This window comes from Heloderma suspectum, chromosome 3 (assembly GCF_057233095.1).
Source record: "Heloderma suspectum isolate Gila_16-S chromosome 3, 16-S_ref, whole genome shotgun sequence".
Classification (NCBI taxonomy): Eukaryota; Metazoa; Chordata; class Lepidosauria; order Squamata; family Helodermatidae; genus Heloderma; species Heloderma suspectum.
This window is the reverse complement of record NC_139460.1, coordinates 49,622,652-49,683,599: the sequence shown is the minus strand read 5'-3', so window position 1 is coordinate 49,683,599 and position 60,948 is coordinate 49,622,652. Positions and strand designations below refer to the sequence as shown.

At 44.8% G+C, this 60,948-nt stretch overlaps 1 protein-coding gene across 1 annotated transcript; it reads left to right on the top strand.

Moving 5' to 3' along the window:
* The first annotated feature begins 2,465 nt into the window (after positions 1-2,465).
* On the top strand, positions 2,466-45,813 carry TBX19 (T-box transcription factor 19). Its single transcript, XM_084843171.1, has 8 exons — positions 2,466-2,759; positions 25,591-25,855; positions 28,773-28,907; positions 38,641-38,702; positions 39,449-39,510; positions 40,901-41,002; positions 42,403-42,538; positions 45,570-45,813. Exons 1-8 carry the CDS (start codon positions 2,563-2,565, stop codon positions 45,811-45,813), a joined length of 1,203 nt encoding a protein of 400 aa, XP_084699297.1. The 5' UTR covers positions 2,466-2,562.
* The last annotated feature ends 15,135 nt before the right edge of the window (positions 45,814-60,948 follow it).

Here is a 60,948-nt window from a genome sequence, read left to right as displayed (position 1 = left end):
AGTGAGGGTTAAACAACCCTCGGATAAACCATAGTCTGTTTTAGGGTTATGTGTGGGTTGTTTAACCGTTGCATAATCCAAGCTCACTGGGTTCACATGAAACAACAACCCCCTAGCAGGGGTTGGATATGCAACATGGCACCCACAATGAGCTGTGGCATGTCATCTGAAATCAGTCATTGTCTTCTTGGACCTTCAGCTTCTACAAGTTATGGTACACAAGAAAGTGATAGTATACCTGGGGACCTTTGACTTCTATAGGCCACCATGCCTGATAAACTTTGACTTCTATAGCCCACTCCTAGCCCACCCATCCAAGTGAATTAATAAGAAGCAGACATTCAGCCCAAGCAAGACTCAAATGCAAATACGCAATGTAACCACTGACCCATCTCTAAATGTCTTTTAAATTCTCAGCCTTTCTTTAAAAGCCTTCTAGGTCTTTATCAATCCATTGGATAAAAGCACTCCTAATACTAAGATGACCAATGATTGAAATAGATATCCATAACAATCTCCTTTTATTTATTTTTTAAAGGCTCCGGATCATCTCTGAATACCTGATCTATTTGCATAATCACTCTGATGATGGATAACTGCTACTTTCTCCCCTGCTTTAGATTGTATCATTTTCATGGCAAAAGGGTTGTCTGAAACAGTGATTACATATATTTTTATGACGTTCCCATGTTTCCACTCCCCACCCCCACCCCCCAGGTACTCTGATCTTAGTGGTGAATGTGGAGGAAATGTTGTGCCAGAACTGTAGAATGCTTTGCTGATAGTCCATACTTGTCCATTCCTTCTCCCTGTCACCACTGGTCTGAAGTAGTTTGTTGCTTTCACCATTGTAGAGTTCACATTGGAAAGTTTGCAGTAGGCTGCCAAGGACAATTGGAGCTTGTGCTTGCAACAAACATAAGGCCACAAGAAGACCCCTGCTGGATCAGACCAAAGGCCCATCTGGTTCAGCTTCTTGCTTGCCACAGTGACCAACCAGATGCAGGGCACAAAGGCAATACCCACCTCTGCACCTGGTGTTTAGTGGTACATTGCCTCTAGAACATGGAGGTTCCCAATAGCCATCACATGCAAGAGCCATTGATAGACCTATTCTCCATCAGCCAGTTTTATAGGAGAAGGAGACAAACTTTTGTATCAACTTTCTTTGCACCACTGGCCACATAATTTTATAAATCGTTATCCTGTCCCCTCTTCCTAGTCTTTCCCCCCCCGAATCTAAAAAGACCCCCCCCACACACACACATTTATGTTTTACATCAAGAGGCTTATCTCAGAAGATGCAGATGATCTGTTGCCAAATTAAGCTCTGTAGTCATGATGAATTATTCCAACAATCCCTTCTCAAAGTGTAGTGGGGGCAGGAAATTGAAGCACCCTGCATTGGACAGGACAGTTGCACAAACTGGTCCTCAGTTTTGAGCATTGGATGAACACATAATGCAGTTTGCACATAATGCAGCAGTTCCTGGGTTGTTTAAAGTGTAGTTGTTTAAAGTGTTTAACCCAGGAATTACCAGGGACAAGCGGAACGCATGAGCTGTTTCCCGTTCGTGGGTTGTTTTGTAACATGCAAACCTGAAAACTCTTGAGTTGCTTTTGGGTTAAACAACCCATAGTTAACCCAACAACAATCCATGGGCATTGTAGAGTTAACTCTGAACTGTTTAAACCATAAACAACCCAGAGTTTCTGGATTCGTACATCATGAAACAACTCAGGACTGTTGATTAAAAGTGGATATGGCTCCTGCGCTCCACTCATCCCCAGCAATTCCTGGGTTAAACAACCCAGGAACGGCTACGTTACATGTGAACCGGGTCCATTTGAGAAAACTAATTGCACCATCTCCTCCCCATCCCATCCCCCAGGACTAGCTACTTAGGCTCACATACTGGAAACTTACACAAAGTTGTTTTCCTGTTACAAGGCCACAGGAATATAGTCTGATGATGAGCATAACCTTTACTGTTGAGAATTATATTGCAAAATATGTCCTTGCCTCAAGAAAGACCAACGTATTTCCAGAGATTGCTTTTGAATGTGGTTATCACTCCCCACCCCCCTGCCGCCCCCTGCTCCTTTCAGCAGGAATTTGCATCTGCACAGATGGGCTTTCCATTCATTGTTTCAGTTGAGACATTAAACCATTTTCATTAATGGAAATATAGTTCTTGAGCAGAATAATTAGACCCTCCTCAAAAAGATAAAAGCTTAGTGATTTGAATGGAAGATTCTTCTTCAGAGCCAGCCAATTGCCTAATCAGCCTGGCTCCCACCTGACAGTCAGTAATTAGGAAATGGTTGTGTGTGCATGTTAAAACCTTAACACACAGGTGTCATCCTCCTGTTGGGACATAGCGGGGGGAAGAACGAGTCGGTGGCAAAAGGCTGAGGTGAGCACATTTGTTCCACTGTGGCTAGTTAATTGGTTTAGGTTTAGATCTGTTGTGTGTGTGTGTGTGGGGGGGAGTTGTTGCTTTTTCTTTTTCTTTCTTTTTTTAAAAAGTCATCTGAGAAGTTTCTGACATTAAAGTCACCATGACTGATTTGGGCTGCAAGAAACATAGCGACTGCACTGTCTCGAGGCTGCTCAATGTGGTGGAGAGTGAGCTCCAAGCCGGAAGAGACAAAGGGGACCCCACAGAAAAACAGCTCCAGGTCGTCTTGGAGGATGCAGCCCTGTGGCAGAGGTTCAGAGAAGTTACTAATGAGATGATCGTCACCAAGAATGGCAGGTGAGTATTCTCTTCTTCTTCTTGGAGGAAGTGAGGGATGGAGAGAATGGCATATGGAACAGCAGCTAACTGTGCACGGAGGTTGATCAACGATCCACTGGGGACATTCTCCTGCACAAGTCCCGTGACACGAATGGGAGCTGCATAAGAGTTCACTTTTGCACAGCCCCAGATGTTGCAGTGGGGCTTGTGCAGGTTATCTTCCCAGTGGATGGTGCCAAAATCCTTCTTTTTTAAAAAAGCTCTTCGATACAGAGAGGTATTTGGGAGTTGCTATTTCTGTAGGCTTAGGAGCAAATGAAATATCTGAGTGATGTGTATGCAGTTAACGAATGTCAACGCCTGTGTCCATTTTAGTATGTGTGTCCATGCAGGCTATTGAATAAAGCAAAGTAAATCTAAAGAAGCAAGACATTATCTTCTGGGACAATATCTGCTGGTAACAGTGTACAAGCTTACCAGATGCACAGAGCTTTTTTTCTGAAGGATAGTCTCTAATGAGGGCCTCATCAGATACAATGACTTCCCTGAGCATATGTCCACATACCCTACATGATTGATAGCATGTATGGAAAATGGACACAGGTTGCTTTATATATATATATTTACATTTTATTTATATCCTGCTTTTCAGTTCATAACAGGACCTAAAAGAGCCCTACAGCATAATTAACATCAGAAGATAAAAAAACCCAGCCTAAAACACTAATAAGGTAAAACAAAAAGAATTAAAATGACTGGTATGACCCTTATCAAAGGAAGCTCTGATTATGGATGGGTTTTCACGACATCCATTTGCAAATACTTGGTGAAATGGTTATGTGTGCTTTTGTCACATTTGACAGGGTACACGCAGGGCATATATCATATCCCACACGGACATTTATCCATTTGCAAGTACTTGGAGTGAAGACTGAGTCTCTTCCTCTTTGGATGGCACTGAGCCATTTCAGCTGGATTGCACTTTCATCCCAAACTGGATAGATTTGGAATTTTTCTGGATTCCTACATAATGGCAGGACTGGTCCTCTAGAGAAAGGATGCTTCCACCATATACAATGCAAGAGTGTATGGCTATTCTTTCCCAATTATTACAGTGAGATATACCATGTTATCCATATATCTCAATTCCAGCAGGTAATATCTTGTCTTGTAATATCCATCACAAGTGGGAAAACTGAGGGCGAAAAGTTGAGGGCCAATTGTTACTTGTATGAATGCATTTTATGGACATATATTTTATTATGTAAATAGTAGCTGTGGGGAATTGTGAGCAGCCTCAGGACTTTAGGGGGTGGCAAGGAGAAATTTCTCTCTCTCTCATTCACGGCCATTGTCCCAACAAAATTCCCCTCTCTGAAGCTGCTATTTGCATTTTAAGGGAAACCTCTGCTGTGCCAATGGGATCTTCCTTTCGAAGATAAACAGCTGCTTCAGAGAGATGACCATGTCAGGGAGAGGAAAAAACATCTGCTCCTCACGGTCCCACAATGCCAAGGCTGCTCAGGCTCCTCATGGCTGCTGCTATCTGCACAACATAACAACTCTTGTTTCAGTAAAAGTGAACATAAGAATTCCCTTGCTGATTAGAATGAAGGTTGGTCAAATCCTGCCTTTTGTTTCTAGTAGCAGCCAGGAAATGCCAGCCTCTGTAAGCTTTTATGCAGAGCATGAACATGATAGGTGTACCCCGTTACGTTGTACCCAGTAGTTCCTCAGGTATACCACGTCTCTGGATCAGGGTATGGAACATCCTTTTTTTCTGCTGATGGCCATGTTCCTTGGGGGTCATTTGTCAGGGGCTGCATGCAGATGGTAGGTGGAGTGAGAGCCAAAAATGGGCAGGACCAGGGCCAAAAGTGGATGGGTCACCCCCCCCTCTCTCTGTCTCTCTCTCTCCCTCCCCACCCAGCAAGCTGCTGGGAGAGAGACAGATCACTCTTGCCAGAGGTCTGAACTTATTTATTTATTTATTTATTTATTTATTTATTTATTTATTATTAAATTTATATCCCACCTTTTTTCTCTTGCAAGGAACCCAAGGTGGCTTACATGGTCCTCGTCGTCTACATTTTAACCTCACAACAGCCCTGTGAGGTAGATTAACCTGAGAGTCAGTGATTGGATCAAAGTCACCCAGTGACTTCATGGCCAAGTGGGGACTAGAACTTGGATCTCCTGAGTCCCATTCCAATACTCTAACCACTACTGGCTACCACCACTACACAGATCACTTGCAGAGGGCTTCCCTTCTTCTCTCCATCTGCATTAAACTAGGTTGAGGGCTGCACTTTGTCTTTGGGCTGCAGGTTGCCCACCTCTGTTCTGGACACAGAGTTTTCATTTAATGATCATCACTAATGTTTATGGAGAATAAGCTATGGAAAGTTTGTCTAATCCTTTGAAAAATCACTTAAGCTAGCAGCTGTCACCACATCTTAATGTTCTGTAAGTTATTTATACACTGTGTGAAGAAATCCTTCTGTTAGAGAGCTTACTGCCAATCAACTGCATCGGTCATCCACAATTTTATATTATGAGAAAGGAAGAAAGATCTATATGCTCTCTCCCACCATTCATAATTTTATAAACCTCTGACATGTTCCCCCTTAGTCACCTTTTCCCCTAAACTCAAAAGTTCCCAAATCTTTAGCATTTTCACAGATTTATATAATGACATTCTGTTCTTTGTTGCTGGGGTGGGGGGAGTAAAAAAATATTAAAAATTAAAATATCTGATGTGAACTAAAATTGTGCTTTCTGTTCCTGCTATGCAGACCAAGTTATACAGAATACTTGGGAACAGATATTGATTATGGGACCAGATGCACTGCCCACCAGGGGTGTTGCTAGGTTCTTAAAAGATCCGGGGCACAGGCCCATAGCACAAATTTGCATATATCTATATCTCCAAGTCTAAGTGCACCTCTAATATATATATGTGTGTGTGTGTGGTGTGTGCATGTGGTTTGCTTGCGTGTGTGTATAGATTACATACATACATAAGAAGTGTGCACTGACCCCCACCCCACTTCAACTCAGACCCCGATTCAGCATCTTGGAAAACATCCTGCTTCTGCTCGGGCCAATTTGTAGTCAGACCATTTCAGCTCATCACCAAACCTGAGTCAAGGTTTGGAAAAATTAGTCCTAGAATCATAGAATAGTAGGGCTGGAAGGGGCCTACAAGGCCATCGAGTCCAACCCCCTGCTCAATGCAGGAATCCAAGTCAGAGCATCCCTGACAGATGGCTGTCCAGCCTCGTCTTGAACGCCTCCAGTGTGGGAGAGCCCACCACCTCCCTAGGTCATTGGTTCCATTGTCGTATTGCTCTAACAGTCAGGAAGTTTTTCCTGCTGTTCGGCCGGAATCTGGCTTCCTGTAACTTGAGTCCATTATTCCGTGTCCTGCACTCTGGGATGATCGAGAAGAGATTCTGGCCTTCCTCTCTGTGACAACCTTTCAAGTACTTGAAGAGTGCTATCATATCTCCCCTCAGTCTTCTCTTGTCAAGGCTAAACATGCCCAGTTCTTTCAGTTCTTCATAGGGCTTTGTTTCCAGACCTCTGATAATCTTTGTTGCCCTCCTCTGAACCCTCTCCAGTTTGTCTGCATCCTTCTTCAAGTGTGGTGCCCAGAACTGGACACAGTACTCCAGGTGAGGCCTAACCAGTGCTGAGTAGAGGGGAAATAGTACTTCCCGGGATTTGGAAGCTATGCTTCTATTAATGCAGCCCAAAATAGCATTTGCCTTTTTTGCAGCCACATCACATTGTTGGCTCATATTCAGCTTGTGATCGACAACAATTCCAAGATCTTTCTCGCTCGTAGTGTTGTTGAGCCAAGTATCCCCCAAATGTATCCCCCATCTTGTAACTGTGCACTTGGTTTCTTTTTCCTAGGTGCAGAACTTGGCATTTATCCCTATTAAATGTCATTCTGTTGTTTTCTGCCCAGTGCTCCATGCTATCCAGATCACTTTGAATTTTGTTTCTGTCTTCCAAAGTATTAGCTATCCCGCCCAATTTGGTGTCATCTGCAGATTTGATCAGCATTCCCTGCACCTCCTCCTCCAAGTCATTCATACAAATCTTGAAGAGCACTGGGCCCAGGAGGACTGATCCCTGCGGTACCCCACTCGTTACCTCTCCCCAGTTAGAGAAGGTCCCATTTATGACTTTATGCTTCCTGTTGACTACCATTGGAAATTTAAAAAAAACTGTAACTTTTTCTCTTGGTCAGAACTGGATGATCATTTCAGGCATAGTAACCCCGTAGAAGGGGATTAAACCTGCCCAGTGTCAGAAAAGTAGATTCAGGGTTTATATTTTGCTTTCCTTTTAAAGGGAACTGCCAAGAATATTTTTATTACTTGGAAAATTTGGATAAACATTTCAGGATTCATTGCCCCATCAGAGGAGATCATGTCTCCAAATTTCAGAATGATAGCCATAAGGGTTTTTGTGCAAGGGTGGCCTTGACATTTTGAGGTCTCCAAAAGAGGACATACTTATCTCCCTATGTTCCTTGTGGACCATTGTTCTGAAAATTACAGGCAGCCTAGAGTTGTCCCTAAGTAAGTAACCAGCAAAGTTTCAGAAGGATAGGTGCAGCAGTTCATGTGGAAGGGGAGTCCTCAAATTTGGGGGAGGGAGTGATTTGCTTTCCCTTCACCCCTTCCCTAATAGTTTTTGGGGTAAATTTGTATGAAAATGCACAGGTCATTAGAGGTGTCTCCCGGGCAAGAAATCAGCAATGTTTCTGAAGGATATACATGCATGCAAATTTAGAATGACTAGAATTTATTTACATTTTACCAGTGTTAGCAGCAGGGGAACATGGGTGGGAAGGTGCTATTGCACTCATGTCCTACTTGTGGGTTTCCTGTGGGCATCTGGTTGGCCACTGTGTGAACAGAATGCTGGACTAGATTGACCTTGGTCTGATGCAGCATGGCTCTTCTTAAGTTCTTAAATATAGAGTGCCTCTGAGCATATGCAGAATGCTTTTCTTTCACCACTAGGCACTTACATTCTCCCCCTACCAATTCTATTCCCCTCTATGCAACCATCCCTCCTCATCCTACCATCCTCCAGCAACTCTACATAAAAACAGATGTCTTGTTTTGTGCAACTCTCCTCTATCTCCTCTTGTTATCCACAAGCTCTCTTTATATCTTTCTCCCCATAACTTCATTTGTGCCGAGACTTCACCAGGTTTCAGCCAATGAGTCTGTTTTCAAAACTAGGGTTCATTTATGGAGAAATTCTGAGCATGTACTAAATGCCTTTCCCTCACTAGAGTTCGTACAAAATGAAAAAAAACACAAATGACAAAACATGCATAGGACTGAGTTGAAAGGGTAGTCAATTCATTAGATGGAATTGGGTAGGCACTGTATTCAGGACAGGAAGGCCTGGCATGCTATGGTCCATGGGGTCACGAAGAGTCGGTCACGACTTAACAACTGAACAACAACAACAGGCACTGTATTAAGCCTGCAATACCATGCTCACAACTGACAACTCAGGACTTATTTCTGAGTAAACATGCAGAGCATCAAGGTGCAAACCTCCCCGCAAAAGTAAATTGTGCTGGAATCCTATGCACACTTTCCTGAGGGTAAGCCTCATTAAACATAATGTGGCTTCTGAGTAGGCATACACAGGATTCTATAAATGAGCAGTATTTATCTCCCCTCCACTTACAAAAACAAACCAAAAACTCCTATTTTTATTAAAGCTTTCTGTTCAGAGGAACATACAAAGCTGCCTTATACTGAGTCAGGCCCTGGGTCCATCTAGCACAGTATTGTTGACACTGACTGGCAGCAGCGGCTCTCCAGAGCTGCAGGCAGGATTCTTTCCTAGCCCTACCTGGAGATGCTGGGGATTGAACCCGGGACCTTCTGCATACCAAGCATGTGCTCTACCACTGAGCTACAGCCCTTCCTATTGCTGGGTAATGGCAACTGACAAACAAAACAGCCCCAGATTTGTTTCTCTGCAACCATGTGAACCCACTTTTCTCAAAGACTTTAGTGAGAAGGAGAAAAACCAGCCCTCCTGTCTGATTGTATAAAGTCAAATTCAGTTCAGAACTTCTCTTGCCCACTGAAGAGAATTCTCTTTAAGAATTCCCCAAGATATGCTCTGGATGGAATAAAGAAGAGAGAGAGAGAGAGAAAGAAAGAAAGAAAGAAAGAAAGAAAGAAAGAAAGAATAGGATAGGGGAGGGAAGAAGAAGAATGGTGATTGGAAATGCGGGGTGGGGGCGGGGGTAGAGGTAGAGAGAATTCCCAAGTGGCTCCTTTCAGAGAGGTAGTACTTCAGAGGAATTTAGGACGCTGTGGAGGGTTTGTAAGGATTGCACACACTTACATTAACTTTATGAGGTGAGGTGGCTGGGGGCTTTTTCTAGCTTTTTTAAAGAAAACTGTAGACCTGCTTCAGCAGGTCCTCGATCATAATGCCACATAGTTCTAACCCTGCTTTTGGAATAATTTGGGTCCTACAGCTATTTAGGATAAATTAAAGTGGAGGGGGAGAAAGAAGTTTATGGAGGCTGATTGGATCCTTTGCTGTAGTGAAGCTACTAAACTTCTGCAGAAGCCAAAGGTTCTAGTTTGGGGATGTAAAATCAGATGCTGTGTGAAATACCAGTATTCCACATGGAGATCTTTCTTCCCTTCCTTCTCCCTCTTCAAAATTTCATTGCAAGCAAGCTCCCAACAGTGGGCATGTAAGAGCAGAAAAGTAGGGGGAGAGAGGCTTTTGCACCTCAAAAACAACAACAATCCTATAGAGATAGTGACCTCCTAATGGTCATCTTAAAGACCTTCTGATTAGGATCTCTAATCTCCTGTGTGGCTTGGCAGTTTTTACTTTTTGTTTTAGTCTTTGAGAAAAGGAAAATGTATGCATGACTAGCACAAAAGCCACTAGATCTAACTGTTTGAAATTTGGCATGTTCAGTCAGCTCCATAGGGGCTGCCAGGTCCCTAAATTCTATGCACTTATGTGGAAGAACAAAAAAAAAATATAGCTCTTTGCTTTGACACATTTTCTTGAAAAAAAGCTAATTTTACCTGTGGCTAGCCCAAAAGCCACTAGGCCTGTCTGAAATTTGGCAGATTCAGTCATCTATATAGGTGCTGCCAGGTGCCCAAACTCTGTACACCTATGTGGAAGCACACAAAAAATATAGCTCTTTGCTTTGACAGATTTCCTTGAAAATAGCAAATTTTACCTGTGACCAGCACAAAAGCTACCTGATCTAACTGCCTGAAATTGGGCAGGTTCAATCAGCTCCATGGGGGCTACTAGGTCTCCACATTTCATTTATTTATCATACAAAATAAAAAAAAGTTATGGACATTTCTGTTTTCCAATGCAAGTCAATGGGAAAATGTAAAAAAAAATGGCAATTAGGACAACTCAAAAGATCCGGGACCCATGCCCAGGCGGCCTATAGATAATGATGCTCCTGGTGCCCACAGTAGAAATATTTTCCAAAAATGCATCCCTGTGGTATGTCCCCCCTCCCCAGTATGCTTAGGTATACTCACCATCAGTATGTTGTGTTCTGGTTCAGAAGTAATAGGAAATCATAGTTTCTTGCTACATGAACAAGAAATGGTGACCTTGAACTTGTAGATTCCCTACTCCCCTCTCCTCCTCTCATGCGCCAAAGGTGGGCAGAAGAATCTGTTTCTGGTTTTAAACTAATCACAGTTCCCCATGATGTCAGAACTCAAGGAACTGTGGTGTGTTTAAACTATGTTTTCAGAACAAGCTAGGATCTAAAACCATGGTTCGTGCCTAACTTGTTCTCACTAGCTATAGTTTAAGCAAATCATAGTTCTCTGAGTCCAGTTGTCACAGGGAACTATCGTTTGTTTAAAATTGAAGCTTCCCATCTCCTTGTTGCAGGTATGGAAGAAGAGGACAGGGGAGGGGGAGCACACTGCAGCTTGTTCACTAGTTACCTCTGAACCAGGTTACGTCTGAAATGGTTACATCTGAATCTGTTACATCTCTGAGTTTCCTGTTTCCCCAGTCCCAACAGCAGCTAATGCTATGAAGCAGGGATGGAGAAAAATATACAGTGATGATGTGTCATATGGTGAATGCACTAAAATCTTATGAGGAGGGTGCAGACCCATCATATGGATGCCACATTTGGCAGTATCCCCATGACAGACGTAGCATCTATTCCTGCTCTGATTCTTTTCTTTCAGTAGACAAAATTCGGGAGGATGGTGTGAGTACCTGCAGGTAGCGTGTTGAAAATCCCTCCCCCCGAGAAGTTAAATATTTACCATTGACTGTATTTATCATAGAACTTAGCAATATTTATCATATGACATAGCAATTATAACCCTCCCGTGCTATAAACTCTTACGAGGAGAAGATGGTTTTCTCTGGACCTCCTGTTAACCTCTGTGAATGAGGCAAGGCGTTGGCACCAAAAAAGCCTTGTCTGGAAGCACCCCTGGTCAGTGCCTGGGAGGGAGATGGCTTGGGAACTTATGCACCCCACCTTGAGTTCCATAACAAAAGAAAGGTGGGCTATAAATATAATAAAAAATATTTAGGGTTTGTCCTAGAAAATTGAAGAAGATGCAGAGAAGAGCTAAGACAAGCTTATAAGGGGCACAAACCACTTATCATTTCATCATCATTTAATTTACATTCTGCTTTTCCACAAAAAGTGCCCAAAGCAGCTAACAAAACAACATCCATCAACAAAAAAGCATGACAATACGTCATTACAACAGTACATCATTACAATCATAAACTATTCATTTCACAAATACTAACATAACATTTCAAATTAATTACAAAATAGGCAACATCAAACATTACAAAATCAATTATTATTTTTCAGTAGTGTGTAAACCGGAGCCCAATAAACTAAATCTTTCCTATGCAACCACTGAGAAGTTCTCTTGCTCAAACCATATTGAAATGAATGGAAGTTCCACACAAGAGCATTACGATATTCTTGCACAACTACCAGTAACTTGAATGGGCAGGGTGGACCCTACCATACAATCAGGGATGGATGACTCTGTCCATTTCAGTTTTCTCAGCCTTAAGTTTGGTTTGCCCTGAGCTTTGAGATATATTTTTACAGTATGAAAATTAATAGCATTTTGTGCACATTTCTCCTAATATATGCATTTTTGTGTGCCTATTTGTCTAATGTACACATTTTCCCAAGCAATTTTCTTAATATAATGAATTCTAACATTATTTTATTTAATAAACACATCTTTGTGTCCACTTTCCACTAATATGTGCACTTCTGTATGCATTTTTAAAACGGGAGAACCCCAGTGCAAAATTCAGAGAAGTGTGAATTTTGAAGGATAACTGAGTTTCAGTTCACATAGTAGCTTGAAAGTGTGAAATTAGGTAAGCTTGCATTAAAATGTGTTTGTTTGTTTATTTGTGATATTTACATATCACTAAATGTAATAAAATCCCTGAGCGGTTTACATATGCATATTAAAATCACGTAGTGCTGTATCATGCACATTGCATTGCCTACATATCGGTTAAAATACAGTATTAAAAACAATTCCAATTACAATAAGAGCAATACAAGCAGCAGTAATTTGGAGCAGCGTGACTAATTTAATTACAAGCTGGGGAAAGCCTGGGTGAACAGGTGTCTTTTCAGGAGGCGTTTGAACGATATCACACTTTCTGCCTCCCGAACTGCACGGGGAGGGTTTTCCAGAGAGTGGGCACTGCTACGGAGGAGGCCTGCCAATGAGGTATTACATGGTGACACTCTGTTAATTTCAGAATGAGCAGCAAGACCTCCTCTGATGATCTTAAAAGTCAGCTGGATATATATATATAAGGGAAGAAGGTCCGCTAGATATCCTGGTCCCAAGTTGTTCAGGGCTTTGTATGACAATAACGTAACCTTGAACATGGCTTGGAAGCGAATAGGCAGGCAGTGTAGTTCTTTTAACACAGATGTAATGGGAGCATAGCTGGGTGTCCCAGTAAGCACCCTAGCAGCTGAATTCTGCACTAGCTGCAGCTTCTGAACCAGGCACAAGGGCAGCCCCACATAGAGTGCATGACAGTAGTCTAATCATGAGATTACCATCACTGTGGCTAGGATATCTCTATCCAGGAATGGGTGTAGTTGGTGTACCAACTGAAGCTGGTAATAGGCGCTCCAGGCCACCGAGGTCACCTGGGACTCCAATGACAAAGATGAATCCAGGAGCACGCCCAAACTACGTACCTGCTCCTTCATAAGGAATGCAACCCCATCCAGAACAGGCAAACAGCCCAAATCCTGGACCTGGGAACTGTCAACCCATAGGGTCTCTATCTGATCAAGATTTAGCTTCAGTCTATTAGCCCTCATGCAAGCCATAACTGCATCCAGGCACCAATTCAGGACATGCACAGCCTCTTCTGATTCAGATGTCAAAGAGAAATAGAGCTGGGTGACACAAGCATAGTGGTGACACCTTGCCCCAAATCTCCTGATGACCGTGCCCAACAGCTTCATATAGATAACATTGGGGACATGATGGTGCCCTGTGGCACCCCGCAGGTCAGCTGCCATGGGGCCAAGGCACAATCACCCAATGCTATTCTCTGGAACCAACCCCACAAGTACAAGTCGAACCACTGTAGAACAGTGCCTCCAGCTCCCAATTCTGGAGGTGGTCCAGGAGGATACCATGGTCAATGGTATCAAAAGCCACCGAGAGATCAAGAAGTAACAGGGTCACACTCCCTATGTCCCTATCTCAAAGAAGGTCATCCATCAGGGCAACCATGGCTGATTCTGTCCCGAAACCAGGCCTGAATCCAGACTGGAATGCATCTAGATAATGCTACATTCAAGAGCACCTGCAACTGAGACGCCACCACTCTCTCAAGCAACCGACTCAGGAGTGGGGTGTTTGTGACGGGACGATAGTGAGCATAGATCTCTGGATCCAGGGAGGGTTTTTTTCAGTAGTGGTTGCACCACTGCTTCCTTCAAGGCAGTAGGGACAGCATTCTGTTCACACAGTGGCCAACCAGCTGTTGACCAGGAACTCACAAGCAGGGCATGAGCACATCAGCACCCTCCCACCCATGTTCCCCAGCAACTGGTGTACATAGGCTCATTGCCTCTGGTACTGGAGGTAGCACGTAGCCATCAGGACTAGTAGCCATTGATAGCCTTTTCCTCCAGGAATTTGTCTAACCCCCTTTTAAAGCCATCCAAACTGGTGGCCATCACTACTTCTTGTGGTAGCAAATTCCATAGTTTAACTATGTGCTGTGTGAAGAAGTACTTCCTTTTATCTGTCTCCCACCAATCAGCTGCATAGAATGATGCTGGGTTCTAGTATTTTGAGAGAGGGAGAAAAATATCTCCCTATCCATCCACATTCTCCACACCATGCATAATTTTGTACCATCATCATGCAATGATGCGTTCACCACTGCCCTGATCTATCTGGAAAGACCCCTGTGGCTAGCTCGAATAAGCAATGAAGGGCAAGGGTCAAGAAAGCATGTGGTGGGTTGCACAGATGCAAGTGTCTTGTCCACATCTTCAGGCTCCAAAACCTGAACCTGATCCCAAAAAACAGGATAAGATAGAATCATAGAATCATAGAATCATAGAATAGTAGGGTTGGAAGGGGCCTACAAGGCCATCGAGTCCAACCCCCTGCTCAATGCAGGAATCCAAGTCAGAGCATCCCTGACAAATGGCTGTCCAGCCTCGTCTTAAAGGCCTCCAGTGTGGGAGAGCCCACCACCTCCCCAGGTAATTGGTTCCATTGCCGTATTGCTCTGACACTCAGGAAGTTTTTCCTGATGTTCAGTCGGAATCTGGCTTCCTGTAACTTGAGCCCATTATTCCGTGTCCTGCACTCTGGGATGATCGAGAAGAGATCCTGGCCTTCTTCTCTGTGACAACCTTTCAAGTACTTGAAGAGCGCTATCATATCTCCCCTCAGTCTTCTCTTCTCAAGGCTAAACATGCCCAGTTCTTTCAGTCTCTCTTCATAGGGCTTTGTTTAATGATGCACTGGACACCTCAACAGACATTGCATCAATAGCGGTGTTCAAGTCAGCATGACGGTGAGCGATTTTATCCTTGAAGTGTCTTGCAAACCCATCACAGTGGTCCTCCGAATGTTCCAGTATTAGAGTCATTGCATTTGATGAAGGTAACCCCCAAAGTTCTTGGAATAGCTCAGCTAGACGGCTATTTGAGGATGCGATGGACAAGTGCTCAATCACCTTCATGATGAGTCTTATGCCACTTACACTCCAGTCATCTTCTCACTTGTTCATTGTCTGGAGCTGCCCAGTAAACCAGGGAGCTTTCCGGGCAACAAATGCCAAACAGGGTGCTCAGAAGTGATCATGTCAATGGCCTGTTGCACCTTGCCATTCCATAGAGTGGCAAAGGATCGACAGAATTGGTGGCTCTGGCCACTGAAAAATCCCCCAGAGCATTCGGAAATCGCTCAGATTCCATAAGTCTCTGGGGACAGACCATCGTAATGGGTCCCCGACCCTTGCAGCAAGGGACTGATACTGTGATACCAAATTAATTTCACCAGAAAGTGGTCTGACCATGACAATGGGGTGATTTCCACCCCCCAATATCCAGACGACCTACTTCATGCCCAAAGGCAAAGGCCAGATCAGATGTATGCCCTGCCCTATGCGTTTGGCTGGTGACAAACTTAGATAGCCCCATGGTTGTCATGGAGGACATGAAGTCCCAAGGTGGTCCTGTTAAGGCAGCCTCAGCATGGATGTTGATGTCTCCCAAGACCAGAGTCCTAGGGTTCTCCAACAACACATTCGAGATCACTTCAGCCAGCTTGGTCAGGGAGTCCATTGGGTAGCTGGGTGGCGGGCGGTACACCAGTAGAAGTCCCAGTCTGTCTCTTTGGCCCAACACAAGACGCAGGCCCTCATAGACTGTCCCAGGGTGGTGGCGTTTCCTGGTGAGTGAGACTGAACTTTTATGGATCACGGCGACTCCCCACCCCCCACCCCCCAGCCACCTAGCCTGGACTGGTGCTGCACTGAGTAACCAGGTGGTTACACCACCTAGCTCACCCACCCAGGTCTCCATGATGCATGCAAGATCGGCTCCCTCATCCACAGTCATATCATGGATGAGTGAGGTCTTGTAATGGACTGACCTGGCATTCGTCAACACCATAACCAGACCAGAAGGTACAGTAGCCAGTCCACCAGGAAATTGCAAGATAGGGAGGGGATCAGAGAGGGAAATGGCTTCTAGCCATCTGGGTCCCTCACCACTCCGATGACATTTCCTCCCCATCATACCATATCGTCCCTTACCCATGACAACTGTTATGGGGCTACCCTCTACCTCCATATCCTCCTCCCTCCCACCCTGACACATCCTGGCTTGCAACCACTAATTTCCCCTGAAATTAGCATGAAAAGAAAAGAGACCAAAAAGAGAAGAAACAAAAGAAATGAAGGAAGGAAAAAGAAGGGGGAAAATGTTTAACTGCCACAGGGCAAGCAGTAATAATTCTGTCAGCTAATAGATGTAAACTGGCTGGCTAAAATACAATAATGAAGGCCAATGATGGCAAATTAGGGCAATTAAATAAGTGAGACCACATGAGGGATTACATCCCACTCCCAGTTGGATGGAAGATGTTAACTTAGACTATATTCCTGACTTTCTCCTCCCCTGCCTCCCTCTCAGGGGGGACCCCACATGCCACAACTTCCCCCACCCAGGTTCTCACCCTAGGTCAAGGTCACAGGCCTGTCTCTCACACAGGAACCTGATAACATTCCCATTTCCAGCCAATGGGGGGCTGGATGAACCCACTCATGTGCCTCCCCAAAATGGCAACCCAAAGTGGCAACCTCCTTTGGTGTCTCCCCTTTGGGGTTGACCCCACCACAGTCAGCCTTGCTACCCATGGCAGGGCTGGTTCTTTATACAAACTACAAAAAATGCAAACTGAACAAATGTCTCCCACATCCCTACATACAAGAGGTTGATGTGATCTGTTTCAGGTGGTACCATGATGGGGAGGGGATAGATGAAGAAGGAATACGTGTCTGAATGGTGCAGCAAGACATTTTAAAGTGTTGGACCTAGCTTGGTGGGCTTGGGAGCGCATAAGGGCTCCACCTCAGGCTGCACAGTGTCTTGGGCTGACAATGTGAATGGGCCTCATGCAGGAGAACGTCCCACTCAGTTGAGCCCAGGTTCTAGAAGGCAAGCCATACAGAAAAAAGGTTGCATTTTCATACTGTTATATTTAGCCAATAGAAAAGAATGTAGAAGAAGTCAACTGTTCAGACATGTAAAATGGTATTAGGAAAGAACAGTGAAAAATAGTTCAGCCTATCTGCTAAGACTAGATCAGCAAGCAAAGGATTGAAAACGATAATAGATTTTAAGACAACCCCCTGCCCCCATAACCCCTCTTCCTCCAAGGACAGTTCAACAGTATAATGTGCTGACTGGGGAGCTTATGAAATGTCATGCCGATTTTCAAGAATAATTCAGGCAGGAATCCAGGGCATAATTTGCAAAAAGATCAGTATCTGGGCTCATGCAGGCTAGAAGTCTTGGTCTGTGGCCTAGAAATTCCTGTTTCGAGATCCCACAAATTTATTTCTTTAACATTATTTTTAGGCTACCTTTAAGGATGAATCCCTCTCACTTCTTGGTTTTGGAGGCCGGTAGCCTTGACTTTGGCTTGGGCCTACCCTGGTGCTCTTTGTTCCCTTTTCTTTCAGTTTGCTTCCTTGCTCACTCTCTCGCTTTTGTGCTGCACTGGAATGTTTGCAGAACACACATGTAAAGACCAGCCTAGGAACACTGAGTTTACCCCTGTATAAAGGTGGTGCCTATTTGCAAATAGATGATGCAATGCTAAGTGCTCCTGATTGTCATTTCAAGCAGCAGGACGATAAGGTCATCACCATGTATTTTCAGATGTCGGGAAGAACGTTATGGGGAAAGCTTTAGCAAGCTAATGACTTTACCAGGACAAATGCTGGAAATGGAGCCATAATGAGGGGCAGTATGTGAAATATAGTGTAGACTGAACCAAACTGTTCTCAGAATGCTTTGTGTCATACTTGAAGGGAAAAAAAACTCCATGAACAACCTAACTAGTAATGATAGTGCCAAGCGAGACAGAGCCAGCCTGAGGCATTTTGCTGCCTGAGGCGGAACAGTAACAGTGTATTGCTACTTCCCCTTCCACAAGGCAAGGTGGAACTGGGGGTGGTATCAAGTTATTTGGCACCTGAGGCAGAAAATCCCACAAGCGCTTCTCCCTATCCCTGGAAGTAAAAATTCAACAATAATAAATTAAATAAATAGCCATTTGCTGCCTTTTCATAACATGCCAACTAGGGATGTCGGAGAAAACTGCAACAAAATCAGATGAGTTTGAATTTCTATGAGTCTGACCTGCAGTTTCCACAGCAGACCAGCTGTTCCAGGGTCTCACGGATTCCATGCACTTGCCGACTTTTTTTTTAAACTTTCCAGAATTTTATGCAAATTTAGTCATTAAAAATACGTAAAATAAAAAGACACCAGCTGAAAATGCACATTTCTCGTACAGACTAAGGCGCGAAAGTGCGCATATGGGGGGGGTGGGGTGTTGCACATTTTCTCAAGTGCAAATTTGCACAAATGTGAATTTGCACACATTTGGGAAATTGGAAAAAAATCTGATTCCGCCAATGAGTGGACAATGGAATGAAAAGCATCTGACAATCTGCTAAATGCAGACGGAATAGTTTTTACAAAATCCATACATCCCTAATGCCAAATCAGTTATCTAATGGTAGGCTGTCCCTGCCTGTGTATATATTGCTCAGAGGATCTCTCTTTATTACTTTGCATCCTCTAGGGCTGCATACTGAAACAGCTTCCAGTGTTATTACACAGTTCCCATTTATGGACCACCTTGACCATTCTGTTTGAGTGGAAAGGTGGGACAAAATCCTGTAAGTAAGTGGGTAAATTTTATTTCACTGGTGCTTGTGTAACACTTATTCTTCAGGGTCTATAAAGGGACTCACAGCAAAGACTTTGTACAGGGACAATTAACATATATTTTAATATCTTAATTAAAAACAATAATGCACATATAATAATTTTACATAACACACCAAAACAATAAAACAGAGCACAGCCCTCTCAAAGTTCTGTCTTTTAGCTTGAGTCCACAACAAAAATATAAATAAAACCTCTCTCTGAAGCTTGATTTTTTCTGCTGGCTAAAGAAGGAAAACAGTCTTTACTCAGTTCCCTCCAACTCCACAGCAATCTTCTCGAAAATGTAGGGGTGTGCAAAACACTTACCCCATTGTGGCCGGCAGTCCGTGGGGGGGGGAGGTGATCCCTCCCTCCCTCCCTCCCTCTCTCCCCCCGGAATCTTCCCTGGACTGCTCCGCTCCGCGGCAAGACCGCAGAGCCGCTGGCCAGGGCCGGCTGCAGCTGGACTTCTGGCCGCTGCCGGGCTGTGGCCGCAAATGGCAGCTGCTATGCTGGCTGCCGTTTGCATCCCTGCCAAGCCATGATAGGCTATGTAAGTATCTACATAGCCTATCACGGCAAAAGGCAGGGACGCAAATGGCGTAGCGGCCGCCATTTGCATCCCTGCCTTTTGCCGTGATAGGCTACGTAGATAGTTATGTAGCCTATCACGGCTTGGCAGGGACGCAAATGGCAGCCGGCGTAGATGACCCGGAGCCGCCGCCAGATAGGTCTGTTCCGGGGGGATTGTGGGGGGTGGCGGGGGGGTAGTTCATTCCGCCACGGACTCTGAGGGGCCGGATTCTAAAGAATCCGGCCTCACTGGAGTCCGTGGTGGAATTCTCCAACATCCTTACGAAAATGGATCAGGATCCAGCAACACGGTAGTTAAGTGTAGTTAAACAACCCTGTCTCAAAGGTTCAGGGTCTTACACAGAGGAGAAAACAAGCCTCTTCCACTCTGTAATCTGGTAACTACCTAAAATGGTGGCCACCGCCTAACTCACTCCTTTACTGAGCATGTGCAGAATATTCCTCAGAATTCTTAAATAAAAATATACTGTACCAGTAGGTTACAGTTGCAGAGAAACTCTTCTCAGCTTTTGCCCGAAGCTCAAAAGCACTGATTCCTGGAGCACTAAACAATATCATTTAAACCCTGTACAGATTACTAATCTAATAATCGCTCATTCAGCACACATTCTGAATGCCTGAATAGGGCTTTGGAGGAGAGAAAAGGAGGCAGAGACTGGGAAGAGATGTTCTGAGGAAACTGTGAAAAGAGAAAGACAGAGACAGAAAAGAGAGGATCCAAAGAGGCTAAGTAAAGGCCACGAAAAAGAGCAACAGCATTCTTCCCTTCCCTTAGTTAGGGGACAGCAGTGGCTCTGTAACCAACCTTCATAACTCAGTACTACAGTTACTTCTGAGTCCTGGACTTAAAAGCTGCAGACACGTTTTAAGAAACAACCTACTTTTATGGAACTCATCACTATTGGACTCCCTTCCCTCATTTTATTGTTTAGAGACTTACTTTAAATCATTTATTCTTTTAGATGTTTGTTTTGCTTCCTCCCCCTCTTCCCTTCCCTGTTTAAGAAATCCTACTTCTTGTATTATAAGTTCTTTTCCTTATACCTGCTTTCACAGAACAGAGGTCCTGGTGGGCTGGAGGCATCTCACACTAGTTTGGGGTCAGCATCTTTCTCCCTCATCTGGTTCAGTATGTATCAACCCAGGCCCCATGCTTTCCACCGCCCCACAGGGTTGCTGGTAGGGAAAGTGAGGTTACATTTGAAGGCTCCGCTGGGACCTGGGTTCATTCATACAGATTTGGAGCAGCATCGTGGCAATAATTTTCTGTGCCAAGGCCAAGCTCTGTAATATCAAACCATATTTTTGTTTTGTTTTGTTCTTGACTTTTGAACACGTGAAAAGTGGAATTTCCTCCCAAATGGGTCACCAGAACACTCTGTAGAGCAGGTTTTCAGATCAGAGAATGTACCTTCTTTTCAAGGTTCTGAGCCCCCAAACGTTTTTGGTTCATTTTTTTAAAGAGCAGAGACATATTTAAGAATAGAAAACCAGTTTTGATGCATGGCCAGTGGAGGCTGGTAGTTCTGATGTCACTGGGTCTGTGAGACTGTTCTGGGTTTCGGTCAGAACCAGTCAGAACTTGGAAGGAGCTATCCAAGGTGCTGAACCCAATCCCCCAAATAGGTTCAGCACCTTGGATAGCTCCTTCAGAGTTCTGACAGATCCTGACTGAAACCCAGACCAGATTCACAGCCCCGCTGCCATTGAAGATACCAGCCTCCGCTGTGTACAGCTGGTTTTTTTTCTAATAACCTGTCATTGAATTTGTTCTTCTCCAAGCTCTCAGCCCCTTCCTCAAGGCTCCCCACTCTCTGAGAGTGACACTATGGTAGTATCCAATGTTAGTTCTACTTAGAGTAAAGCCACTGAAATGAATGGGACTTACATTAGTCTCTATTTTATCTTCACAACAACCCTGTGAGGTAGGTTACACTGAGAGTCAGTAACTGACTTAATCCAGTGAATCTCGTGGATGAGTCAGCACTAGAACCTGGATATCCTGAGTCCCAGTCCAACTCTAACTGCTACACACAAATATATGGCTTACATTCAACTAAGTTTGCATATACAGTCAGGGCCAGAAATATTGGAACAAGGATAACTGTTTTGGCAGTTGCCCTTCGTACACCACCACATAGAAGTTGAATGTACACACCCAGATGGCAGCAAAGTCAGGACTTTCAGCTGTAATTCAAGGGGTATGACAAAAGTGGGGCACTAACCATTCAGGAAGTACAGCCAGCGGCATACACACACCCCCATCGTTGGTGGCTCATAAGTAATGGAACGAATGGCTGACAAGCAGCTGCATGGCCAGGTGTGGCCTGTTTCCTGGGTACCCCATGACCCATCAAGCAGATAAAAGGCCTGGAGGGAGCTCTGAGTGCCACATTTGCATTTGGTAGCTGTTCACTGGAACTCCCAACATGAGGTCCAAAGAGGTGTCCATGTGAGTGAAGGAGGCCATCATTAGGCTGAGGAAACAAAATAAACCTATCAGAGAGATAGCAAAAACAGTGGGAATGGCCAATACAACAGTATGGAACATCCTGAAAAAGAAGGAAATAACTGGCAAGCTCAGCAACAGCAAAAGGCCTGGAAGACCACGGAAGACAACTAAAGTGGATGACCGCAGAATTCTGCTCATGGTGAAGAGGAACCCTTTCACAACATCTTGCCAGGTCAAGAACACTCTTGCGAAGGTAGGCATGTCATTGTCATCATCTACAGTCAAAAGACAGCTTTATGAATGTAAATACAGAGGCTTCACAACAAGGTGCAAACCACTGGTAACGCTCGAGAACAGACAGGCCAGATTAGCCTTTGCCAGCAAACACCTAAAAAGGCCTGCCCAGTTCTGGAATAAGATTCTTTGGGCGGATGAAACCAAGATTAACTTGTACCAGAATGATGGGAAGAGAAAGGTATGGAGAAGGAAAGGAACAGCGCATGATCCAAAGCGTACCACATCATCTGTCAAACATGGTGGAGGCAGTGTTATGGCATGGGCAAGGATGGCTGCCAATGGAACTGGGTCACTGGTGTACATTGATGACCTGACTGCTGATAAAAGCAGCAGGATGAATTCTGAAGCGTACAGGGCTATACTTTCTGCTTAGATTCAGCCGACGCCGCTTCATATTGCAGATGGCAAATGACCCAAAACATACAGCAAAAGCTACCCAAGAGTTTCTGAAGGCCAAGAAGTGGGATGTTCTTCACTGGCCAAGTCAGTCACCTGATCTCAACCCAATAGAGCCTGCTTTTCACTTGCTGAAGACAAGATTGAAGGCTGAAAGACCCACAAACAAGCAGCAGCTGAAGGCAGCTGCAGCAAAAGCCTGGCAAAGGGAGGAAACTCAGCATTTGGTCATGTCCATGGGTTCCAGACTCCAGGCAGTCATTGACTGCAAAGGATTTTCATCCAGGTATTAAAGGCGATCCTTAAGTTTGAAATGATGTTGGTTTGTTCCATTACTTATGAGCCACCAACGATGGGGATGTGTATGCCACTGGCTGAATGGTTAGTGCCCCACTTTTGTCAAACCCCTTGAATTACAGCTGAAAGTCCTGACTTCGCTCCCATCTGGGTGTGATTCCTTTCAACTTCAATGTGGTGGTGTACAGAGGCCAACTGCCAAAACAATTATCCTTGTTCCAATATTTCTGGCCCTGACTGTAGTTATATAATGCAGTTCAGTAACCTATGAAATCCAAAGTTGGAATCCTTTTTGTGCCATAAACCCCCGAAAGACACTCTTTCTCTCCCTCATGTCCTCTCTCCTCTTTTGCTCATTCTGCACTACTGTTCAGGAGCTTTATTAAGGATTACAAAACCCCCCAAAAGCCCATGTGTGACATGTACAGGAGGAGGAAGGAGGAATGTTTTATCTGTGGCTGTCCTGCACTGAGCGGGGGTTGGACTATATGACAGGTCCCTTCTAGCTCCATCATTCTTTGTGGATGCTATTGGTTGCCAGATGGGTACTTTTAATGCGGAACAGTAGTTTCAGGTGCAGTGGAGGCTGGTGGCTGTGATGTCAGTGGGCCAGTGAATCCACTCTGGGTTTCATTCAGAACCAGCCAGAACTCTAAAGGAGCTATCCAGGGGGCCCCACTGACAATGGAGCCACCAGCCTCCACTGTAGCAGTTGCATGGTAGCTCCAGTTGCAGAGACTCCATGTGGCTATTCCAGTGAACAGACAAATCTGGGACTTTGGTCCACCACTTTGCCACTGACAGCCATCCGGCTCCAAGGTAGTGGTGAAGATGGAACTAGGGATGGACGGACTCACCCATGCCCGGCTTTGTCGGGCGCTTGCTGACCCCCGCTGCCCACCCCTGTCCACGCTCGTTGCAGCCCAGTGAATGCCTGATGAAGCTGTGGGGCCGCCCATCCTCCTAGTGAGCTGCCATTGTGTGCAACAATGGTGACTCGGGTGCTTCTGGGTAGGTAACATTGTGCACTTGGCAGCCATAAAGGCCTATTTATGTGATGCTTCATTCATACCTGTAATGTTGTATAGACGGCCCATTTACGGCCTCGATTTCTGCAACATTACCTACCCGGAACCTGCACACAATGGTGGCTTGCTATGGAGGATGGGCAGCCGCTGGGCGCTCACCGAGCCATGGGGTGCTTGCTGAGCAGGTCCATGAGCGCCCTGCGGTTCGGCGAGTGGAGTCTAGAAGGGCGGGTGAGGGGGAGTCCATCAGACTCCACACACCCACCCACCCCCCGCCCGCAGACTCTCAGAACATCCCTATCTGGAACTAACCACAGCATAGGGTACCATACTATAGGGCACCATACCATATGCATATTGCCTAAATAACACATCTGTTAAGGCTATGGCCCTTAACAGCTGAAATTTCCCAGTATTTTGGAGCCTGCATGAACATGGAAAGCCCTTAACACAGCATGTCCAACCAAAAGGTGTTTTTGTGAAATGAATATATTTGTAGGTACTGTGCAGAAGAACCAATCAACATGTGGAGGTCCTGGGGTGGGGCGAGTGGGCATGATCCTGCTCTCCCCTTCCACACATTGATTATCCCTAGATAAGGCATCTGCATAGGGCTACTATGTTGAGTAATATGGTTGCTAGTGTATACCAATCATTGCCAAAAGGAATTGATTAGGGTTTAATTAGCTGCTGCCCTGTCTCTTTGGTGCCCCCGTCCCTTAATTTTATTGTTTTATTATACTTTGGTTATTTTTATTAACTTGTTAGCTACCTTGAATACTATATTTAATAGAAATGTGGGATCTAAAAGAAATCAATTAATACACAAACATTTTTATTTTCCAAAATTTTGACATCTTGGGCTAAGTGGTTTTGAATGTGTCTAGAGTTTATTATTTATTAATTATTATTATTACATTTATATCCTGCCTTTTCCCCTCCTGCATGGAACCCAAGGTGGCTTACACGGTCTTCCTCCTCTCCATTTTATCCTCACAACAATCCTGTGAGGTAGGTTAGGTCAAGGGTCAATGACTGGCCCAAAGTTACCCAATGAGCTTCATGGCTAAGTGGGGATTAGAACTCAGGTCTCCCAAGCCCCAGCCCAACACTCTAACCACTACACCCCACTTTCTCTCTGCATTGTTCTCTCTTCCTGCCCTCCAGAGAGCAGTTTTTTAAAGGACCTGAAAACATGACTTGGAGGCCCCCCTCCCTGAAAACAGGAAGTCTGCCCCTGCAATGGTTCCATGTGGATGTGTGGGTGAACTTCACAGGCATAACCTCCCCCCCGCCACCAATGAATTGATTGCTGGGATCAAATGCATTATATAAGCACATCCAGTCTCCAGAATAATTGTTATGGTGCAGACATGTCCTTAGATGTAGTTTCTTGGAGAGAGTTTGACAAGTAAAACGGAGTCGTGATCTTGAGCAGCATACTCATTATGTCTAAGCTCATCTGTCAATTATATTAGGAACAGAAAGTGCTGCCCAGATCATATGGTGTGCTAGCTCATAGAATCATCAGGGCAAAACAGAGGGGTGATGGTAACCTGTCTGTTTCCAGGAAAGTATGTTGCAGCTTCAAGCAGCTCCATAAGAGCCTCGATTTATGTCATGAAGCTATTGAATAAGTAATTAAAATCAACTCCTTCCTGGTTTTAAAATGATTCCATCCTCATAATTTACCACACCTGGTTTCTCTTTCAGACGGATGTTCCCTGTTTTAAAGATCAGCGTCTCAGGCTTGGATCCTAATGCCATGTATTCTTTCCTGCTGGATTTTGCTCCAACTGACAGCCACCGCTGGAAGTATGTGAATGGAGAATGGGTGCCGGCTGGAAAGCCAGAGCCATCGACTCACAGCTGTGTCTATATCCATCCAGACTCTCCCAACTTTGGGGCCCACTGGATGAAGGCTGCCATTTCTTTTAGCAAAGTCAAACTTACCAATAAGTTGAATGGCAGTGGGCAGGTATGGGCACCATGTTTCCTCCATGCTTCTTGGCTTTGGCCACAGGCTTCTACCAATCAAGAAATATCAAGGGTGCATTTATGCAATTAGAAGGGCCCTAAGAGACCTCTTCACCCGCAGATGCCAATTATTCCATGGAGTCCAAATGTAAACAGGAATAAACAGGTCTTAATTGGAGCTTTCAGATTTTAATGGACTCCTTGATGTTAAGAGAGGCAGAGTGTGCTGTGGTTTAACCATCAGGGATTTCCTCCCCCATAGTTTGCCTTGTGTGTGGAGGTTTTTACACAGGACTTCAGAGAAGGGAAAATGATTGTGGGTATTATGGTTTTGTTTTCTCCCCCATGCCGTTTGGTGCATAAGTGGAATGTTGGCAATAGTCAGGTACTCGAATAAAAGGCTGCTCCTAAATGAAATAATTACTATGCTTGCTTCTGCTTCATGATAATTATCAATATTCTATTGAATCATCTTTGTCCTTTGGAATAATAATAATAAAAAGCATGTACCTGTACCAGAAAATAAGTGCCATTCTCTCCAAGACCCTTAAAAATGCAAAGAGGAAAGTTGGCTTTGTTGGGCTGTTTGTTTGTTTGATAAGCATCTATGACTACAATGTGATGCATTACCTTTGACTTGATTGATACAAAACTCCTACATAGGAATAAATGTATTGGCAAGCCCATTAGCAAACAAAGAATGAACTCTCAACTTTGTATCTGATGTACGTCTACTCTGGCCGCTTTCTGGCACTTTCTACGCTTGTCTGTCCACATGTTAAGATCTTAATGAATTCAATTTTTTTTTGAAAGCCATATGAAGGAGGACATGGTGCTTTGTATCACATCAAATGGGAAAACACAAGCATAGGGGACTCCATGTTGCTGGTCCAATCACACAATGGAGTAGTGGCAAAGTTGAAAATGGAATCTAGACTTCTTGAACGCAGGGCTTATATCAGTGCTGTCTCCAGTTTCTGAGGGCCCTTGGGCAAGACATCCTCAGTGGACCCCCTCCCTCAATGAGTCTGCCTTCTCATTGTCTCCAGCTGCTCTGGCTCCACATCCTCTTTCTCATCATTGCTACCGCTTGCTTGTTTGACAGGCAGAGCGCCAGCGAGCAGGTCGGCAGGGGCATCTATTGCACCTCTTCCTCACTGCCACCATTGTCTGGGCCTGAGTGAAAAGCTAGTGAAGAAGCAAGTTGTAATGAAGAAGTGGAGGAGCAGCTCCAGGGGACTCTGGTCAGTGAGCCCCTGCTGGGGTGTGGGCCCTGGACAGGTGCCTGACCATGCCTACCCTTGACATGAGCCCTGACCTATATCCTCAATACAAGCTTGTTCAGTCATGGAAAGTATCCTAGGCTATGGGCCATACATGGTCATCTTAAATAGTTAACAATGGATAGCAGTTACAAATAAATTTATACATTATGACATAGGTGCCTTGGATCCAGAATTTGATGTGGGCATATGTCTAAGAGGCTGCTGTGGTTGATATCTCACCATTACATTTACGGGGCATGACTGCAATCCTATGCAGTTACCAGCATGGGACTAAACTCCATTGAACGTAGTGGTGCTTACTTCTGCCCGGATAGGTTCAACTTGGAAAATACAGTGAGCTTTAACAAAAGATCTTTAGTGAGATGAAGTATAACCTTTAGTTTTTAATTAGAAATGCAAACAATCTTGCAAAGAAGTGTTACCATTTTAAATGACATGAAGCAGGAACTCCATCAAGGAAAAGGAAAGAAGCATTCAGCTGTTGCTTGATTATTTTTCTCATTCTCTGAGTTCCTCTATGCTTGCAGTAAATTTATGGTAGTAAAACTTGAAAATATTGTCATCTCCTCATTGACTTGCCAGGGAGAGGAGGGTCTGTCAATTACCCTGGTGCTCTGGCAGATGATGCCGCTCGCTGCTTATGCTCTGAAAAAGTCCCAGAAATGCTTTTCCCAGTGTCTTCCCTCCGCTACACCACTGTTGTGGTGGTACCTAGAAAATCAGGAAGTGCTGTAGTCCAAAAGCAATAATTGCCATAGCTACTGTAGCTGTAGTTACATAATACACAGCTACTGTACTGTAGCTACCGAAACAGACTGCTCTTTAAGGGTGCAATGTGACTCTTTGTTATGATTTTTGTGTAAGCCATGTCAGATTTCCAGAGAAAGACCCTGCAGCACAAAATACCTTCAGCCAGTTCTCAAATCCCTCTGTTTTTCCTTCCTCCCAAACATGCACACTTATATGCATTCTGCACCCATGCACGCACTCTGCGCACACACATGTACAAACCCACACACAGACCGCTGCCTCCTCCCCTAAGCTCCCGTAAGCTCTGATTACTTTTCTGTTCAAAGCACTCAAATCTCCAACTATTTTCTCACCTCTAGCTCCCATTGTGGAAACCACCCAGGGCATTAACAAGTAACCTGCTTGACAAAGGAGTGGCTGGCCAGCAACTCTAATGATATTTTGATCCACTTTTCATTTTGTAAATGAATTCTTGTTGCTCTAGGAAGCCCAAAATTGGCCTTGCATCAGACCTGTCTTTCTGTGATTCATGGGGTTGGATCCAGACTTAGTCATACTTAGGATAGACCCATTGAAATCTATGGGACTTAATTAGGCCATTTGAAATCAATGTGACTTAATTTAGTCATGACAGATTTAAGTCCCATTGATTTCAGTGGGCCTACCGTAAATATGATTAAGACTGGATCCAACCCATAATCTGGAAGAGAAGAAGATACTAGCCCCAATCAGCCAGGAGTAAACTACACTGAAGCCAGTGGAGCAAGTCAGGCTCAGCTAATAAGGTCCCATTGCTTTCAGTGGGACTTAGTCACAACTAGCTTTAGTTAAATCAGGGCTATTATCTCTAGCTAATCTCTCTCTCCCTTTTTCTCACAACAGATTATGTTAAATTCCTTACACAAATACGAGCCTCAAGTTCATATCGTCCGAGTAGGAGGCCCACACAGGATGGTAAAGAATTGTTCCTTTCCTGAAACTCAGTTCATAGCTGTGACTGCTTACCAAAATGAAGAGGTAGGTTGGTACAAAATATTAAAATAACTTAGTAATTACTGGTGGGAATTATTTTTTAAAGCCTACAAATGAGCACACCCAAAAGTGATCTGGCTCCCTGCTTTAATGCAAAAAGTAGTATTAAAGACTTCTTTATGGTGGTTTGAAAATTTTAATCCTGATTGTACATCATCTTTGAACAATTTAATATAAAGTAATATATTATTATAAGTAAAACAAATCCTGTGTCTAGTTAAGTAATACTTTCCCCAAAAAGTTACACCAGTGACTTATGGGGCAGCGGTGGGGCTGGGGGGATATTTGTCACTGCTCATTATAATGTCACCATGCAATGAAGAGAGTCCCAAATTCTAATCAAACTCCTGTGGCATTTTGCCACCCTTTTGTCTTACGTGCTGATACTGCAGATGCCTTTCTTATAATAATTAATTACATTTCTATACTGCCCAATAGCCAAAGCTCTCTGGGTGGTTCACAAAAATTAAAACCATAAAATAGAAGACAACAAAATATAATATAAAAGTTTAAAAGTGTAAAACTGCAGTATAAAAATAATAACCAAATAGAAGCTAGCAGCAGTATGAAGATTTAAAATACAGTACCAGATTTAAAACAGAAACTGAAAAACTAAAATGCCTGGGAAAATAAAAAGGTCTTCACCTGGTGCCAAAAAGAGCACAATGTAGGCGCCAGATGAGCCTCTCTGGGAAGCTCATTATGCAACTGGGGTGCCACAACAAAAAAGCCCTCTTCTTAGTAGCCACCCACCTCACTTCCTTTGGTGGGGGCTTGGAGAAGGACAGCTGAATATGATCTTAGGGTCCAGGCAGGTGTATATGCCTGCTGTTTAACAGCATATAGAATCATAGAATAGTAGGGTTGGAAGGGGCCTACAAGGCCATCAAGTCCAACACCCTGCTCAATGCAGGAATCCAAGTCAGAGCATCCCTGACAGATGGCTGTCCAGCCTCGTCTTGAATGCCTCCAGTGTGGGAGAGCCCACCACCTCCCTAGGTCATTGGTTCCATTGTCGTATTGCTCTAACAGTCAGGAGGGTTTGTAACCTGAGCCCATTATTCCGTGTCCTGCACTCTGGGATGATCGAGAAGAGATCCTGGCCTTCCTCTCTCTGACAACCTTTCAAGTACTTGAAGAGCGCTATCATATCTCCCCTCAGTCTTCTCTTCTCAAGGCTAAACATGCCCAGTTCTTTCAGTCTCTCTTCATAGGGCTTTGTTTCCAGTCCTCTGATTATCTTTGTTGCCCTCCTCTGAACCCTCTTCAGCTTGTCTGCATCCTTCTTAAAGTGTGGTGCCCAGAACTGGACACAGTACTCCAGATGAGGCCTAACCAGTGCTGAGTAGAGGGGAACTAGTACTTCCCAGGATTTGGAAGCTATGCTTCTATTAATGCAGCCCAAAAAAGCATTGGCCTTTTTTGCAGCCATATCACATTGTTGGGTCATGTTCACCTTGTGATCGACAACAATTCCAAGATCCTTCTCACATGTGGTGTTGTTGACCCAAGTATCCCTCATCTTGTAACTGTGCATTTGATTTCTTTTTCCTAAGTGCAGAACTTGGCATTTATCCCTATTAAATTTCATTCTGTTTTCTGCCCAGCACTCCAGTTTATCAAGATCACTTTGAATTTTGTTTCTGCCTTCCAAAGTATTAGCTATCCTGTCCAATTTTGTGTCATCTGCAAATCTGATCAGCAGTCCCTGCACCTCCTCCTCCAAGTCATTAAAAAAAAATGTTGAAGAGCATTGAGCCCTGCGGTACCCCACTCGTTACCTCTCCCCAGTTTGAGAAGATCCCATTGATAAACACTCTTTGAGTCCAATTCTGTAGCCAACTGTGGATTCACCGGATCATTGTTCATCTAGCCCACTTTGAGCTAGTTTGCTCATCAGGATATCATGGGGCACTTTGTCGAAAGCTTTGCTGAAGTCGAGGTATATGATGTCTACAGCATTCCCACAGTCCACAAGGGAGGTTACTTGATCAAAAAATGAGATCAGATTCGTCTGGCAGGATTTGTTCTTGACAAATCCATGTTGGCTTTGAGTAATCACTGCATTGTTTTCAAGGCGCTTACAGATGGATTGCTTTATAATCTGCTCCAGAATTTTCCCAGGGATTCATGTCAGACTGGTCTGTAGTTCCCAGGTTCCTCCTTCTTACCCTTTTTGAAGATAGGGACAACATTAGCCCTCCTCCAGACATCTGGCACTTCACCCGTCCTCCATGATTTCTCAAAGAGAATAGACAGTGGCTCTGAGAGTTCTTCTGCCAGTTCCTTTATTACTCTAGGATGCAGTTCATCTGGCCCTGGAGATCTGAACTCGTTCAAAGTAATTAGGTGTTGCTTGACCATATGCCTATCAATCTCAAGCTGAAATCCTGCCCCTTCAGCCTGTACTTCGCCTTTGCCAGGGGGGTCATAGACCCTCTTTTGGGAGAAGACTGAGCCAAAGTAGGAATTGAGCACCTCTGCCTTTTCTTTGTCATCTGTTATCATTTTCCCATCCTTATTTAATAGGTGAACAACCATTTCTTTCCTCTGTCTTTTACTATGCACGTATCTGAAGAAAGCCTTTTTGTTGCTTTTAGCATCCCTTGCTAACCTCAGCTCATTCTCAGCTTTAGCCTTCCTGACTCCATCCCTGCAATTCTGTGCTACCTGCCTGTACTCTTCCTTTGTTGCTTGGCCTTCTTTCCACTTCCTATATTTGTCCTTTTTTGTTTTCAGGTCATCTCTCAGCTTTTTGTGAAGCCACATTGGCTTCTGTTGTCTTCCACCTTTTCTTCTTGTTGGAATTGTTTGTAATTGTGCCTTGAGAATTTCCTTTTTTAAAAGCCCTCACCCATCTTGGAGTCCTTTTCTTGTTAGAGTCGCTTGCCATGGGACCTTACTGATCATTGTTCTGAGTTTATTAAAATCAGCTTTCCTAAAATCCAGGGTACGCGTTTGACTACACTCAGCTTTTGCTTTCCTTAGAACCAAGAACTCAAGTATAACATGGTCACTTTCCCCCAGAGTTCCCGTAACTGCTACTTTATCCACTAAGTCATCTCTGTTGGTTAGGATCAAGTCAACGACAGCAAATCCTCTAGTTCCTTCCTCTGCTTTCTGTAGGAGGAAGTTATCCGCCACACAAGTCAGGAATTTTCTGGAGGGGCCATGTTTTGCCGAATTTGTCTCCCAACAAATATCGGGGTAATTGAAATCCCCCATTACTACTACATCATGCTTCCTTGAAACATTGGCTATTTGCTTTTCAAAAGTTTCATCCTCGTCTTCTCCTTGATTGGGTGGCCAGTAGTAGACTCTGACCACCAGGTCCCTTTTATCCTTTGCTCCGTTTATTTTGATCCAGATGCTCTCAATGGGACTACCAAGCTCATCCTCCTGTATTTCTGAGCAGAGATATGTATTTTTCACATATAGTGCAACCTCACCTCCCTTTCTCTTCCTCCTGTTCTTTTTTAACAAGTTGTATCCTTCAATTGCTGTATTCCAGTCATGAGAGTCATTCCACCATATGGAAAAAGCATTCATAGAAGGCCAGAACTAGCCAAGCTAGTGCGGACATTCTGTACATAAATTACTCTTTCTTCCAGCAGCAAAATAAATGCTGCTGCTTTAGAAGAGGGCACTCCTTCAGTATGGTGAACCTGACTGAGATAAGAGCGTAAGAAGAGCTGTGCTGGATCAGGCCAAAGGCCTCTCTAGTCCAGCATTCTGTTCCCAAAATGGTCAGCCAGATGCCCATGGGAAGCCCACAAGCAGGACAGGAGTGCAACAGCACCCACTATGTTCTCCTGCTACTGGTATTATTGAGCGGCATATGCTGTAGGTAATATATAGCCATCATGACTAGCAGTCATTGATAGCCTTTGTTGTTGTTGTTCAGTCATTAAGTCGTCTCCGACTCTTCGTGACCCCATGGACCATAGCACGCCAGGCCTTCCTGTCCTCCACTCCCTCCCGGAGTGTGCTCAAGTTCATATTCATTGCATCGGTGATGCTATCTAGCCATCTCATCCTCTGCTGTCCCCTTCTCCTTTTGCCTTCAATCTTTCCCAGCATCAGGGTCTTTTCCAGGGAGTTTTCTCTTCTCATTAAGTGGCCAAAATATTTGAGCTTCAGCTTCAGTATCTGTCCTTCCAATGAGCAGTCAGGGTTGATTTCCTTTAGGATTGATTGATTTGATCTCCTTGCAGTCCAGGGGACTCGTAAGAGTCTTCTCCAGCACCACAGTTCGAAAGCATCAATTCTTCGGCGCTCAGTCTTCCTTAGAGTCCAGCTCTCACAGCCATATGTTATTACTGGGAAAACCATAGCTTTTATTATACGGACCTTTGTCAGCAAGGTGATGTCTCTGCTTCTTAATATGCTGTCAAGGTTTGCCATAGCTTTCCTTCCAAGGAGCAAGCGTCTTTTATTTTCATGGCTACAGTCACCGTCTGCTGTGATCTTGGACCCCAAGAAAGTAAAATCTGTCACTGCTTCCATTTCTTCCCCTTCTATATGCCAGGAAGTGATGGGGCCAGATGCCATGATCTTCGTTTTTTTAATGTTGAGTTTCAAACCAGCTTTTGCACTCTCCACTTTCACCCTCAACAAGAGGCTCTTTAGATCTTCTTCGCTTTCTGCCATTAGGGTGGTATCATCTGCATATCTGAGATTGTTGATAATTCTCCTGGCAATCTTAATTCCAACCTGTGATTCATCCAACCCAGCGTTTCTCATGATGTACTCTGCATATAAGTTAAATAAGCAGGGCGACAATATACAGCCTTGTTGTACCCCTTTCCCAATTTGGAACCAATCAGTTGTTCCATGTCCGGTTCTCACTGTTGCTTGCTTCTTGACCCTCGTACAGGTTTCTCAGGAGACAGGTAACGTGGTCTGGTACTCCCATCTCTTTAAGAATTTGCCACAATTTGTTCTGATCCACACAATCAAAGGCTTTAGCATAGTCAATGAAGAAATAGATGCTTTTCTGGAATTCTCTTGTTTTCTCCATGATCCAGCGAATGTTGGCGATTTGATCTCTAGTTCCTCTGCCTCTTCGAAACCCCGCTTGTACTTCCGGTAGTTCTCGGTTCACATACTGCTGAAGCCTAGCTTGTAGGATTTTGAGCATAACCTTGCTGGCACGTGAAATGAGCGCAATTGCGTGGTAGTTTGAACACTCTTTGGCATTGCCCTTCTTTGGAATTGGAATATAAACTGGCCTTTTCCAGTCTTGTGGCTACTGTTGAGTGTTCCAAATTTGTTGGCATATTGAGTGCAGCACTTTAACAGCATCATCTTTTAGGATTTTAAATAGCTCAGCTGGAATACTGTCATCTTCGCTAGCTTTGTTGTTAGTAATGCTTCCTAAGGCCCATTTGACTTCACTCTCTAGGATGTCCAGCTCAAGTTCAGTGACCACACTGTCATGGCTATCAGGGACATTATGATCTTTCCTGTATAGTTCTTCTGTGTATTCTTTCCACCTCTTCTTAATCTCATCTGCTTTTGTTAGGTCCCTGCCTTCTTTGTCCTTTATCATGCCCGTCTTTGCACAAAATGTTCCCTTGAGATCTCCGATTTTCTTGAAGAGATCTCTAGTCTTTCCCTTTCTATTGTTTTCCACGATTTCTCTGCATTTTTCATTTAAGAAGGCCTTCTTGTCTCTCCTTGCTATTCTCTGGAACTCTGCATTCAGTTGGATATATCTTCCCCTTTCTCCCTTGCTTTTCACTTCCTTTCTTTCCTCAGCTACTTGTAAAGCCTCATCAGACAGCCACTTTGCTTTCTTGTAGGGATGTACGAAAGTCACTTACCTTTTCCCAGATTCTGTTCATGGTGGGGGGGAGGCTTTCCGTCCCTCCCCCCGGAATCCTCGACGAGGGGGAGGCGATCCAGTCCTCCCCCCCGGAATCCTCGATGGCCGGCTGTGCTCCACGGCGGCTCCGCAGAGCAGCCAGCCAGGCCCAGGCCAGGGCCGTCCGCAGCCGGATTTCCGGCCGCGGAGGGCTCTGGGTAAAAACAAAACAAAACACGCATACGCAAATGGTGGTGGCTACGGCCGCCGCCATTTTCGTTCATTATTTTTTGCCGTCTTAGTGTACGTAAATATTTACGTAGACTAAGATGGCGAAAAATAAGGAACACAAATGGCGGCGGCCATAGCCGCCGCCATTTGCGTACACTTTTTTTTTTTTACCCAGACATGATAGGCTACGTAAGTCTTTATGTAGCCTATCATGTCTACGGGGGAAAAAAAGAGAAAAAAACACAGACTGCAAATGGCGGTGGCGGCGGCCGGTCGGAAGACCAGCCGCCTCCACCACCGCTGAAGCCGCCGCTGGAGCCGCCGCCGTCCGAAACATCCGCCCCAGGTAAGTCTTGTCCCGGGGGGGATCCGCGGGGGGCGGGGGGGTGGCAGGCCGTTCCACGATGGATTTCGGCCTCACCGAGATCCGTCGCGGAATTCTCTGACTTCCCTACTTTCTTGCATTTCTTTTCTTTGGGATGGATTTAGTTGCTGCCTCCTGAACAATGTTATGGACCTCCATCCATAGTTCCTCAGGCACTCTGTCTATCAGGTCTAATCCCTTAAATCTATTCCTCACCTCCACTGTATATTCATAAGGGTCATACCTGAATGGTTTAGTGGTTTTCCCTACGTTCTTCAATTTAAGCCGAAATTTTGCAAGAAGCAGCTCATGAACTGAGCCACAGTCAGCTCCAGGTCTTTGACTGTGTAGTGCTTCTCCATCTTTGGCTGCAAAGTACATAATCAATCTGATCTCGATATTGACCATCTGGTGACGTCCATGTGTAGAGTCGCCTCTTGTGCTGTTGGAAAAGGGTGTTTGCTATGATCAGCGTGTTCTCTTGGCAAAACTAGGGATGTCAGAGAATTCCACCACAGACTGAAATGGGATCGAATTCCCTTCAGTCTGTGCCACGGAATCCTCTGTGGAACGGCACCACGAGGTCCTGCGGAGCCAGCAGTCATGCGGCTTTTTTTTGTCATCCGCACAGAGTCACAAAATTTTCATAAATAAAAATGCAACGTAGTATATATTCCGATAATAAATATGTAAGTTAAAAAAAAAAAAAGAATTGTGCTGAACTGAAAAAGAACACGCCTTGTTTGTGGGTGTTCTTTTTCAATTGAAATCCTCTGTCTCCGTTTACTTTCAGCCAAAACACTTCTTCCTCCTCGGGGCTTCCCAAAACAAGGCTGCCCTAGGTGCGCCTGAGCGATGCACTCTTTGTGAGGAGAACCAACTCTGTACACGTCTACTCAGAAGTAAGTCTTACTGAGTTGAATGCAACTTATTCCTACACATGTCAGCACCCCACTTGCCCCCAGCTCAGCTTTGTATTTCCACATCCAACTCATTATCAAACCTCCTGTTAGTTATCTCAGAAGACTCTTGGGTGAATGGGGGGGGGGTTTCCAGGGAACAGCTGGATGGAGGGAGATTACACACATACACACACACACACACACACACACACACAAAGAATATAGTTCTTCATATTCCCTGGTATGTTTATTCCTCATTTTGGCCATTCCCTGAGCATGTGCAGAGTGTGCTTTTTATTAAACAAAGAGAAGGTTGCTGATCTTTCCCTTCATGCTGCATTTCTACAAGTGAAGTGTGACTGCTTCAGAAAGAACTTTCCATTATACTGTCTCTTTTTCTTCATGAGTTTCATAACAGAAATATGATCTAGTGGTTAGAGTCCAGCCCAAAGTCACCCAGTGAGATAACTAATAGGAGGTTTGCTAATGAGCTGGGTGTGGAAATACAAAGCTGAGCTGGGGGCAAGTGGGGTGCTGACATGTGTAGGAGTAAGTTGCATTGAACTCAGTAACTTACTTCTGAGTAGACATGCACAGAGTTGGTTCCCCTCTCTATTTTAGCCTCACCATGTCACGAACAAGGCTGGATGTGGAAATAGGAAGCCTATCAGGGGGAATAATACTCGTGCAGGGCTCCAGACCGGCATGGTCATTTTGAAAGGTTTTTTCTTTCTTTCTTTCAAACAGCATTGCTTTAAACAAAGAGTCTATCGCTCAGGCACACCTAGGGCAGCCTTGTTTTGGGAAGCCCCGAGGAGGAGGAAGTGTTTTGGCTGAAAGTAATTACTGCATGTCTCAGGGCAGGGGAAAAAATACGTAAATATCTATGAAAAATAGCCTTTCTTATGGAAGTTATGCAGAATTACGGCTGTCGGTATGGATTTATCTTCGTAATTTTCGGAGCAGAAAAAAAAGAGAATTCCGGGGGCTTGCGAACGACGGTATGGAGCACTGGCCGCAAACTGTGGAAGTCAAGCGGCACGGAAGGTACACAATTCGTTCATCCCTAGGCAAAACTCTATTAGCCTTTGTCCTACTTCATTTTGTACACCAAGGCCATACTTGCCTGTTATCCTGGTTATTTCTTGACTTCCTACTTTAGCATTCCAATCCGCTATGATGAAAAGGACATCTTTTTTTGGTGTTAGTTCTAGAAGGTGTTGTAGGTCTTCATAGAATCGATCAACCTCAGCTTCTTCGGCCTCAGTGGTTGGGGCCAGTGAGACTTGAATTACTGTGATGTTGAATGTTTATTCGTACTGGATTTGTACTGAGATCATTCTATCGTTTTTGAGACTGTACCCCAGTACTGCTTTTCCCACCCTTTTATTGACTATGAGTGCTACTCCATTTCTTCTAAGGGATTCTTGACCACAGTAGTAGATACAATGGTTACCTGAATTAAATTCACCCATGCTTGTCCATTTGTTCGCTGATTCCCAAGATGTCAATGTTCAATCTTGCCATCTCATGTTTGACCACCTCCAGCTTGCCTTGATTAATTGATCTTACATTCCAGGTTCCTAAACAATATTGTTCTTCACAGCATCGGATTTTCTTTTCACCACCAGACACATCCACAGCTGAGTGTCCTTTCGGCTTTGGCCCAGCCGCTTCACTCTTTCTGGTGCTACTTGGAAATTCCCCCTGCTCTTCCCCAGTAGTATATTGGACACCTTCCGACCTGAGGGGCTCATCTTCCGGCGTCATATCTTTTAGCCTTGTGATAGGTTCCATGGGGTTTTCTTGGCAAGAATACTGGAGTGGGTTGCCATTTCCTCCTCCAGTGGACCACATTTTGTCAGAACTCTCCGCCATGACCTGTCCGTCTTGGGTGGCCCTGCAGGGCATAGCTTATGGCTTCACTGAGTTACACAAGCCCCTTTGCCACAACAAGGCCGTGATCCATGAAGGGGCACTGATAGCCTTATCCTCCATTAATTTGTCTAATCCCATTTTAAAGCAATCCAAGTTGGTAGCCATCTTGCAGCAGCGAATTCCACAGTTTGACTACTTGCTGTGTGAAGAAGTACTTCCATTTATCTTTCTTGAATCTCCCACCATTCAGCTTCATTGGGTGACCTCGGGTTCTAGTTTTGTGAGAGAAGGAGAACAACTTTTCCTGCTCCACCATCTCCACTTCATGCATAATTTTATACACCTCTATCACCCCCCGACCCATTATGTATAATTGTACGTTTAAATTGATGCATGTTTGCAGCATGGGTGTTAACTGTCTGTAGCAAAACAAAAACTTGTTTATCCTTACTTTATAAAATGCTGGACTTCTAACAGTCCACTGTGAAGTTCAAATGATCTTGTTAACATGAGCCTTCTTCTTTTTTGAAACTCAAGATAACAGCTCTCAAAATCAAATACAACCCCTTTGCCAAAGCCTTTCTGGATGCAAAGGAAAGGTGAGTTCACTTCTTAGTAAGCCTCATGATACTAGCTGCACTAATGGTGCTGGGGTGATCTTAGATAGGCCACTGTCATTCATCCCCTGCCTTGCTATCTGCACAACGGGTATAATAAACAGAAGGTTATTGTAAGGTGCACTATGCTAATAGATCATCTTCATTATTTTGTAATCACATTTGCATCCCATCTTTCCGCCAAGAAGCTCAGGGCAGCATGAATGGTCCTGTCCTATTTTATCCTAGGGACATTGGGGAAATCCACAACAGAACCAAATGACTTTTGATTTTCATGGATCTTGCCCTTGGAATCTACTGCGGACCGGCTTTCCCCCTGTCGGGCGGATCCTGCGAGCTTGCAGACTGGCTTTCTAATTTTCCTGAATTTTGCACAAATTTTGTCATAGAATTTGGCCCCAAATGTGCATTTCCCCCATAGGCTAAAGCATAAAAATGCATATTTGAGGGGAATTTGCACAAAATTGGAAGCAAAAAACATTCCAATCCCATTGATGGGCAGGTGACAGAACAAAAGGCACCTGAAAATCCATGAAACACAGACGGGATGGACATTACATAATCAGTACATCCTTAATTTTATCCTCAACATGAGTTTGTGAAGAAGGTTAGGCTGAGAAATAGCGAGCAGCCCAAAATTACCCAGTGAACTTCATGGCTGTGTTGGGGAGCCATCTGTGTGAGACTGGCTTTGCTAGAATCAAAGTAATTTTCATATTATTTTTCAGGAACCACCCCAAGGATGCTCCAGATATTGTCTCAGAAAGTCAACACATGACATATTCTCACTGTAAGTTTTGTGATATAGGCAACCTTTTCGGCTCCATGGGCACAGTTGCATTTTGGGGGAAGCCTGAAGGAGCTTTTGTCCCATGGTCATTTGGGACCATGGGCATTTATTTTTGGGACTCCCTCTTTCCTTGCCCTCCCCCTTGGATTCTCCCATTTCTTACCCTTCTGGCTTGCATTCCCCCTTTTCATAGAATCATAGAATAGTAGGGTTGGAAGGGGCCTATAAGACCATCAAGTCCAACCCCTTCTTTTCACTTTTCTTTCCCGTTCCTGTCTCTGCTCCTCCTTCCTCTCCCATCCAAAATGCCCTTCCCACTGCTGCAGCCCTTCATCCCTGCTGCTGCCACACTCATCTCCACCTCCTCCTTCCTCTCCCCTGCCAAATATCCTTCCCTCCATCGCCACAATGTTTTCCCCAGGCTGCCCTGGTGGTCCTTTCCTGCCACCACCACTGCTTTCTTCGTGTCAGAGGAGAGGAGGCAAGAGGATGGTGTTGCAAGGGGTCTGGAGGGCAAAGTGGGGCGGGGGGTACGAGGCAGGCACAGGTGCACCCTTAGGTGCCATGTTGCCAACCTCTGTGTAAGATGGATCATCAGTGGTCAGTACCAGGTGCTTCAGAGATGGTAAAGGCTTTTTATAAAAGGCCCATCCTGACCCAAACTGGCACTCTCCAGATGTGTCAGACTATAACTTCCATAATCCCTAGCCAATAATGGGAGTTGTAGTTCAACACATCTGGAGGTCATCAGATTGGGAAAGGCTGTGGTAGGCAATGGTGGGATGTGTAACTTTCTACAACAAGACAGTTTCTTCTGTTCCCAGCAACTACAACTTGGTTCATGCTCTTTTACAATAGTTTCCCCCTTCTGCTTTGTACTGCATGCTGGATATCCTCTATTTGCTGGTTGATGATGTGGTGTTTTTTTTTAATGGTACATCACCTCAAGCACTAATTTTATGGAGGGGTGATCCAAAAATATTCTAAATAAATACATCACTATAAAAGTTGATCTATCTCTCCCCATCACAATTTGTTTATTTGCTTCTTTCTATCGTATGCTGACAGTTCATTTAGTTGATGAGCTGGTTGCATTTCATTCAGTAAGAGATTTCTGTGGCTTTACTTTCAGATTAAAAGGGTATTTAGGAAACAAAGCGGGGTTTTTTATTTTTTTTTTCTCCCCCCACCCAGTCTAAAATACTTTTGGTACAAAGCAAAATATAGGCAAAAGGGTGGGGGTTGAGATAGTCATTTGCTGTAACTTTCCTTATTCAGCTCTGTTTTCTCAATATCTCCTTAGTGGGTGGTTGGCTGATTTCCAATCCAGATGCAGTGTGTACAACGGGAAGTTCTAGCTACCAGTACAGTGGGACTTTTTCTCTCCCTGCTCCGCATTCCCACCATGGCTTTGAACACTATTCGGCCCTTCGAGGACACAGAGCTGTTCCCTATCCTGCTTCGTACATGCAGAGAAATCACTCTCCATCAGGCAAGTTCCTGTCATTTAAAAATATATATATTTATGAGAAAAGAGCAAATACTTGAAAAATAGCTATAATAAAAAAGAAGATGTGCATCTGTCTGTCAGCACCATAGTGCCAAGACCGTAAAATCTAGAGACCTGAAAATTGGCATGCATAACAAGGGGTATGCACCTCAGGGTTATTTAGTTGTTAAACTGCATTAATTAATTTTAATCAATTTAAATGTGTCCATGTGGTTGAAATTTGAAATAACATCTTCAGTCACTAGATGGCAGATGTCCCTGACCAGCACATGGCTTTGTAGTCCATATAGTTTAAAGGCAGGTGAGATTAGCAGGCCAAGAGTCAGAGTTATATGCATGCCCCCTCCCCCTGCTGTAGGGGAACCCCCCAGGGGAATGGAGTGGACAGATTCCACCCTCAGGGGGCTATAGGGGTACAGCAAAGGCTGTGCCTAGGGGTGCTAGCAGGCATGGCTTCATTCAAATGGGGTGGGCACAATGTGTCCAACTCTGTCAGCTGTGTAAGCTTGCTTAAAGCCTTCACTGTGTCAAACTAAGGGCTATTCCAACCCATGCGAAGCCAGATCTGCCTGCTAGTTATTAATAAAATGCAGTGTTCCATCTCCAAATACTAAAGTACGTCACACAAAAGAAATAACAAGTAAAGCATAGTGCAAAGAGAGATTTCCTGCTGACCCTTATTGATTCCAGAAGTGGATAAATGGTTCCCATTTCCTTTTAACATTAAGAGCAAAGATGTTTTTTGGTCACAAAAAGTAGCAATGAAGCCCCACCCACCAAATTCCTGGGCACCTGGCATGCATATCTTTTCTGTAACACTCTCCTTGACCTGCGGGAGTGCAATAGCTTTATACTCTGCACAAAATGAGTCACAAAATGAGTCACTCTTTGTCTGCAATGATAAAACATATTTTCCCCAAAACAGATTGTATAGGTAGGCACAGGAAATGGATTTTTCAAGTCCTCCCTAACAGATGCCAGGGATTGAACCCAGAACCTGTTGCACATAAATCATATGGTCTACCACTGAGTTACAGCCCCTCCCTCCCTCCTAAGGAATAATCACATGTGATTGGGAACCTGGGCTGGGTGGGTGTCTTAACAGTCCCCCTGGCTTCCCTTAATGGTGCCCCTGTTTAAAACTGCCTTCAAGCAGCAGCCATAAAAGGTGCACCAACCAGCAGTAAGTATATATAAATAATGGCACAGGGTAGCATTATCTCAGATATGTGGATAGGGCAGCAATTAAAAAAATCAGCAAATTTCAGTGGTGACCTCTCTAGGCAAGTAATCACCTACACAATCTGATTTGGTATCTTAAGATAAACTTGTCAGAAACATGTTATATTTGCTAAGCTCTTTGTTTTTTTTCTTTCCTAAAGTGAATTTATTAGAGAGCACCAACAGTGATCTGCAAATGTCCCCAGGCCATGAAGGCTGGAATTCCGTCCCCTCCAGTCACCATGCTAACTTACTCCCAGTGCCACATAATAGTGGTACTACCACCCCAGGGCCTAGGTAAGCATACATTGGATTTGCATGTAGAGCAGGGGTGTAGGACCTCAGGCCTGGGCGCCAAATCTGGCCTCCATGGGACATAATACGGCCCTCTGAGGTTCCCCAGAAAGCCACACCCCTTCACCTGGCCCCACCCCATTTCCCTTGACTACCAATCATTTAGTGGTTTCCTGGCTTTTGTCCAGTTTCCTCCCCGCCCCCATTCTGAAAGGTTGAAATGCCTCTCCTAATGCTTAGTTGCTAACAGTAAGAGCTTTAAGCTACAATATGCTAGTATTTTTTTGTTTTTTGGCTACACCCCTTTTGCCTTTACCCTGCCTACCACTGGAATGTGGCCTCCAAGAGGTTCTCTGAATAGAATTTGGCCTTGGGCTTAAAGAGGTTAGACACCCCTGGTGTACAGTCAGCAGCAGAAACAGCCCATGACTTTAGCAGTTTTGAATACCACATGTCAGTAAAATAATCTGATATTTTACTATCTGGATTTCTTCCTTGCTCTCTCATTTCCATCACTACATCTTGGGGAGGACAAGGGTCTAGTCAACACATGCAGCAGAATGAGCTAGTATACTGAGGTGGTAGTATGGGCTGTACCACTTCAAACTGCAGGCAGGGGATTCAGTTTTTTGAAAATGATATCTAGGTAAAAAGCTTTCAGGATTGGATCCAGGATCAGCCTCCTGTGGACGGAAAGGCTCCTTCTACCCACAGAAGGCTTCTGATCCAGTGGAACATTTCTACTGGTGGAATGGGGAAGGAGGAAATTTCTTCTGATTCCCCCTTCCCCTGCAGTTCCCTCCCTCTCCCCACAAAAAAAAAAAAAGCTTTGGAGAGTTGGGAGACTCTCCAGAATAGTGTAGGAAGTGGCACTGGTCTCTGCAGGGGAGGGAGAATGGGCAAATATTGCCTCTCCTCTTCCCACTAGCTGGATCATCCTGAGCAGAACTCCACTGAGTGCTCCTGTTGGTGGGAGCCTCTGGAACCAACCCTCTGTATGTAAAGAATGAGTACATCAAAGGGAGAGGTTCTAGCCTAGCCTGTTCCTTCTGCTCTAGTTTTTCATGTGGAAATAAATAAATAAACACAGAGAGTGGGGAGAGTATTCAATTTAGGTAGAACGATGGAATATGAGGTGGCAGAATGAAAACAAGTACACAAATGGCATGAACCAAGGTCTCTACAGGGGACTATGGATTCCTGTCCCATTATAAAATCTAATGGAAGAAATAACAGTGTAGGACCTTAACATGAATATTCCACCTTATAAAATTCATTCTGTTGTCCTTATGTGTTTGTAGTTGCTGTTCAATTTATTTTAGCATCTAACAGAGCGGAGCGTACTTTCCCAAAGCTAATGCTTTTAAAAATAAAACCAGTCGATCTTTAAGGGGCTACAAAGACTAACAGTGCAACCCTTTCCATTGGGGGTGGGGGACCCACTTGTGGCCCTCCAGGCCTTTTGGCCTATAAGTCCCATTAGCCCAAGCCAAGATAGACAATGGTGAGGGATGATGGAAGTTGTAGGCCACCCCATGTGAAGGACCACAAGTTGCCCACCTCTGTTATATATGTTTACTGAGAAGTGACTTTCACTGTGATTGCTGGGGCTTACTACGTGGTAAATAGTTTAAAGCTGCAGTCCTATGACCACTTACCTAGGAGTAAGTCCTACTAAACTCAGTAGGATTTAATTTTGTGCAGAACTACAGGGATTGGGCTGCTGCAAGTTAATACATATTTGAAGCAACCATTAATTTGAATGCTTGCTGGAAAAAACAGTCCTGATTTTAGAGTATATAGACTTCAGTCAATGGGACATGCTGCCCCTCCACCCCTTCAACAGGGGAATTACACTCCAATATTATTTTCAATAAACTTCCTGTTTGACAATAGGCAATTTCAAATAGAAGGAAGGATTGCATCCTGCTTTGAAAGATTCCCTTCACTTCTGTTTGGCTAGGATTTTTGAAGGATTAAATGATTAGGACTGATCACTGGACAGTTTACTGCAAGAAGGGCTTTATATGTACTGAAAATGCCATCTCAGTTTGTGGGCCCTTTCTCAGGTTGTGAAAACAGGGCAGCGTTTTTGGTGAAGTTCTCTGGGGCTAAGAGAAATTCTTTAAAATTTCAGCCTCTGGAACAAGCTGAACTTAACAAAGGGCCAAGCGATTTGTGGGTCTGTGTGTGTTTTCTTTCTGTAACAAATTGATCCACCCATACTTTTGCTGACAGAGCTCCAAATGATGGTGCCACTTCAGAGACACTGAAACTTTAAAAAATGGCAGCCCCTATAAAAACCATGGTGGCCACCACTGGCCAGTGAGAGATGCCACTTTTTAAATCCACAATGCCTCTAATGCTACACCTTGCTGAAGAGTTATTTCTAAGGCATTGGGAAGGAATACGGTGGCCTGTTAGGATGCCAGTTTGGACAGCCATCAGCCCAAGTGGGGGTAGAACAATTTGTTACGGAAAGAATACACACAAGGCACTCTGAAACTTGTTATGGGAAGCTCCCTGTAGGGGCGAAACATTTTGGCTGCATTCAAACACAAAAACTCACACTCAAAATTTGAGTATGGGTTGAGTGTGAATAGTCATTGAACCATGGATTGTTGTTGAAACGTGGGTTATCATGTTGTCTGAACCCAGCCATGATAACAAACCATGGTGAACAACCCATAGTTCACAACCCAACAACAAACCATGGGTTCTCTTCATAGGTTGTTCATGGTTACCATAGTTTGTTAGCACTGCTGGGTTCAGACAACACGATAATCCACATTTTAACAACAACCTGCAGGTCAACAACAACCCACACTCAACCCATACTCAACCCTTTAGTATGGGTTATCATGTCTGAGCCCAGTCATTAAGAATTTATCTTGGCCCCCCAACATTTAGTGCTGATGGGGAATTTCTGCTCAGTTTTTCTCCTTTTGTTTTTGTTTGGAGCCAAACATTTGAGTTCAGTGTTATTTAGTGCTGCAAAGGTCACGTGTTGTATTTTTACATTGCTTCATTGTAGTCACTACCCATGCCTATGGACAGTTAGCAACAACGCCATTAATGTTGCCAACCTTGCGAGTGATATAAGCAGCAGCTCCCCTGGAACGTTCCTGCGAAACAATATCACATTACCTGCCACATCCTCGACTGCTTCAGTTCCTTTGCCAGGAACCACTGCTACCAGCATGGAAACTCAACTGGAGTCTGCTTTCCCCAGGCTAACTGATTCCACCTGGGCTTCAGTAGCCTCCCATTCATTTTAAAGGACAAAGAGCTGCACAAGAATGCCCAGTAGCATCCTGAACAGAACGGAACTGAAGGCTGCAATTCTCACAGCAAAAAGGGGAACACATTTAGTGATGTATCAGTTTTGACACATCTTTACATTACAGCTTAGATGGTTAGTTGAACAAGTAACATTGGACAAAAAAGAAAAAAAAAGGAAGATTTGCTGGAGAATCTCTTGGCTACTGTGGTACCCAGCTCTACAGGCACAGAGTAACATGAATCTGTGGAGGAAACATTGCTATCAGCCATATCAAAGAAGGGGGGGTGGGAGGCACCCAGTAAGAATGCACATAGCTGCTAATTATTTTAACCTGATTTCAGAATACTCTTGGCTGTAATTCTGGTTGGTCAGATGGTTGCTCAGGGACATATTCGTTATCAGAAGACATTATGAGTGTTACCAAACAGAGGGATCCTAGCACTAACAATCGGAAGGCATTGTGCAGTTATTCCATCTTTCCTTCCTTAATGAATTTTCCACAGTAAGGGAAAAGATGGAAGAAGTGGTGGGAAAACATGGGAGGGTTATGAGTGGAAGATGCTGTCATCTGGAACCCTGTCCAATTCCATGAATGAGGTTAGGTGATGCCAGATAAAGGCTTGTCTGGAAGCACCCTACATTGCAGTACCCTTCTTGAACAGTGAAAGAAAATTACCTAGACTTCTTCAGAATGCTGATAATAAACAAGAACGATGAAGTCAGGCACGATATCTTTCATAGGACCAACGTATTGCTGAAAAGGTAAACCTGTTCTGCCCATCTTCACAGTTCTTGATCTTTTCAATGATCCCTGCCTTGTCTGTTGAATGTAGGCTGTCAACTCTTTACAGTAGGGACTGTATTTCTTCTTTGTTCTGTTCAACACCTACCATGCCCACTGGCATGAGGTGAGCATTCAACAGAAACTTGAAGAGGGGGGGAAACCCCATTTTTGTTGCATTTCCACCAGCCAGTTCATCCAATGGAAGTTAATCTGAAATATTGTAATGATTAGAGTTCTTTGATGTTTCTAAAAAGTAATTTTACAAGTGCTTTGTAAATGCTTTATGCTGCTCTCCATTATAGAAGATCATTTAATCTGTTTCTCTGTGGACTTGTTTTCTCTGTGCAAATCTGGCTTTCCTTGGGCACCTGCTCATGTTGACAAATGTAATGTGTGATCACATTTCTGTGACCGAGTCCGGTGGAGAAAAATAAATGGAAGTTATGGAAATTGCCAGTAGCAGTACCTGTGATAATGTGGATCGCACGCATGGCTTGCTAATGTGAATGCAGGCATGAGGCAGACTGGAATGCACATGGTCAAGAAATGTATTGTGTGAATCATTCCTATGACCATCCCTCTCCAACTTTAAAATGTGGTGAATGTTACTTCCTCCTCTACAATTGCTGTGTAGTGTTTGTGCATTAAGAGCACCACCCATCATGTTCCTTCCAACACCACTGAATGTTGAGTACATTTCAGTGGTGGATGAGATCATTCTTCAGCAGAGATTGTGATGTGCTTTTGATGCTCATGAGAATGAACATATCTTGACTGAATGTAATACATTTTTGAGAATATTATGTTTGAATTGCTACCTGGTTCTAGCAGAAATAAAGGGAGCTTAATGGTGCTGTGGTGTTTGCCAACTGTGTTGTTGTTTTTTAAAATTTAATTTGCATTCTGAATTCTCTTCTGCATTAACAGCATTCAGCCATGACAGGGGAAAATTTGAAATTCAAATGCATTTTTAGTTCCACAGAATAGTTAATACTGTTAAGAATGCCAAGTAGGTGCCTGGGAAAGGTCTGAATGTTTATTTAACAGGCATATCAACTTGGAGAAAAGCCCGGGGCTCTTGACTGCAAGTCTTAGAGCAGGGGTGCAGAACCAAAATGGAGGGTGGGATGGATGACTCCCCTACCCAGCCCTCTGCAGACCATGTGACATCAGGTAGCTGTGCCCATGCCCACTGACTGCAGGGGGCATGGCCACGCTCACCTGACATCATTTGCTCCTTGGCCAAAGTGCCGGGCACTACTTGTCTGCATCCAGGGTGGGGGGCAGATTTTCCCCCATTCAGGACCCACCAGGGGCCACACCCCTGTCCCCCTGCTGAAATATGGTGCTGGGGTAGTAGCAACCCCCCTTCCCCCACCACCCATGATTTTGCTGTAAATGTCCGTGGACAATTTTAACGTCATCTCATGAGCGGCGGACATTTTTATTGATGTTAGTCTGTGAATACTGATGACTGTCTGCCTGGATATGTGTGTGTGTTTCTTTCCATGCTGCAAGCATGGAGGGGACTGTGAAAAAAATTACGCTTGCCTGGGCTTGCCTGGGCAAGTGTGCAGAGCAATCGGGCTGGAGAAGCTATGATTCTTCAAAGACTTGCGTCTTTGGAGATTTGAAGATAATTAATTAAAAAAAAAAAAAAAAGCCAAAGCAGGGGATAGAAGGAGGTAAAACTTAGTGTCATTTGAAGGGATAGAACAACCCGCTGCTCAGTGCAGGAAGCCTGATTCCCAGGCGGTCTCCCATCCAAGCACTGACCGGGGCTGACCCTGCTGAGCTTCCGAGATCAGACAAGCGCGTGCACATGCAGCTGTCTGCTGGTTGGTGATAAAACTTCCAGTGCTGAGGAAGCTATGCTAGCCTATCAGTAGCTGGAAGACCACATGGGGGCATTGAGAGCTGTGATTGGACAGGAGAGAAATACAAACACTGCCGTATATGGGCAGGCGTGGGAGGGGACTATGACCTTATATGGTGATGAACACGGAAGAGCAGAGCACATGAATGGGAAATACCAGAATATCAGGTTATTGAAAGTAGTAGCAGGGAAGCAGGAAATTGCAGTTCCAATACGAACCAGGGATGGGGTAATGTGAAAGAAGGACACCGAAAGCTCATTGGAAGCGTAAAAAAATGTAAGGGTAGATCGGCCCTAAGAAAGAAAGTTAAGTTCAGTCCAGTCCCTGTCAGTCCAGGAGGCAAAGCACCTCTTTCTCTTGAAAGTGGATGGCAATATGTGGCTAGAGGGGAGCAGTGTCTCACCTTTAGGCCAGTCTCTCTCCAGGCAGGCAACATAAACATGAGGTCACAAAACCCAGTCTCTTTTTTTCAGGCAATCAAGGGGGCACATTAGTCTCTCATTGAAGCATGCAGTGGCAGCATGCAGGCACAATCTCTCTTCCACACACTGGGGCAGGCAGAAGCAGGAGCATGTAAGCATCATCTCTTTCTCATTGAAGTGGGGATATGCAAGAGCACGTGAGCACCATCTCTCTCTTATTGGGGTGGGCAGCAGCAGTCAGGAGACAGCAGCCACCAGTGTTTTTTGCACTGAAATGGGCAAAGAAGCCACAGACAAGTAGAGGAAGAGAGTTGGCTGCTATTAAAGGGCTTCTACTTTCCACGAAAGTAGGGGCCGCGGTGGCTTAGGTGTTAAGACGCTGAACTGCAGACTGGAAGGTCGGCAGGTCAGCAGTTCGAGACCCGAGTGCTGCGTGACGGAGTGAGCTCCCATCTTCAGTCCCAGCTCCTGCCAACCTAGCAGTTCGAAAGCAAGAAATTGCAAGTAGATAAATAGGTACCGCTTCGGCGGGAAAGGTAACAGCGTTCCGTGCACCTCGGTGTTCAGTCATGCTGGCCACATGACCATGGAAGCGTCTTCGGACAGCGCTGGCTCTTTGGCTTAGAAACGGGGATGAGCACCGTACCCTAGAGTCGGACACAACTGGTTGGGGACACCTTTACCTTTTTTTTACTTTCCACGAGTACCCCAGGGTGGCCTGGGTCCAAAAGAAGTAGAGATTAGAGGTATGCACTGACTACAAGATTCAACTTGGACCCTGATTTGGCACTTTGGAAAACAGCCCAGTTCTGCTCGGACTGATTTGGAGGCCAAGTTGAGATCCAGAAAGCTGAAGTTTGTGCCTCCAATTGACTATCAAGGGAAATGAGAAATGGCTGTAACTTTTTTCTGTTTGTCAAAAGTGGATGACATTTACAGGCACAGAAGCCTCTAAGGATGGGATTACACCTGCCACATCTCAGAAAAATAGGTTTAGTAGGTATTGTGCCACGCACCTTTATATTGTTCTTTTGCTTCTCTCTCTCTCTAAAAAGGGAACTGCCAATAACATTTTTATTTCTTGGCAGAATTGGATGAAAGTTGCAGTGATAGTTGCTCCTTCTGAGGGGATCAAGCCTGCCAAGTTTCAGATGAATATGTGCAAGAATTTTTGCACACAGGAAGCGTTTACAATTTCAGGGTATCCAAAAAAGGATGTGCTTCTCTTCCTATGTTCCTTGTGGACCATTCTTCTGAAAATAACAGACAGCTTGGGGTAGCCCTATGTAAGGAAACTGCAAAGTTTCATAAGGATAGGTGCAGCAGTTTATGTGGAAGGGGAGGCCATCTTACAATCCCATCCTTGCCTTTCCCCAAAGCACAGTGATTGGAGCCCCTGGTAAAACATACCCTAGATTTAGGAGGTGGACCTGTCAGTCACTTAACCTGACTCCATCCCTCCCCTTTTCTCCCATAAGTGTCAGGAGAAATGAGAGAGCAGAAGACATTATTTTTGGAACAGTGCCAACTTCAGGTTTTTGAGGGCCCTTGGGCAAGGCAGTCTCAGTGGGGCCCTTTATTCAGTGAGTCTACCTTCTCACCGCCATTGTCACCAGCTGCTATTGCTCCTCATCCTCTTTCTCATCGCTGCTACCACTTGCTAGTTTGAGAGGTAGAGAGCCAGAGAGCAAGTAGGCAGTGACATCTATTGCTCTTTCTTCTCACCACTGCTGTTGTCTAGGCCAGAGTGAGAGGCAGATGAACAAGCAGGTTGCAATGGTGAAGAGGAGGAGCAAGTCCAGGGGGGCCTTGTCAGTGGGCTTCTGCTGGGAGGGGTCCCTTGGATGGTGCCCGACCATGCCTTGACACCAGGGCTGTTTTGGAGACACACTGTCTGCCTTCCTGAAGCAGAATTGCAAATGAAGCCTCATGAAGGGTTCACCTTTGGGTCTGGTCCCTTTGGAGGGAAGCCTGCTTTGCCTTGGGAAGCACCAGAAATAGTCCAAAGGCCCCCAATTTGGCTTGGGCTTTGGCCAAATCCAATACACATCCCTAGTAGAGATTGAGCCAGGCACACACTGGAATCTTGGTGCCACCCCAGAACCACAGAATTACAACTTGCAGAATTCTGGGTACAGTTTGAAAGAATAAAACTAGCAGGTTGTGGGTGGGCAGAAGAATACCAGCTACGGATAGAGTGTTCCCCAGATACAGTGGGGCTTCAGCTTTCAACATGTGCCATATAGCGGGAAGTTTAGGAGGGAGAGAGACCAGATGTCAGCAGGCAGAAGATATAGCAGCAGCAGTGGGTAGAGACAGGCATTATTTAGCACAGGGATAGGCAACCTTTTTGGGCTGTGGGCACATTTGGCAATTTGAGAAACTGTCATGGGCACCAGCACAGAATGGCTGCCGTGGGAGTGTGGCTAATCACAAAAGACAATTAACCTGCCCCAAAGACAGAGTACAGGGTGTGTGTGTCTGAGTCCCAACACTCCGCTCAATAGCCCCTGCTGCTCTCTTTAGCCCCTTCTATAGCTTACCAGACAAAAGTGACAGAAGTCCCCTTTCCTCACCCCTTCTTTTTACTGGTGGCTGGGTGCTGTGCAGAGAAGAAAGCATTAGCTTGCAGCCACCTGCCATCTTCATTTCCCAGGTATGTCTTTGAGCCCCATGGGTGGCCCAGAGGCATTCCTGGGAAATGAAGATGGGAGCGGCTGGAGGCCCTCAGTTTGCGTTGAAGCTAAGTAAATTTGCAGGTAAGGAAACCTGTTAAAAGAAGTGGGAGGGACAGGGCACCTAGGTGATTGCCAAGAAAGGTGTCCGGGGGCCCACTGGGGCCCACTGAGGCTCATGGGCACCACATGGCCTACCCCTCATCTAGCACCTCCATCACACCTGGGCTTCTAGTTGCAGTATGAGCATGAGCTCAGGGGGCAGATTAAGAAAGAGACCTGACAGAGGGCAGTGGCACAGGAGCAGTAGAATATGAGAGAAGAAAGGGAAACTGGCAGGAGACAACCAGCATTTGGGCAGGAGGAGCTGACAGAAGAAATAGAGGGGAGGAATATGGGGAGGTGTAGCAATGGGGAGAAAGCTGCAATGTTCATCCTGGACTTGGTAGTCCAACACTGTAGGGTTGGTAAAATTTCACAACATTTCCAGGGTTTTCCCCCTGATGCTTGGCTCCGTTTTGGGTGGTTGTGATCCAAACCAGTTTGCCTGTTTGGGTGGAGTATACCTTAATAGTAAACAGCTGCAATGGTGATAACACTTCTTTTTCTTTAGAACACACACACACACACACACACACACGCACACCCCTTTTAAATGTCACCACCAGTGTGGGCGACAGCAGCTTTCTTTCTCACCCACTTCCTGCATTGACTCTGGTGCTGCTTCAGGTTAAAGCAGCGGTGGCTGGAGCAAGTGGCCTGGCCACTGAAAGTATTAGAGTGCCACTGAAAGTATTAGAGTGCCATTCCTGCCAGTGAAAGTATTAGAGTATGTGCGTAGAGGATGTGGTTGTGGAAGAAGCCTGTGCCACCCTCGCTCTCTTTCATACTGCTACATGAAGGAACACAAACCCTTTGTACTGTGGATCAGTGCATTTCCTGTTTTGTGCTTCTCTGAGTGCCCTGGGAGCCCCATAGAAAATAGGAATGTCCCACAGCAGATTTGGATGAAGGGTGGCAAGTTCTCTCCCCCACTAAGGATGTTGGTCGCAAGGAAATCCAGGTCTTTTTTGGAGTTCCATGGTGTGTACAACTTGCTTTGTGTCTGTGAGCCAAGCTGCAGGCTGTTCCCCAAACTCTTTTGGGGGCATTTGGGGGGAAGGTTCTGCTATTTGTGCATAGTTTTGTGCAATTTGCACAAATTGTGGCTGAATTTGCACAAATTACCACCAGATTTGTGCAAATCACACACATTTGACTGCAATTTGCATAATTTACACAAATTTGGCCATAATTTGCACAAATTGCTCAGAAATGCGCACAAATTGTAGAACCTCCCAACCTCCCCCAATGCAAAATTCCCAGAAAATCCATGAACTGGCCCAGCTCACTGCAGATTGAGTCAGGCACCACAGCAGGAACCAAAATGAAGTCTGGAGCCCTAGGAACACTAATTAAACTCCACCCCAAATGGATTTCTCCAACATTCCCACTCTCCTCATGCAGCTGCCAAGCACCATTGAAGGTCTTGCATTGACCTGGATTTAGCCAAGAGTTCCTAAACGAAGTAAGAACATTGGTTACCCTTGTCTCAGAGGGTGGCCTTAACAGGCCTATGGACTCCAGTATTTGCTCAGTTCTGATGCCCATTTCTGATGGACACTGGTGTCACTACATGCAGCATTTCCCACATTGCATCTCCATGCTGAGGAAAGCTTTGCCCACTCAGTTTCTACACGTTACACAATTGCTAAAGGGAAGGTACAGGAGCACTGCCAAAACGCTGGCAAACCTAAACTTGTTAGAAACCAGAAGTGTGTATCTTGTGAATAAGGTCTCTGACAGGCTCTTATGCCCTTACTGCTGCACGAGAAGCAGAAATTCAATAGGCAAAACCTTTCCTCATGCGACATCTGTATGCTGCAAATGCTGTTTGTCATGCAGTTGTTAAAGACACAGGGACTGTGCCACAAAACCTGACAACTTTTGATTTGCAGTCTATATCGGTGAGTTTTTAGGTGGGTCTGATTGTATATTAGGTGGGTTGTGTTTAAAAAGTAACTTTTAGCACTTGTGATTGCAGGGGTAAATTTTTGTGGCAGAAATATTGAATTTGGGCAGCACAGGACAGGAAGGCCTGGCGTGCTATGGTTCATGGGGTCACAAAGAGTTGGACACGACTGAACAACAGTATTGAACAAGCTGCTCACTTACCTTTATAGCAGTGGTGCAGATCACCTGGCCTGTGGGCCACATCTGGCCCATTGGGCACTCCAATCTGGCCTGCGGAGCCTCTTAGGGTGTCTCCAGGAGGCAGAGCTTAGGCTCCAAGCCCTACCCCTGTAGGAATCCCCTTGGAGGGCATCTCCACTATTATCTCCGATTTGAGAATGGACATAACAGCAGGGATGCTGCCCAGCATTCCCAGTGTTATCTCTGATCTGAGATGTTCAGACATAACATCTGATCTGAGATGTTCACAGATAACATCTGATCTGAGGTGTTCAGAGATGTTTGGAAATAACATCAAATCTGAGATGTTCAGAGATGTTGTGTGCCAGCGAGGGAACCCCTGCTATTTTCTCAGATCTCAGGTTGGAGATAATGGTGGGAATGTGGGGATGTGTGGCTTCATGCAGTGTACAGGGGAAGCCATGTGGTGTGCAAAGCCAGGGACTCAGCCACTGCTGGGAGGAGCGACTGCTCCTTCTGGCACCAACCGAGTCCCTGTCTCCATACTGAAATGAGGCATGGCATGCCTCCTCCCATCATGGAGAGAAAAGCAGGGGGCAGGGGAATGATGACAGGGGGTGGGATCTTGCCCTTTTGACACCATCTGGCCCATGGTGGGCTTGATGGGGGCAACATCCCCCACCTAAAACTAGTTCTGCACCCCTGCTCTATGGGAACTAGGGATTGTAAAGGAAACACAAGATTCCTAAACTTTTGATTCCCTCCTAATGCTAATTTTGGGATGGGGGCACTTTGCAGAGAAGAATCATTGTGCAGGAGTGGGTGTTTGTTGCCCACAGATATTCCCCTGCAAATCCCTCCCCACAGGGATTTTGAGTGAATATTTTCCCTCAGCCTGGCTCTGAAACCCGAAATAAGTCTGGCTGAGGGGGAAACAGCCAGCCAGCTATGTGTCGGGGTGGGGGTGCATTTGCAGGGGGGAAATGGCAGGTGTAAGAAGAGTTAAGCACTCCTCCCTGCTACCAGTCTTCCCCTTGAACCCCTGCCTTCCCACCATCTTGGCTGGTACAACATGGGGAACATACATTTGCCAAGATAATGGCCCCTTCATGCATTATCCATGTGAAGAGGCCTCCGTATTTAGAAGGCGCCCCACCTCCTTCATGAATTATCCATGTTGGGAACCCCCCCCCAACATCACATGGCTCCTAGGCCCTGATGCCCATGCATTGTGCATGCATATCAGGACAGGCAAAGCCTATGCACAAAGGCTTCTCCTAATCATGGACAATGCAAGGACTTCAGGGGATGGGGCGCGTGGCACAACCCCACAACCTCTGCTATGCATAGTCTCCGTCATCCTGCAGATCACATGTGTGATGCGGGGCATTAATGTCTAGCACCATTCTAAGAGATGCGGTTGAACAGTATGCTGTTGGGTTCAGATTTTACTACACCATCTCAGTCACTAGGTGGCCACTTTGCTCTAAAAAATGTTTTCCTAAGTAAGGACATTACAAAACCAGATAGAATTCTTCATCTGTTCATAGAAATGCAATGCCTCTCTAATACTAATGTACTTATGCAGGCTTGCAGCAGGCCAGGGGCTGTATGTCATCTAGTTTCCCTTCAATGAAGAAATGACTTGGTAAAATTGGGACCAGCCTTTATACCAGACAGGTGGGATATTTGCCCGAACACTTATCGGTTTGCTAACTTTTGAATTTTCACCTATAGCTGTCCCCTTAATGGCAACTTTTCTCTGAGGGTGACTGTGCTTAGCTCCATGCCATGAGTTCACTTGCTCATTTCTGCATATCATCTGTTAAAGGTGCAGGAGAGGCCAGGCCAGGCTGGCAGCCCTAGGCCCTCAGCCTATGGTGGGAACACTGCAGCCATTTGCTGAATGCTGCTACTGTGGCCTTGGCTCTTACCAGTCCCAGGGGGTGGGTGAGGGGCAGCTGAGCAGTCACCCAAAACATTTTCCATGTTGGGTTATGAAATGTAGCACGGGGAATTTTGCTGCACCTGCTAAAATCTCCTCTCCTATGCAACTGCCAGGGCTGGCCCTACCATTAGGTAGGGTGAGGCAGTTGCCTCAGGTGGAAGATGCTGAGAGGCAGCAGCAAGGTGTACAATGAAAGGCCTGCAGCCTGCTCAGGACCCAAGTTAGTTTGGTGCCTTCAGGTTCAGTGGAGGATGTTGTTGCATCATCAGATTTGAAGCCAGATTCATCCAACTGTCCAGTCAGCTTTTGTACATGGAATGGGAGAGGGCGCCATCTTGTCCTTCACCTCAGGCACCAAAATGTCTTGGTCCAGCCCTGGCAACTGTTAAAGGCTTTGTCCTCCCTCGGTCACCATATCTTCTAACCCAGCCTTCTCCAATCCCATGACCTCCAAATGCGTTGGACTACAACTCCCAGCATCCCTCAGCAAGCATGGTTGGGGAAGGTTGCTCTAACCAACTATGAGTCCAGACTGGGATACATCTTGGGTTGCTTCTACACTGGCCATTGTTTCTAGAATTTACATCATCCATTCACTCCGTTTTTATGGAGAATCCAGATTATGTAGCTGTTAAACTGTTGCATTCCAGTGGTTTCCATCACGGCACTAATAAAAATAACTATATGATCAAATGGTGCGATTGCTTAAAGTTCAGAGAGGAAATGCATAATCAAAGGACCAGTAGCTGGCAGGGACATGGGGAAGTATGCAACACTGCCCGCCCACAAGCAGGGCCCACGGCTGCTTCTGTTCCGCAAGTGGCCAGCGCCCGCTGATTCCGCTGAGCAAGAGGAGCCCACCTCTTCCACAACAGAGATTTAGAGCTTCTGGGGACAAGCCCCAAAATGAGTGTAACTGCTTCTTTCTGGAACCAGGCAGGTCAGCAGAACTCCCTCATGCCCCTGGAGTTACTAACTAAAGAGAAGTTTTTTTGTAATGCTGGGCTCGGAGGCAACAGGTAATGCAAGAGGCCTTCGTTGATTTAAATCAAAAGGGACTTACTTCTGTGCAAACGTACTTGTGATATTTGCCCATGAGATGAGTATTGTGGGATTTTTATGGGGAATAAAATGGGGAAAACAGCACCATATTTTCATGGGGAATAGAGAGCATTGTAATTAGTGTGAAGTAGAACCACAGTTTTCTGTTTAAATTACAGTTGTTATTAAAAATGTGTAGCTATACATATAAACCAGCACATGCAAATACTATCCAAATCTGTGTCCTCTTTTTCTGGTAAATAATTTCCCTCTTTTTTGGCAATGCGTGTTTACCCTAAAAAGGCATATTCCCCTTATCCATGCTTGTAGGAACAAACTGCTCTGAGAAGTATTTCATCCTTCCCAGTTCTGTGGTCCTTACTGAGGTTCATGGCACATATCTTGCTTTTCAAGACTGAAGCTGTTTCCTTTCTTACTATTAGTTTGAATGACCTAATGGAAATGTGACAGATTATTAGGCAGGAGGATGTGATCAACTGTGATCTGGAAAGGCAAGAAATGTGTGGGAGACCTTCTTGGTGGGAGGAGACTTGAAAGGATGGTATAAAGCCTGGGTGAGTGTGGTTTGTGGGGATTGTATCAAATATGCAGAGAAACTACCAAAAATTTCCCCTGAACTTTCTTTGGGGAGGAGAAAGGGCCAGGCTTGAATTGCCCCTACCCGGACCCACAGGCAACTAGAGCAACAGTTTAAGACTGCCTGAGCCCATTCATTTTAGAAGATACTTTTCCTTTTGCACCATTTGTTTTAATAGATCCTCTCAGGTACATATTCAGTGAGACGTGATACATCAGTGTGTCTCGATTCATGTACAAAAACCAAACCAAATTCCCAAAGTATTTTATGACACATATTCTTTTGGTTTCTCCTTAGCTGGTGCCACTTCGTACTGGAATTTTCACTATATTAGGGTGGCCATGTCCTCTAATTGAAACACTATCAGGGGACAATCCTCTTTTTGAAGGTGTTCTCTATTTGAAAGTAAGGATGCCTGTTGTCAGGAAATCTGGCCCTTTTTGGGCTCACCAGATTTCTGGGGCGCCCCCACCTCAGCTTGCATTTGTGAGCCACGCTGCACGTACCTTCCAGAAATCCAGGACCTTTTGGGTTTTTTAAAAAATTCTGTAAATAGCAATCTGCACAAATTGCAGCCACAATTTGCATAATTTGCACAAATTTCAGCTGCAATTTGCACAAATTATGCATATTACTGCCACAATTTGTGCAAATCACGCAAATTATGGCTGGGATTTGTGCAAGTAATGGAAATTGTGGCTGTAATTTGAGCAAATTGCTATTTACACAAATACCCCCCCCCCCCAAATCCACAAACTGTTATGACTCAATGCAGATCAAGTCAGGCCAGCTCATGGGAAAGCGAGCTGAAGTCCATGGGGCTGAGTTGATGAAAGCTCAGTGAGCTCCACCACCACCCCAGTTCCTCCAACATTCATATTTGAAAGGCTGTCCAGCCTAAGTCCAGTTTAAAGATAAAGGGTAGCATCCAACTGTGTCATTCCATTACCGCAAATGATGTTGTGTTAGTGGAAACTTGGTTCTGAACTATGCGCAAAAGAAGAATCCAACTAAAGTTATGTTTGTGCAAGCGTGGCTGCACAAGTAGTTTTGCATAACTTGTGCAACCAGTTACACAACTTCTTGTATGCATTGTGCAACTGGTTGCACAAGTGGAATGGGCAACCTGTTGTGCATTGGAAAGATTCAGCGGAGCTCTGCTAATGTTATTTGCATTTGTGGAATGTCACAGTTAGATACTGCCCAAAGAACCATAAGAAGGGAGAGCAGCAGGGGCCTTGAAGTTGCCCATCAACAGCACTTGGACAGCAGACTGAGCAAGCACACAACTTATCATTGTATTTCTATTTAAATTATAGTAATTCTTTCTAACCTTGCATTTCTACATATAAATTAACATACGCAAATTTTATGCAAATCTATGCCCTCTTTTTAGGTGATGTGTAAAGCCACCCTACATGCAATGCATGTTCAGTCTGAGGTGTTACATGTACCAACAATCTTGCCTTGGAGAATTAAGGGGAGGAATGATGACTTGACTCTTTGGGAAGAAGATTTCCTAAGAAGGGAATATTCGAGCTTGTTGTAGTATCTAAGCATGTCTGCTTCCTCATCAGTCCTCTTGGATTTACCGGCCTATCTGTTTCAGTTTACACTCCACCCTAACTGTGCTTACTTGGAAGTAAACCCCACTGATTTGAATGTGTTTACTTAGGATTACAACTTACAGCACATACCTAAGCATGTTTAGTCAGAAGTAAATCCTTCTAATCTCAATGGGTCTTATTTAAGGGTGATTAAGATAGTAGCCATAATGTTATATGCCTAGTGTGTGTTTGGCTGCCTTATCCTGCTTTTCCATTGTGGCCCTTGTATGAAAGTCTTTCCAATTAAGGCCAGACAATAACAGAACAGGAAACCAGTTTCTGAAATATATGGCCCTCTGTCTTATGTCAATGCATGATCCAAAATAATGACGGGCAAATTCCCCTCGGCTCAGTTTGGAATCAGCTTGGTATTTATGAACTTTCTTGGAAAATTCTTGAGAAAAGCTCATCTGTTTCTGAGAGTTTGCTTACGCTCCAAATATTTGCATGCATGTAGAAACCACTCTGACAGGGATACATGCAAACAAATTATTGTATTGCCTCCTGGGAATTGTGGTTTGGTTTCTCCTGCCTTGCCACCATCCTCTTAACACCAGCCATGGTGGAGAGCTGCCTGAAAATTCAACCCATCCCCCAACAACCACATTGAGGAACAAGGCCCAATCTACATGGAAATGGAATGAGAAGCACTTTCTGGTTATATTAGGGGCCCAATATACATGACCGATTTAGTGTGGAGTAAGAGCACATCAAGGCCATTTGCAATAGATGACGCTGTTGCTAATCTGCTGCAATCCTGCAGCTTCCCTCTGGAAAAGATGTATTTTCAGAAAATCCTTTTAGTGTGTCTTTTTTCCTTAAATGTGGCTCCTGCACAGTTCCACTGCAATGTGCCCCATCCACCTGCATTAAATCCTAGGCATGCCTCTGTGATCTGGCCATGATCTGGCTGTGACATGGCAAAGGGGTGGGGTTGCCTTATTCCTGCCCTTCCCTCTTTTTCCCCATCTGTGGTAGAGCACTTTTGGACACAGGCTTTGTTTCCCACTTAGCACTACTTTGCGCTATTGCATCCTTTCACTATATTGCAGTAGTGCTGTTTTCCCACTCACGAGAATGGGAAAAGCCGAGTATACACTCCCTAAAAACCCACTTTCATGATATTCTGAATGATTGAAACAGTGCTATTTTCAATGGAGAAAACAGGCTACATACTGTGAATTGGTAAAGCGGCTACTGTGCTTTTCTGAATGATTGAAATAGTGCTACTGCACTATTATGAATGGGAAAAACAGGCTACATACAGTGAATGGGTAAAGCAGCTCCTGTGCTAGGCTATGTATTGTGAGTGGGAAAACAGCACTGCTGCAATATAGTGAAAGGATGAAGCAGCACTAAGTAGTGCTAAGTGGGAAACAAAGCCTGTGTTCACAAGCACTCTACTGCAAATAGGGAAAAAGATGGAATGGGGGGGAGGGGTGCCCCCAACCCTTGGCCACATCACAGCCAGATCACAGCCAGGTCACACAGCCATGCCGAGGATTTAATGCACACTGCAGTGCAACCGCGTAGGAGCTGCGTTTAAGGAAAAACAACACAGTAAAAGCACTTTCTGAAAATGCGTCTTTCTTTTCCAGAGGGAAGCTGCAGGGTTGCTGTGGATTGGTGACAGTGTCATCTGTCACAAACAACCTTGATGTACTCTCTCTCCCTGCACTAAATTGGCCATGTCGATTGGGCCCAAGAGAGGATTTTAGATTTTGGTAAAGCACAACAACAACTTAATGTATTTGAAAAGAAACGATCAGGGAAACTGATTCACCCAAACAGAGGAGATGTTCATGGTATGAAAGGCTGCTTCGGCATGTGGCCTGATCAAGCAGTTCATGACAGGGGTAGGAAACCTCTCTGGACCACAGGCATATTTGGCAATTTGACAAACTTTCCTGGTACCACCACAAAATGGCTGCTGTAGGAGGCATGGCAAAAGACAAGTAACCTGCCCCAAAGACTGAGTACAAGGC

Bases quoted from the DNA above. Each gene is read 5' to 3' on its own strand.
- TBX19 (XM_084843171.1), top strand. From the start codon at position 2,563: ATGACTGATTTGGGCTGCAAGAAACATAGCGACTGCACTGTCTCGAGG. The intron at 2,760-25,590 runs GTGAGTATTCTC...TTTCTCTTTCAG, and splicing joins ATCGTCACCAAGAATGGCAG to ACGGATGTTCCCTGTTTTAA. The intron at 25,856-28,772 runs GTATGGGCACCA...TTCTCACAACAG, and splicing joins AGTTGAATGGCAGTGGGCAG to ATTATGTTAAATTCCTTACA.